Source organism: Tamandua tetradactyla, chromosome 20 (assembly GCF_023851605.1).
Source record: "Tamandua tetradactyla isolate mTamTet1 chromosome 20, mTamTet1.pri, whole genome shotgun sequence".
Taxonomy (NCBI): domain Eukaryota; kingdom Metazoa; phylum Chordata; class Mammalia; order Pilosa; family Myrmecophagidae; genus Tamandua; species Tamandua tetradactyla.
The window spans coordinates 32,140,030-32,197,787 of NC_135346.1; the positions used below are offsets into that span (position 1 = coordinate 32,140,030).

Genomic DNA, 57,758 nt, shown 5'->3' on the forward strand with positions numbered 1-57,758 from the left:
AACCCTTTGTATGGTATTTGGGATTGCAGTCAGGAAACTAAGGAGTGGATATATTTTTGTTGCTTCCTGTAGAAACGGAACTCAAAGGATATTAAGGAATGATGAGAAAGAAAGAAAGGAAGAAAGAAAGAAAGAAAGACACAGACGTGCTCAGGGGGTCTGAAGCTTGAGTTTACTTCAGACAGACTTCAGACAATTTTATTCTCAACCAGATCCTAGTTATATACCACAGGATGTCAATAGATAGGCAGGCATTTCCTGAGGTAGCAAGATTCTTATCTCACAGTGTTCTTCATACTTAACATAACTGTTTGGGGTAAACATTCTCTTCCTCCCAGGCTGCTCTACATAACAATCTCCACAGTTTACCGCTGCCATCCCGAGGCCAGCAGCTTGCAACAAATTCTGTAGGTCTTGCTTTAAACTCTTGGCTTCTACATATTTTTAAGAGAAAACCTAGAGAATTTGCTGATGGACTTGATGGAGAGTCGAAGAGAGGTGTCAAGGATGAATCCAATATTGTGCCCTGAGCAGCAAGAGGGATGGGATTGCCATCGGCTATCTAGTCCTGAAGCTGCCTCTGCATAGCACGCTGGAGTCCACTGCATTTGGTATGTTTATTTGGGGTGGTCTGGATGAGCTGCTGGTGAAGATTATGGGGGAGGGCAAAGGGCTGCCCACGTCAACCTGGAGTCCTGCTACTACATCCGCGATCTGAGCGGGTCCCTCCTCTGAATGTCAATGGAACGCTCGTAGGTGTCTGTTGCCTGGCAAATGAGCATAATTTCCTCTCTCCCATTTCATTCACTCCTTGCTCCAATCCTTACCTAGAGAGTGCCTGCTCCATGTTAGACATTGCAGACTTAGCAATGAACAAGACAAATCATTTTTATGGAGTCTGCGTTTCAGTAGGAAAAGACTGACAATAAACGAGTAAACAAGCAATAGATTATAATGATTTAATGTCATGCTTAGTGTAAAACAAAGCAAAAACAAAACTTAAAACTACAAAAAGGGATAAAGAAGACAGTGAAAGTCACCACCATCCAGAGAGAATATTTTGCTATGTATTGCTCACACACCCACCACACACACATTTACACATGATCACTTGAACATGTCCCACCTCTGCTACTCCCAACAGAATGTAACACAAGCAGCTTTCCCACCTAAATATCCTGTACTTATTTTAATTTCACTAAACATAAATCAAAATCATTATTTTTAATGGTGTCTTATTTTAAAAGTCAGGTTTATTGAAGTACAATTTACATGCAAAAAAAGCTCATCTTTTAAAAGTATGCAACCAGATTTCTGGGGAAATGGTGGAGTAAGGAAGACTGGATTCCCCTCTGCTCTGTAGGACAAGACGAGAGACAGGGGAAAAATAACTGGGACTGAAGCTCCTAGGGAGTGAGTGATTGAAGAGGGTCTTCTATTTCCTAGGAAGGAGAGCTGTGGGGAGATAGGGGTGGGTAGAGCAGGGTGGGTAGAGCAGAGTGGGTCTGATGGGCCATGACCCCCACTGAGGGCAGGCAATGTCACACAGGTGTGGATCTGAAGGAACTGGCCATCCCTCTGCTCCAGCCAGCTCCAACTGCTGGCTAGGGAGACCTCCTGGGCAGCTTGCAGCTGGCAATGCCCGTAGGGCATGCAGAGGCATGCCTAGCCACCCACCATGAAAAACTGTGTCCCCGGACTCTGGGAACAGTCACCTTGCTAAGTGCCACAATAGCCAGCCAGGTGTGATGAGTGGCAGATCCACTGGACACTGGGCCCTGTGGATCAGCTTCTCCCATGGGTGCTACAGTCGGGTCCCCTGTCCTGTGCTGCCACGACTGCCCATCCCACTACTGCACACTGGGAGCCACCCTCCCATTGCATATACCATTTTCCCAGATGGCCAGTCAGGAAAGGGTAGGCCTGAGGGGAGGAGGTGCCTCAGGAGTGCCAACTGCTGGAAAGAAGTGGTAAGCGCAGTCTGGCAAACTCCTTATCTGCCCAGGTTTAAAAAATATTTTTTTTTTCTATATTTTAAAATTATTACTATTTGGGCAATATATAAGATTCTACGAAGGTTCCATGCAATAGGGTAACTCTCCAGAAACTTACAACCTCCAGATGGGTCCCTGGACCAAATAAATCCTGAAACTTAGAGGGCCCAGTTTTCCCGAAGATCAGCTAGTTCCATCTCCCTACCCCTTATTATTGAGAGCCTTTTGAACATGAAAAAGTTAGAATGGGCATAGCCCAAATACCCCTAAAGAGTGGGAGAAAGATCAAAAACGATGGTGGAGTTATACAGAGAAGGCAGGGTTTAACAAACAGGTATGATTGCTGAATCATTAAACTGATATTTCTTTTAGTCTCCAGTATCTTAGAGCAGCTAGGAGTAAAAGCCTAAAATTGTGGAATTGTAACCCATACCAAACTCTGAAATCTGTTCTACAACTAATTGTTGTGATGTGTTTTGAAATTTATTGCTTTTTTGTGTATGTTATTTCTCACCAAAAAGAAAAAAGAGCCATGATAAAAAATATATACATTCCTTCTGGCCTCCAATGTTCTGCAGCAGCAAGAAGGAAAAATCTGAGAGGATGGTATGGTAGCTCATGACAAACTCTGGGATCTGTCCTGTAACTACTTGTTGAAGAGTGCTTTGAAACTATTGCTTTTTTCTTTCTTTGCTTTGTATATATGTTATACTATACAATAAAAAAGTTTAAAAAGTTATTACTATTTATTTTTATTTATACACATTTTATATATTTATATGTTTATTTATTTTTTATTTTAAAAATTTTATCTCCCTTCTGTGGGCGTCAGTCTGAGTTCATTCCCAGTATATCTCGGGGGGTGTCTTTCTGACTTTAGGGCCTACTACTGCTGAGGTGTGGTTTATTTTATCTTATGATTTATTTATTTTTGTTTGTGCATGGGATGGGAATCAAGGTGAGGTCTCCCCACAGCAGGTGGGTGTTCCACCACTGAACTACCCATGCACCCATGCCTAGCTTTTAATAGACCCTCAAGTGCAACTGAACCAGGCCTGGTTTGGTGGGGAATTACAGACAAACCAAGAACAAAAGGAAACATTCAACACAAAACCAAGGAAATACAAAACTTCAGAGGAGTGAAGGAAATCAACTTTCAAAATAACCTTACTAAGAAAATCAAATACCCCAAATACAACAGAAAATAGCATGTGAATTTTCAAGGAGAAATGGTCCAACCCAATGACCAAATCAAAATAATGGAGGGGACAAGGATGTCTATCAAGGATGTTTATAAATAAATAAAGGCTATCAGGAATTCACTAGAAGAGCCTAAATGTGAATTTGAAAGATTAAATAGAAAAATTGCAGATCTCACAGAGATGAAAGATACAGTAGACCAAATTAGAAATATACTAAGACGCACGATAGCAGATTCGAAGAAGCAGAAGGAAGAAGAAATGAGCTGAAAGGTAGAACATTTGAACTAGAGTGCCCAAAGTAACAAATAGCAAGAAAGATGGAAAAAATGGAGCTGGATCTTAGAGAAAATGATGAACAACAAAAAGCATGAAACATAAAGAATCACTGTTGCCCCAAAAGGAGAAGAGAAGAGAAGAGAAGAGAAGAGTAATGGCTGGGAAAGTTCATTGAAGATATAATTTGGGAAAACTTCCCATCCTTACAAAAGACATAAATATGCAAATCAAAGAGGCCCAAATGAATCCCAAATAGAATAAATCCAAATAGGCCTGCTCCAAGACACATACTAATCAAAGTGTCAAATGTTGACCAGAAGCAGAAATCCTGAAAGCAGCACAAGAAAAGCAATCTACTACATACAAGGAAAAACACATAAGGCTGAGTTCAGACTATTCAACAGGCACCACAGAGTCAAGAAGGCAGTGGTATGATATATTTAAGACCACGAACAAGAAAGGCTTCCAGCCAAAAATTCTTCATCTACCTAAGTTGTCCTTCAAAACTGAGGGTGAGATTAAAATCTTCAAAGACAAACAAAGATTGAGTGGACTAGTCAACAAGAGACTGCCCTGCAAGAAATACTAAAGGGAGTCCTCTCAGTAGAAAAAAAAAAGGCAGGAGAGGGAGGTCAAGAGGAGAGCACAGAATTGAAGAGTACACATAAGCATAATTTAAAAGATAAAAAGGGAGAGACAGAGAAAAGAATATACAGATTTAACAAATAAAAACTAAAGGATAAGATGATAAACTCAAGAACATCTTTTACAGAAACAACTTTGAATGGTAATGGATTAAACTCAGCAATTAAAAGATACAGTTTGGTCAAATGGATTAAAAAATACAATCCATCTATATGCTATTTACAAGAGATGCATCTGATCCAAGGACATAGATTGAAAGTGAAAGGATGGAAAAAGATCTTCTATGGCAAGCTGTAACCAAAAGAAAGCAGGAATAATCATACTAATACCAGATCAAATAGACTTTAACTGTAAGGATATTATAAGAGACAAAGACAGATACTACAATTAATAAAAGGGACAATTCACTAAGAAGAAATAACAATCATAAATGCTTATGCTCTTAATCAAGGAACTCCAAAGTACATGAGGCAAAAAAAATGACAAAACTGAAGGCAGCTGTAACTGTTTCAGCAATAATAGTGGGAGGCTTCAATACAATATACATCATTACACCCCTAAACATCAGGATATACTTTCTTCTCTAGTACATACAGAGCATTCTCCAGGATTGATCATAGCTTGGACACAAATAAGTCTCTATACATTAAATAAGATTGAAATGATCCAAAACACTTTCTCTGACTACAATGGAATAAAGCTAGAAATTAATAATCGCCAAAGAACCAGAGCTTTCACAAATATGTGCAGATTAAACAACACACTTTTAAATAATCAGTGGGTCAAAGAAAATAAATTGTTAGAGAAATAGGTAAATATCTGGAGATGAATGATAATGAGAACATAGCATATCAGAGCTTATGGGATGTGGCAAAGGCAATGCTGAGAAGGAAATTTATTGCCCTAAATGCTTATGTTAAAAGACAAAAATGAGCAAAAATCAAGGACTTAACTGCTTACCTGGAGAAACTGGAGAAAGAACAGCAAACTAATCCCAAAGCAAGTAAAAGAAGAGAAATAAAGTTTAAAGCAGAAATAAATGAACTGGGGAACAAACAAACAAATAAAAAACAATAGAAAGAATCAACAAAACCAAAAGCTGGTTCTTTAAAAAAATTAATAAAATTGATCAACCCTTAGCTAGGATGACAAAAAAAAAAAGAGAAAGGATGCAAATAAACCAAATCAGAAATGGTGGTGGGGATGGGGGGAGGGCATTACCATGAGTTCTTAGAAATTTTAAAAATTATAAAAGAATACTATGAACAACTATATCCCAAAAAAACAGACAACTTAGATGAAATCGGCAAATTCCTAGAAACACAGAAATTACCCATACTGACTTGAGAAGAAATAGAAGAGTTCAATAAACCAATCACAAGAGATTCAATCAGTCATTAAAAATCTTCCCACAAAAAAAGCCCAGGACCAGATGGCTTCACAGGGGAATTTTCATTCTAAAAAGAACTAATACCAATCCTGCTCAAATTCTTCTGAAAAATTAAGGAAAGAGGAACACTACCGAACTCATTTTATGAATCTAACATCACTCTAATACCAAAACCAGATAAAGACATTACAAGAAAGGAAAACTGCAGACCAATCTCCCTAATGAACATAAGTGCAAAAATTCTCAACTAAAATACTAACAAATCAAATCAAATGACACATTAAAAGAATAATACATCACGACCAAGTGAGGCTTATACCAAGTAGTTCAACATAAGGAAATCAATCAACATAATACAGAACATTAACAAACTGAAAGGGAAAAGTCACATGATCATATTGATTGATGCTGAAAAAACATTCGACAAAGTTCAGCATCTTTTCTGATAAAAACACTTCAGAAGGTAGGAATAAAAGGAAACTCCCTCAATATCATAAAGGGCATATATGAGAAACCTATAGCTAGATTCATACTTACTGTCGAGAGATGGAAAGCATTCTCCCTAAGATTGGAAAGGAGACAAGTATGCCCATTGTCGCCACTATTATTCAATATTGTACTAGAAGTCCTAGCTGGAATGATTAGACAAGAGATTGAGATAAAAGTCATCCAAATAGGAAAGGAAGAAGCAAAACTTTCATTATTTGCAGATGACATGATCCCCTACTTAGAAAAACCCTGAGAAATCTGTGAAAAAGCTACTTGAACTAATAAAGTCAGCAAAGTGACAAGGTACAGGATTGATGTATAAAAATCAGTAATGTTTCTAGTCACAAGCAATGATCCATCTGAGAAGACAATTAAGGAAATAATTCCATTCAAAATCGTGACCAAAAGAATCAGATATCTAGGAATAAATCTAACAAAGGATGCCAAGGACTTGTGCATAGAAAACTACAAAACATTGCTAATATAAATAAAATAATGACCTAAAAAATGGAAAGACCTTCTATGCTTGTGGGGGAAGGTTGCCAAGATGTTTATTCTAAAATTCTAAAAATTGATCTACAGATTTAATGCAATACTAATCAAAATCCCAACAGCCTACTTTGGAGACTTGTAAAAGCTGGTTGTCAAATTTATTTGGAAAGGGAAGAGCCCCAAATAGCTAAAGATATCCTAAAAGGAAGAGTAAACTGGGAGGACTAACACTTCCTGACTTTAAAGCTTATTATAAGGCCACAGTGGTCAAAACTGTGTGGTACTGGCACAAAGACATCAACCAATGGAATTGAATCAAGAGTGCAGAGATAGTCCACCAAATATATAGACAATGATCATTGTTAAGGCCTCCAAATCCACTGAACTGGGGCAGAATAGCTCCAATTCTCCCCAAAACTTCCACAATCGCCATTGCAGATAAGATCAAAGCAGCATGGTCCTGTTCAACTCCCAGACCGATGCTTAAAGGAATGATACATAAGGAAGGGGCAAAGAATCCCAGCATAGCAAAGAGGCCAAATAATGCATAACAAATAAATAAAACTCTTTTCTTTCAAAATTAAGAAGTCCAACAACAGGGCTCTCTTTTCACTTTGTTTGTATCTGCTCGTCCCAAGGATCTGCCATGTGTCAGCCTTCAGCTCTAGTTCCAGATTAACATGATGAGGCATATTTTTAGGTGAGGTAATTATTTCTATTCCTGAGTCAATGGAATCTATTGAGGTGCATATTTTCTCATTTCCAATCATATACTGTGCTTCTTTCTGATTTTCATGTGTGCTTATGTCGGGTGACCGGGACGCTCAGGTGACGACTGGTCTCAGCAACATTCCATATACAATGATGTTAAACTATAGTAGACCACAAAGAGGAGGCTGTGTCTCCAGCTGGTGTTCTCCTTCAGAGCCATGATTGCTGGTGCAAAAGCAAACACAGCAGAAACATTATCCCACAGAAGCAAGTGCCATAACCACTGAGCATCTTTTGTCAAAGTAGTGTGACACTATGGTGACAGTTGGGAGAAAGCGAAAGCAATATCCCAAACCAGAGATTATCCCAAATGCTATGTACAAGTGATAAACATCCTGTGCAAAGGAGGCTAAGACCAGCCCCATGCTAACGAGAACACCCCCAGACCATCACCACCACACGGTGGCCAAGCCAGGTGCTCAGGATGGTGGAGAAGGGCACTGTAAGTGTTAAGACAAATACACATCTTGATGTTATCCATGAAATCCTGCTACTGCGTTCACTAAAACCATCCATTAAGTCAGTGAGAAGACACCAAATGATTTGATGATACCATAAGTAAAGACTTCGGTGAAGAAAAAAGAAATGGCCACTACCTGGCCCCATCTTCGCTCAGGCACGTAAGTATAAACATTGGCTCTGAAACAAATCTTTGATTTCCTTTGGGTCATTCTTAATCTTTCACTCAAGAAAGGGTGATACCATCCAGAACATCTCTGTTGGCTGGGAAGGCATATGGCAGGCATCTTCTGGTCCTTGTTCTCAGTTCATTGCTTCCAGCTTCTGATGCCAGTAGTTTCCTCTGTTCAGGGCTGTGGGCATTCACTTGGCTGCTCTGGCACAAAACTCTGGGTTTTATTTCTTAGCTTAACATCTGCTAGGGTCAGAGGTTTCTTCTCTTCAGGTTCTTGGTATTTCTGTGAGCCTTGTTTAGCCCCTGGGCTATTTCTGTCTTCATCTTCAAACATCTACATCAGCTCTCTCTGTCAGCTCTGAACTTTCTCCAAAATATGTCCTCTTTTAAAGGGTTCCAGTAAATCAATCAAGACCCACTTTGAATGTGTGGAGTCACATTTCATCTAATTAAGTTGTCACACCCACAGTTGAGCATGTCACATCTCCATGGCGATATTCTAAAGTTTCCACCCTACAATATTGAATCAGGATTAAAAGAAACAGCTGCCCCCACAAGATTGAATCAGGATTAAAACATGAATTTTCTGGGGTACATAATACTTTCAAACTGGCACATTCCACCCTCTGGACCCCAGAAAAGATATGCTATTTCCATAAAGAAAATACATCCACTCCATCACAATATCACAAAGCCTTAAACCATTTCAGTAACAATACACATATCATACAAAGGCACCAGTACAAAATTTCATCAAGGTTAGTTACAGGTATGGTGTATTCTAAGGCAGAAATTTCTCCTCTGATTGTGGACCTGTGAAACTCAACAAGTTATCTGCTGCCAATATACAAAGGAGGGACAGTCATAGGATACATGTTTCCATGGTAACAGAGAAAAATCAAAAGGAAAACAGGGGTCACCAGACACAAATAGTTCTGAAAACTTGCAGGGAAAACTCCACTGGATTTCAAAGTCTGAGAATCATTTATCCTCAGGGTTTTAGAAAGCAGTAGTCCCACCCTTTCCAAGGGCCTACATAGCAGCCTTGCTCTCTTTCCAAATGCTGGGGTGAGTTGCAACATGGGTTCGTTGGGGGGGAGCATCTTTTCTTGGCTCCACCTTCTCCAAACGTTGGCACAAGCACCCAGGATCTCTACCATCTCTGGAGAATGTGCTCAATCCCTCCAGAGCAATGGGGTGACAGCTGGGCTCCCCCAATCCCTGGTTTATGCAGTCTATCTTTCTGAGGTCTGAGGCAGCACAATTCTTACTGTGCAAGGAAGTGGAAGGCCCACCCACTGTTTCTGGGGCAAACTCACCCTCTCCATGTGTACGGGTGGGTTTGTTCTCCTGGTCTGAGATTTCCTGCGTCCAGACCTTAGCTTCCATAGGTCTGCCTCTGAAGTAATTTTTCTTTCAATTTGTCCCTTTTCTGTCTCTATTAGTCCAGACTGGCAGTGGTTTCATTTATATAGATCACACAATACTCTTGTTGGTTTTCTATGCAGTATACTGGGATCATATCAATCAGACAATAGGACTTTCCACAAATCCTTTCTGGATAACTATTGTCAATCTTCACTTGTCCTGTAATGGGTGACTGCTTCCATACTTGGATAAATCCTCATGTAGGGCACTATTCTCTCAGGTCTCCCTTTTTGGAAGCCCAGAACTTTCCAGATCATCAATTTCTATAATCTCTTTCCTCTCGTGTTTTACTATAAACTGGAAGGGGCAGCCAGACTGCATTTTCCACATTTAGTTTGGAAATTTCTTCTGTTAAATATCCAAGTTCATTACTCTCAAATTCTACCTTCCATCCACAAGGAATGTCTTCCTTCCAGTTTGCAATGACACATTCATCATTTCTGTCTAAAATCTTATCAGAAGTATCATTAGAGTACACATTTCTGTCAACAGTCTTGTGATGGTTAGGTTCTGGTGTCAACTCAGTCAGGTGATGTGTCCAGTTGTCTGGTCAGGCAAGCACTGCCCTGACCATTGCTGCAAGGATATTTCATGGCTGGTTAATAAATTGGAAGGCTGGTTTATTACATCACCAGTCAGTTGATTGCAGCTGTGGCTGATTATATCTGTGATCATCTAAGGGTACATCTCCAGCAAATGAGATAATCCAATCAGTTGAAGAATACTACAGAAGAAGAGAGACTTTTTCACTGTTGTTTCAGAGATTGAGCCTCTCCTGTGGAGTTTTTCCAGATCCTTCATTGGAGCTGCCAGCTCACAGCCTGCCCTAAGGATTTTGGACTATTCCATTCCCACATTTCCTTGAGACACCCTTATAAATCTCACATACAGATATGTCCTTTTGTTTCTGTTTCTCTAGAGAACCCTAACTAATACAAGTCTCTTCAAAGCATTCTAAGCCTTCTCTAACAAACTCCTCACAGCTCTTCCAGAATCTTCCCTTCATCAATATAAAAAACCATTCCAACACGTTTAGCATGTGCAAACCACAGCAGCACCCCACTCTCAGTACCAAGATCTATATTAGTTTTTTAAGCTGATGGAATGCAATATACCAGAAATGGAACAACTATTAAAAGGGAATTTAATAAGTTACAAGTTTACAGTTCTAAGGAAGTGGAAGTGTCAAAAGTAAGGCACCAACAAGAGGTTACCTTCACTCAAGAAAGGCTGATGCCATCCAGAACACCTCTGTCAGCTGGAAGGCATGTGGTTGGTGTCTACTGGATCTTGTTCCCAGTTCATTGCTTCCAGCTTCTGATGCCAGTAGTTTCCTCTCTAAGTGTTTGTGGGCATTCACTTAGTTGCTCCAGGACAAAACTCTGGTTTTATCTCTTAGCTTAGCATCTGCTGGGGCCAGAGATTTCTTCTCTTCACATCTGGCTATTTCCGTGAGTCTTTGCTTAGCACCCAGATTATTTCTGTCTTGATCTCCAAACATTTACATTGGCTCTCTCTATTGGCTCTCACTTCTGTTAAGTCTTAAGAACACCTAGGGCTTGAACTGAGTCCCTATAAAAGTTTCATGCACTATGTTTCCTTTCCTGGAACCTATAATTTCCAGGGGGTTCCTAGGCAGATAAATCTTGAAACCCAGAGGGACCAGCATCTCCAAGACTATCAACTAATCATATCCCCCTATCCTTTAGTATTGACACCCTACTCAATGAAAAAGTCAGAACAGGCATTGTCTAAAGATCCATATAGATTGGGAGAAGGATGCATTTAACAACTGAGTTTGACTCCTGAATCACCATATTGATATTTTTTCTAGCCTCCAGTGTTTTGGAGCAGCTAGAAGGAAAAATCTAAAGTAGTGGAATGGTAACCCATAGCAAACTCTGAAATCTATTCTGTAACTACTTGTTGAAGTGTACCTTGAAAATTATTGCTTTTTCTTTCTTTTCTTTGTATATATGTAATATTTCACAATAAAAACATTTTAAAAAGTGTACAGAAAAAAAGTGTACAGGCCAATGAGATTTGACAAATATGTACAGGCTTGTAACTAATACCACAATTATACAATGTTTCCATCACACCAAATGTTTTCCTTGTGCTACTTTGTTGTCACTTCTCTCTCACAACTTTCAGACAACCATTGCTGCATACTTTCCCTTCAGCATTTTTTTCCAGAATGTTATATAAATGCAACCATATTATATGTAGGCTTTAAGCCTGGCATCTTTTGCTCAGCATAATCCAATTGAGTGCTTCGGTAGTTTATTCCCTTTTATAGCTGAGCCCATTTTATACCCTGCTATGCATGAGTCCAAACCACGTTCAGTTGTGTAGAGCTACCACAATGTGTTTATTCATTTATCAGTTGATGAACTTTGGACTGTTTGTAGTTTGGAGTGATTATGAGTAAGGCTGCTATGAACGTTCAGGTACATAAACCACGGAAAGTATGATGAGAAACTATCCCCCCTGGGAACTATAGAACTTTCTTCAATACCTACTCAGTTATTTAGGTCCTTTTTTCTAATTTTTGCAATTTTGGAGAGGAGGGAGTTTGCAGTCCCCAGCTGGAAGGCTGAGTTGGTGCCTCTGGTTGACTGGCCATCAGCGAAGGTCAGACATGAGAGAGGCCACTGGGATGTCAAGACAGCAGTGCAAAGTAGAAGGAGAGCCTGGTTTGGTGGTGGAAGACCTAAGCTCTACTCAAAGTCCAGCTCAAATGGCACCCCCAGAGAACCTCATTCGTTTGCAGATATGGCCTCTCTTTCTAAGCCGACTCGGCAGGTGAACACACTGCCCCTCCCCGTATGTGGGACAGGACTCCTAGGGGTGTAAATCTCCCTAGTGACGTGGGACATGAGTCCCAGGGATGAGTTGGGACCTGGCATCATGGGATTGAGAAAGCCTTCACCAAAAGCGGGAAGAGAGAAGTGAGACAAAATAAAATTTCAGTGGCTGAGAGATTTCAAACGGAATTGAGAGGTTATCCTGGAGGTTATTCTTATGTATTATATAGAAATACCTTTTCAGTTTATGGTATATTGGAGAGGCTACAGGGAAGTACCTGAAATTGTTGAACTGTATGCCAGTGGCCTTGAATCTTGAGGATGACTGTATAACGATACAGGTTTTACAATGCGACCATGTGATTTGTGAAACATTGTGGCTGATGCTACCTTTATCCAGGGTTTGGGCAGATGAGTAAAAAAATGAATAATGAGGGGTAAAGGGGTTAAAAAATGGGGTCATTGCAATACTAGTGATCAATGAGAGGAAGAGATAAGTGGTATGGGATGTACAGATTTTTTCTTTATTCTTTCAATTTATTTTTCTGGAGTGTTGCAAATGCTCTAAAAAGTGATCATGGCGATGAATACGCAATTATGTGATGATATTTTGAGCCACTGATTGTATACTTTGGATGGACTGTATTGTGCATGAAAATATCTCAATAAAAATATTAAAAAGGAAAGAAAGAAATACTTGTTGCAAGAATTCACAGATAAACAAAAAATAAAAAAACTAAAAACAAGAAAAACACACAAAAAAGAAAGAATCAGGGATAGTCTATTCGGATAACGTTGGGACACTCTCCCTCCCATCGGCACATCTACTTCCATGCCTCATTTCCACTGTTGGGATCTTTGAGCTGGGCCTAAACTTTATCCAGTGTTTGCAAAGTTTATTGCCCGTGGTTTAAATGTGGATGGTTCCTTTTGATTGTTTGAGAGTTAAAGCTCATACTGAACTTCTCAACGCTGGAGCTGTGCATACCTTCTGGGTTGTACATTGTGTCTCCAACCCTATCTTTGCTCTTTAAAACGATCTAGAAGAGAGCAAACTGTTCGTCCACCAAAGCCTGGCCAACCTCAGCTGGTGGGTCTTCACTCTGCCAGTTGCTGCCACTTGGGTGCCCCCTAGTGGCCTCTTCTTTCATAGCCTCGCTCCAGGTGTGAAATATACCTTTTGAGCTGACAAAAAACTGGATAGAATGGACAGCCTTCCATGGGAGAGCGCTCAATGTAGTGAAAGCTAGAGATGAAAAGGAAAGGAATTAACAAAAAAAAGTTCAATTACCATTTAGACCTTGTAGCTGGTGAGTGCTTGCTTATTTCACCATGACTTGGTCCAGAGAAAAGATAAGGCAGCAAAATAAAGATAATCCATAGAAAAGAGATCCATGTCATTAAAAGCCCAGGGCTGGTGGCTAAGGCGTGGTGCTCTTCTCATTGAAAAAAAATGGTGGAGTTGGGAAAGGTGCGAGAGTGTCCTGGCCTCATGAGCTCGTCGAGGGCCTCGTAGGTCCCCACCACAAAGCCCACGAGACCCAGGAGGCTGACCAGCGCGTCCTTCGCGATGGTGAGGGGGCTCAGGCCCTCTGAGTAGTAGGTGAGGAGCTCCAGGAGGGGCGGGATGATGAGGGCCAACGCACTGCTGCTCACGGAGCCCACCAGGGAGATGACCAGGTCCAGGCGGGGGATGAGGATGGCCAAGACACCTGCGGGATAAAAGGCACAGTTCTAAGCCTAGAAATGACCTTAGCCAAGGTAATCTTTTTTTTTTTTTTTGCATGGGCAGGCATCGGGAATCCAGCCTGGGCCTCTGGTATGGCAGGAGAGAATTCTGCCACCGAGCCACCGTTGTGCCGACCCTTAGCCAAGATTTTAAAGTTTGTTTTTAATAGCCTCTCTTTTTAAAAACTAAAATATTCATTTCTTATATATTTGAATGGTACAGACATAAAGAGAAAGTTAAAAGGTCTCTAAAACTCCCCGTCACACTTCCCAGAGGCCACACATTCAAAATCTGGTGTATCTCCTTCCAATCATCGTTCAAATGTACACATCAGTGTAAATTTATATCTCCACTTGTGGCATTTTAAAAAACAAAAATAATTACAGGTACCCTTAGAATAGCGGTTGTTTTCCCTTTCACTCTTACCATGTCAAGTTATAGGTCTACTGCTATCTTTTAAACAGGTACATGGCATTCTTTAATAGGGAACTATCATGATTTATTAAATCAATTGCCCTTTGATGGATATTTGGTTTGTTACCAATTCTTGATTACAAGCAATGCTAGAAGGAGCATCCTTGTGTATTATCACCAAGCACATGAGGGACTCTATCTCTAGGTAAATTCCTGTAGGTGGAATTGCTGGGTGAGAGAGCATGTGCATTCTTAAGTTGATACAAAAAATAGACAAAATGGGCCTTTTTCTCTTTGAAAGAACAAAGCAGTACTAGATGTCCTTTTTTACAGGATCAGAGAGCTTTTCCTTTTTTTTGCTGGTTGTCCCCTGCATTTTAAACAAGACATTGGGACCATGCAGTAAATATTTGCTGGACAAATTAACTAAAAACATTACATTATCATTATAATTTCTAAGGTAATCAGGTGTTTTCTCCAAAATGGGGACCAGGCAGTTTGGGAGGAAATTATGTAGCAGTGTACTCCCCTGTACTCCACAGGGAGTGTAGTGTTTCATATTACCAAAAATGGAGTTCATTTGTTATTAAGTATTTACTTAATAAATAACATTTAATATCAGTGATGGGAACTGTTCAACTGTTTGGGATACATCAGTGTACAAAATCGACAAAAACAAAACAAAAAAACCCAAACCCTGCTTTTGTAGAGCTAACATTTTAATGAATAAACCTCTTACTTGAATTTGAAGTGAAATTACAGTACGAAGGGATAGATGGTCGGAACAAAATCACAGGGCCCCTTAAGAAGGTGCCTTTTCCAGTTTTTAATACATGTCAGAAAGGGCCTCACAAGGAAACACTAAAAGTGAAAGATTTTGAAGCCATTGCTAACTGGTAATTAAATGAAGATCAAGAGAATGAGAAGTTAAAATTATATATACTTTTTAGCAGGATCTTTTATTGGCCTGATCTATTACCTTTTATTATTTTACTTGACTGAGAATTTTCCTGGTCACCAAGACACCCCAGAAGCCTCCCTAGGCCTCCATGTAAGGAGGGGTGTGGAATGACAGAAAGAAAACAGGTCTGCAAATTAGGGTTCTGGCTTCTCCCTGTGTGGCTTTTGGGCAAGTCTCAGACCCTTTCTCTTCTTGTTTCCTCCCCTTTAAAACAGGGATGAATGACACCTATTTTTTCAGGGATTATGATTCACACCAGCTATGGCTGTTAAAGCACAAAACTAGTTAGTTGACGCAGTGACGCACTCATAAAAATTACCGTAATTAATCCTTCCGTTTATTTACTCATGCCCTCAGCGAGGCAATGCACACAGAGGCTGTAGTTTTTTTCATTTTAAGGAATTATCTTTACGCCTTGGGGAAAATTCCTTGCACTCTCTGGAGTCCCTAAGATTCTAGGTGGTTAGTGTCTCTCTGCCTCCTAAGGCAAATTGGGAATTAACTACCTCAGTGTCTAATGAATACTGTATGGGGGACTCGTACAGTCAGAACCAACGGTGTCCCTGAGAGCCTTGGAACCATACATCAAAGGAACTGTAGGGACACTCGGGCCTCCTCACACTGACGCAGGAAGCGCTATCCTCTCCTGCCTCTGCTAAGGTACATGCAGAAAGGACACTCTCCTGACCGGGAGCCTGGGGGGTATGGTGCCTGCTGAGGCTAAGGAGAGAGCACAGGCCCAGAGGCAGAGAGCTCCAGGTAGGATGGTTGTCCATGGGCAGTGTGGCCCGAGGCTCCTCACATAGTTCTGTTCTCTTTTTTCCCCAAAGAAACAGTAGAAGTTTGGCTTTGTATGTGAGTTCACATGAAATTTAATGATGGTCCAAATTGATAAACCATTGTGGGGCAAACAAAATACATCTATGGCCTGGCTGTCTATTTCCAACTTCTGTGCTGGAGAAGAGGGTGCTGGCTTTAGACTCAGATGATTTGGGTTCAAATCCCACCTATGGCACTTCCCGGTCAGTTATTTAATCTCTCCTGGCCCCAGCTGCCCTTGAAAAGGAAGGTTTGTAACAATCTTATCTCATAAGCATACCTGTGAAGACTGAGAACATGATTATAACCATGGACTAGAAGATTTTTAGTGCAGTACCTGGCACACAAATGTCAGTTCTTATTATGATGATTCTTATTCCACAAACTGTGCCACTCCCTCAGGCTGGACACAAAAAAATCTGTCTAATTAGATATAGGTAAGAAAGGGTTTCTGAGTTTAAGTAGTTAATACTTGCAAAGTCTTAGCATGGTCCTTGGAATACACTAAGTTCTCCATAAATGTTGATTATGTTGACTATCCTCCATCTAACGTCTGGCTGATTCCTGGTAACCCTCAGCCTGGGGACAAAGAAACATTGTACCTTCCTTCTACTCACAGGTCAGGCAGACCATGGCGAGGCGGATGGACAAGTCCAGACCCAGCGCCCAGGACGTCGACACCCGGGAGAGGATGAAGGGGATGATGATTTCCGCAGGGACATAGAACTGCAGGGCGTACGTGCACAGGATGCCGACCAGGTAGAGGAGCTTGACCGACTGGTACAACCTGCAGGACAAGCCGTAGCAAGGCTGTCTGTGGCCGCTGCTGTGTAACATTGGGCCCCATGGACCATTAACCTCTGACTTAGGACATTCCCTTGGTTCTCTGTTTCTCTATCTGCAAATGGTGAAGAGGGAGCACCTGAGAGTCAGCAAGGAGTCACACCAGAGCATGTGGTGACGATAGAGTGAAGTGTCATGGATTCGAATGGAAACAGCTGAAAGGGTCATCTCTAAATGAAATGGAAAGAATCCTGGGTCTGAGTGTGAATATGCAGAGCCCTTTCACAGCCAGTCTCGTTTCAAGCTCTATGTTAGACTCTAGGAAATAGAGGTTCAGTTCAGGTGCCTTGCCCAGGAAGACAGAAGTGGTAAGTAGTTAAGACCAAAAACCTTGGGCTGTAAAACTCTGGTCCTTTGTGATACCTGTCAGTCCTTTGGAATTCTCTGGTTCCCCAAAGCTCTTGGCACATAACATCCCCTCAACAAACACTTTTAGTTGATTGAGAGAGAGAACTGCCAAATCCCAAATCGTTTGGGGGAAAGAGGCATTCTATAAATAAGGTGTGTGTGTTAGGGTGTAAAGGAGAGATAGGGTTGCTTGCAGGCCTTGAGCTAGGTGCAGAGAGTGTGTGGAGATTCAGGGGACTGTTCAGTTTCAGCAAAGGCTTTTTGGCTCCATCAAGATAATTTTTTCCCTTATACTTTAATATGGTGGGTGCCATCTCCTGTGTTTAGTAAAACTCTGTGCCTGTGTGTGTGTGTTTTGGCCATTCCTTTAAAAAGTCTGAATTCCACATTTCTGTGTTTTCTCACTCACAGTTCTGCTGCCTGGAACACCATCTACTTCATTTCCATCTGTCCAAACCTAACCCATTTTCAAAAATTCCCATTTTGAGCAGATACTTCATGCCAGATACTTTTAGATATGATCCTCACAACAACTCTGCTTCATAGAGGAGGAAACTGAGACTAAGAGAGGTTAAATGGTAAAACTGGTGCTTAGACACAGGAGTCCCTGAACCTGAAGCCTGAACCCTCACTCATCTGCTGTGTTTCTTTGTTGTCCCATTGGGGTAGTTTCTCTCTTTCCTTGAAAATCCCCAAGGCCTGTTTGTGACTCTGAAGAGCTTTTTCTGTTCTATGTTATAGTTTCTGGACATACAATATCCACACCTCCCCCTTCCACAGGATCACAGATGGTGAAGATAATGAATCCCCGAGATCACAGTCTACTCACGTCGGTGCCCTCCACACTTGTGTGTTTGGAATGACACCTGCATATGATTGGCATCAGTAAATGCTTGTTCGATGACACTTATTGACTTGGGAAAGGAGCTCTACTTAGACAAATTAGGCCTCCAGTGACAGTCCCCATAAAAAGACAGAAGCATCCTGTAATTAACGACATGCCCCAATGTAGGAGAAAAGGCCCTACAGTACAAATGTGGAGTCACATGGCTATTTGAATATGGTGCTGTTGAAGTCTGTGCCAACTAATGGTTTGTTGCATGAATTGGGCATTTGAGCATAAAATTTTTACATATTTCCATTCTCTCCCCAAATTGTTTTACTGCTTTTTCATTCTTGCTACTCAGACTTGGGAGATGTGTACCATTGGCTGTGGAGACCAAGATTTGGTAATGCAGTCATTTAAATGTAATTGGAAGTGCAACCACCCACCTACATGTTTCTTTACCTCTTGCTCTTCCCCAGTGTCCCTTCTTTCTCTTACTTCTTCCCTCTCTTCTTAAATCATGTCCTCCTTACACTAAGGTATTAAGGTCCAAGTCAACTTGGGAGGCTGTTGACTAGGGAAGAGCTCTCCAGATGGAGAATCTGGGGTCCATCTCTCCAGTGACAAATCTGCTTCTCTCCGTGGAGGCTCTCCAGACCTCAGTTTCCCATATGTGGAAGGGAAGCAGAAAGGACCTACACAATCCCACCTAGCTCTGAATCCCCAATGCCTGATTTCCTGTTGAATGTACCAGCAGTTGGGCAGGTTAAGGGTTATGCTAGCCTTGATGTCGTCTCCAAACCGCAGGTAGCCCAGTGTCCCGATACTAATGTACATGGCAGTGATGATGGACATTCCCAGGTACAGGATGGCTGGGAAGCGACGGGCATCCTTCATCTTGTTCTCCAACGGCAGAACCTATAGAAATACCACAGTGCAGGAAGGGTGAAGGAGAGAGAAAGACCTGAACATAAAGAAGGAAGGCATGGAGTCACAATATAAGTCCCAGACTATTCAGAGCTGGAAGGGACCCTCAGATTATCTAGACCAAAGATCACAGCCTGGGGTAGCCCACTGGATCTGGCCAGCAGCTGCATTTTTTTTTCTGGCCGGCATAGCCGTTTAGAAAATTGACTATGAATGCCTTTGAGCACAACATTAGTTTCCATTCACCAGTCCCAGCTCTCCCTCTCACACTGATTTATCCTGGCCTCAAAACCAAGGCATTTGAGTTTGAGACTCCCGAGTCTAGTGCATTCCTCTCCTCACCCTGCAGATGGGGAGGCTGAGATCCAGAGAAGGTAAGGGCTTCCCCAAAGTTCACACTGTGGGCTGGTGACAGAGCTGGGATTGGAGCCTGGCTTCCTGGTTTCCCCAGCAGCATATTTTCCCACAATTCATGTCCTCACTCTTTTGTCTCAGAACACTTCTTCCCCTAAATTTCTATTTAGTAATAAACATACCTAATGCTATGGTGCCACAGGCTCTCGGACTTTGAAGGACAGCCCTGGTCTGCCATCTGGATCTGTAGCTTTCAAGCTGTGTAAGCTGGGAAAGTTACTTCATCTTCAGAGCTTTGTTTTCCTCATCTGTAAAATAAGAGTAATACAAATACCAACTTCCTAGAGTTGTGGTCTTCACAGTACTAAAAATAATAACAGCTGACATTTACTATGCTCTAATTATGTGTCTTTAGAGGGTCATATGTTCATGTAATTCTCAAAAAAAAAAAAAAAATTCCAAAAGGTAAGTTTACTTCTGTGCCTATTTTCAGATAAGAAACCTAAATTGAGAGCAGACTGATTCTTGGGCCCCCAGGTCGTCTGAGAATCACTTCTATTGTTTGAAATGGACTCTCCAGCCTTTCCTCCTCTATAGAGGAGCATGTCCTCCTCTATTGCATGTCCTCCTCTATTGGCTGAGAGACTGCTTCTATCTTCTCCCTTCTCATGCTCTGTGTTAAGCGCATTTTGCCTGCATCGGCTCATTTAACCATTCTGTGCCTCAGTTTTCCTATCTGAAAATGGGCACAGAAGTAAACTTACCTTTTGGAATTATTTTTTTTGAGAGTTACATGAACATATGACCCTCTAAAGACACATAATTAGAGCATAGTAAATGTCAGCTGTTATTATTTTTAGTACTGTGAAGACCACAACTCTAGGAAGTTGGTATTTGTATTACTCTTATTTTACAGATGAGGAAAACAAAGCTCTGAAGATGAAGTAACTTTCCCAGCTTACACAGCTTGAAAGCTACAGATCCAGATGGCAGACCAAGGCTGTCCTTCAAAGTCCGAGAGCCTGTGGCACCATAGCATTAGGTATGTTTATTACTAAATAGAAATTTAGAGTATAGTCCTTTGTACTATTAAGTCCTTTTTTGTCTTACATGTTTTCTTCCTACCCCCAACCAATGGAAGATGCTTGAGGGGAGGGCCATGTTGTGTCACCCTGCGCCTCTCCACTCCCTTCTGGCTTGGGTGTAGGTTCCCAGCTCTGGCAAGTGGTCAAGAAAGTGTTTGGGGAATTATGTGGAAAGCAGACAGGTGAACCTGAGCCTCCCACCCTGCATCACATTTTTGCTTTAAAATTATCCAGCCCTAAGTGCTGACTCTCTTTCTCTTACCACAATCAATCAATCAAAGAGATAAATGGCCATTGACATGGCGTGGAAATGTAATTGAGAAATGAGGATTTAAGGGATGATTTTGATTACTGAATCATTATATAGATATTCCTTTTTGCTTTCTGGTATGTTGTCGTGGACAGAGGAAAATACCTGAAATTTCTAAATTATAATCCAGCTGCCATGATCCCTGATAATGATGGCATAGCCTTTATCTCCTGCCCCTGTGATTGTAAAAACCTTGTGATTAACCTTCATTTGTGCCCAACTGCCCAGTTATCAACTTTAGAGTCTTGTAATCATTGACGATACCCCTAATGTTTATTAGTGAAGGGTCTTAAGCCGTCCAGAACTAACTGACCTCAAGGCCAAAGTTATCTTGATATTGGAGACTGGTTCTAAACAAAGTGGGCTTGCTGGACATGTGCAGTAGCTTAGACTCTAATCTATAAGTCACCTATACCTTAGTTATAAAACTAAATGCATAATGATATAGCTTTCGCAATATGACTATGTGATTGTGAAAACCTTGTGTCTATGCTCCTTTTATCTACAGTGTGGACAGATGAGTAAAACATATGGATTAAAAATAAATAAATAATAGGGGGAACAAATGTTAAAATAAATTGGGTAGATGGAAATACTAGTGGTCAATGAGAGGGAGGAGTAAGGGGTATGGAATGTGTGAGTTTTTTCTTTTTTCTTTTTATTTCTTTTTCTGGATGTTGCAAACATTCTAAAAATGATGATGGTGACGAATATAATACTGTGTGGTGATACTGTGAGCCATTGACTGTACCCCACATATGGATTGTTAGTATGTTAAGAATGTTCATGTTTGTGTGTTGTTTCATCAATAAAAATTAAAAAAAAAAAACAAAAATCACACCCATCATCATATTAAGGCTGCCATTTTCTTACATACATTGTGACTAAGCATGTTATCAATCTGCACATGCTCAATAATTAGATCACCTCTAATTACATCATCTGGGGCCACAGTGCTCATTACCCTAAAACCTGCCCATCTTTTAATACTATAAAACTATTGGAACCACTGCAGTTCAGGAAGACAGATTTTTAGGCCAATACACCACCTGATCTCCCGCTGTATGCCTAGTAAAAAACTTTTGTTCTCTCTCTGAAACCCTTGTGTCTCAGGAATTGGTCATTTGAGCTTGTTGGGAAAATGAATCCACGGCCTTTATCCAGTAACATGAATGAAGGTCTACATGATAGTTCATATGTCAAAGCTGTTACTAGGTAGCACAGATACAGGGTGGACCTGAATATGACTGCAAAGTTTCAGAAAACTAATCTGATATTGGATCCACAACCTATAGAAAATGGGTCAGAACCTGTGATCTGAATCTAATCAGGTTGATTGCCTGCTTAAAAAAAAAAAAAAGACATTTTCTTGAGAACTTTAAAAGGCCCCAGACTCTTATAAAATAATACTCAAAATGTGCAGAATACAGTCCAAAACTATGTGGCATTAAAAAAACTATGAAAAAAATTTCAGTGATTCCCAAGGGAAAAGACAATAGATGCTAAGACGACTCAAATGCCCGATATATCAGGCAAAGACTTTAAAGCAGATATTGTAAACACGCTCCATGAAATTAAAAAAAAAATTGAAATGGATGGAAAGGTAAATTCTCATCAAAAAAGCAGAAGTAATCTATAAAACCAAATGGAAATTTTCAAATGAAAAATACAATAACAACAGCAAGAAATCAGCTGGATGGACCTAATAGCAGTAAGGAAATGGGAAAACAAAATTAGTGAACTTGAAGATAGAGCAACAGAAGTGATCAAATCTGAACAACAGATTAAAAAGCATGGAAAGAAATGATAGCCTCAGAAACCTGTGGGGTATATTTCAAAAGGTCTAACATTTATGTCACTGAAGTCCCAGAAGGAGAAGAGGAAGCGATATTGCAGGGAAAAAATCTGAAAAAAATAATGGCTGAAAATGTCCTAAATTAAAAGACATACATTCACAGATTCAAGAAATCAAGTGAACACCAAATAGGACAAACTCAAAGAAAACTATACCATGCACATCATGCTCAAACTGCTGAAAACCAAAAATAAATACAAAAATCTTGGAAATAAGCAGAAAAACCAACATATTACATATAAAGGAAAAAGAATTCAAATGACTGCAGATTTCTCATCAGAAACCATAGAGGACAAAAGGAACGATGACCATATTTTCAAAAAACTGAGAAAAAACATAATTATTAGCCAAGAGCTCTATATAAGCAATAATATTCTTAAGTAAGTAAGGCAAAATAAATATATTCTCAGATGAAGAAAACTAAGAGAATTTATCCCAGAAAACCTGCTCTAAAATAACTGCTAATGGAGGTTCTTCATGCAAAGGGAAATGATACCAAAGGGAAACTTGGGATTTCAGGGACTAAGAAAGAGCAACAGAAATAGCAAATATTAGGGAAATATTATAGACTATTTTTCTTGTAAGAAGTTTAGCAAAAGGATTATGTATGTCTGTTAAAAGCAACAAATATAACATTGTCTAATTGCATTCTTTTTTAGGATTAAAAAAATCTATTGTGATAGCAAATATACTACACAAAATTTCTCATTTTAACAACTTTCAAGTGTACAGATCAGTGGTGTTAATTACATTGCTGAACTTGTTTATTAGTTCTCCTAACTTTGTTGTGGAGCTTTCAGGTTTTTCTCTTTATAGCATTGTTTTAGTTTGCTAAAGCTGCCAGAATGCAACACATTAGTGATGGATCAGCTTTTAATAAAGGGATTTATTTAGTTACAAATTTATAGTTTTTCAGAGGAAAAGCAGCTAACTCTCATTTGAATTGCTCTGTCAATGGGAAGGCACATGATGATGTCTGCTGGCCTTCTCTTCTGGCTTTTTTGGATTCCAACAGCTTTCCCCAGGGTGGTTCCTTTCTGCATCTCCGAAAGTCTAAGTCTGAGCTCCCAGTACTGAAATGAGGTATGCTGAGCTGTCGAGCTCTTTTCTTACCTCTCATTGAAGCCTCCATCCAGCTAATTAAATTAAGCCTCACTCATTGTGGAAGGCATTCCCCCTAGTTGACCCCAAATGTAATGTCTGATGGTATTTAATGTATTTAGATGGTAATACATTATGGTAATAGAACATAAAGTAGGATGAGGAGAAAAGGATCTTTATGATTATAATATTTCTACATTTTACTTGAAGTGATAAAATATTAACTCTAAGTAGACTGAAAGTTGTATATGTTTATTATAGCCCATATAGCACCACTAAAAGTACTCTAGAAAGAGATATAGTAAAAAAGCCAATAGGAAAATTAAAATGGAAAACTAAAAAGTACTGGCATAATACAAAAGGAAGCAAGAAAGGGGAAACAGATAAAATAAAAAGAAGGATAATACAGAAAACAAATAATACAATAATTGTAGCCTAAAACGAACCATAATAATTACATTAACTGCAAATGGCCTAACTACATCAAATAAATGACAGAGATTGTCAGACTGCATAATAAACAGAATCCAACTACATTCTGTTTATAATGAACCCACATTTAATACAATGCTATAAATAGATTAAAAGGAAAAGAATGGTACATCACATGAAAATTACAGATCAATAATAGTTATGAAAAGAGATTTAAAAGATCCTTAACAAAAAACTAGCAACCAAACAGCAGTACATTAAAAGGATTATAAACCACGAACAGCTGGAATTTGTCCAAGGTATGCAAGTATGGCTCAACATATGAAAACCAATCAATATAATATACCATATTAATAGAATAAAGGAAAAAACCCTACATGATCATCTCAATTGATATAGAACAAACATTTAACAAAATATAATACCCTTTCATGATAAAAACAGACTAGGAATAGAAAAGAACTTCTTCAACCTGATGAAGGACATCTATGAAAAAGCTAAGCAAATTCATACTTATTGGTGAAAGAGTGAGTGTTTTCCCCTTAAGACAAGGGACAAGAAAAGAATGTATGCTTTTACCACTTCTATTCAACATTGTATATTGGAAGTCCTAGCCAGGGCAATTAGATAAGAAAAAGAAATACAGGCATCCAAATGGGGAGAGAAGAAAAACTATCTCTACTTGTAGATTACATGATCCTATACACAGAAAATGCTAAAGAATCCACAAAAAAGTATTAGAGCTGACCCGTTCCAGAACATCAGCTGCTTCTCCAGAACATCATCCAGTTTCATCCCCCCATCCTACATTATTGACAGCCCCATCCAAAATGAATAAGTTAGAATGGGGATAACCCAAATATCCCTAAAGAGTAGGAGAAAGATCAGAGGTGATGGTGGAGTTATTCAGAGAAGGTAGGGTTTAACAAACGAGTATGACAGCTGAATCATTATATTGGTATTTCTTTTAATCTCTGGAATCTTAAAGCAGCTAGAAATAAAAACCTAAAATTGTGGAATTGCAACCCAAAACAAACTCTGAAATCTGTTCTATAGCTAATGGCTGTGATGTGCTTTGAAATGTATTGCTTTTTTTGTATATATGTTATTTTTCACAAAAAAAAGAAAAAAAAATTCTTCTAACTTCCAGTGTTTTGGAGCAGCTAGAAGGAAAAATATGAAACAATAGAATGGTAACCCATAACAAATTTTGAAATCTGTTCTGTAAATACCTGCTGAAGTGTACTTTGAAAATCATTGCTTTTTCTTTCTTTTCTTTGTATATATGTTATATTTAAAACTAAAAAATGTTTTTAAAAAAGTATTAAGCTGGGACTTCCGGGTCAAGATGGCGGCTTAACAACGTGCGCGTTTTAGTTCATCCTCCAGAACAACTACTAAATAACCAGAAACAGTACAGAGCAGCTCCTGGGGCCACGTCAGTGACCAGACACACAGCGTACCCTAGTCTGGACCAGCTGGACCGGCTGCAAGCACCCCCTTGAACCGTGAGTTCCCAAAGCTGTGGCAGCCGGTGCCCCTCCCCCACAGGTCACTTCACAGAGGGGAAAGGAAAGGGCTTTACCAGCAGCAGGGACTGGGCACAATTCAACGCCAATTGTGGAACTAATTAACAAATTCTGACTACTAAAAATAGGCCCCCAGCTTAGGTGAACCTGATCAAAGTGGAGGTTGCTCATTTTTGCCCCAGCGCCAAGGGGGCAGGACTGACAGAAAAAGGGGGAAAAAAAAGAAGGAAACAGAGGTTTTTGTGGCTGTGTATCTACAAAGGCTTGACTGCCTCTGGATACAGTGGCAGGACTTTTCAGGCTGTAACTGCCCCAGGCATAGGCAGAAGTGAGCTCTTTTGGGGGCTTGTCTGGAGCCTGTGCCTTCCCCAGGGGAGGGGTGAAGCCCAACTCAGGTGGAATCCCTCCATCAAGGAATCCAGACACCAGGACTTGGTAATTTGAAGCCATTAAAACCAGCCTACAACCTCTCCTCTGTCTCCACCACGCCCCCAGCAGGGAGAGTCTGCCATAGTTAAAGGTACTGCATCATCTTATGCTGGTGGACCTGCAGTCAGACAAGCGCCACACACAGGGCAGGATAAGAAAAACAGAGTCCAGAGACTTCACGGGAAAGTCTTTCAACCTGCTGGGTCTCACCCTCAGGGAAAACCGACGCAGGTGACTCTTTCCTCCCGATAGGAGGCCAGTTTGGTCTGGGAAAATCTGGTAACCCATAACAAACTTTGTGTATATAATATACAAAGTATATATTATCTAAGTAGACCCTCCTAAGTGTGGGGGGAGGGGGAAGGCACCACACAAGCAGGGCAAGAAACAAGAAAACAAGAACTGAAAAATTCTCCTCTGTTAAACAAAACTTAAGCTAAAGGTCCAGATAAAGCTCTACGGTATGTCAAAGAACAGAAAGACAACAAATTCATCCAGCAAGAAAACCCTAGATAAAAGAAGTGAAAGCAATCTCCAGAATAAACTAATTAAGGTATTTAAATGCCTAGACACCAGCAAAAAATAACAAATCACACTAGGAAAATTGAAGATATGGCCCAAAGGAACAAACCAACAATTCAAATGACATTCAGGAGCTGAAACAATTAATTCAGAATTTACGAACAGACATGGAAAACCTCATCAAAAACCAAATCAATGACTTGAGGGAGGATATAAAGAAGGCAAAGAAAGAACAAAAAGAAGAAACTGAAAGTCTGAAAAAACAAATCACAGAACTTATGGGAATGAAAAACACAGTAGAAGAGATGAAAAAAACAATGGAAACCTACAATGGTAGATTTCGAGAGACAGAACATAGGATTTCAAAACTGGAGGACGGAACATCTGAAATCCGACAAGAAACAGAAACTATAGGAAAAAAAATGGAAAAATATGAGCAGGGACTCAGGGAATTAAAAGACAATATGAAGCACACAAATATATGTGTTGTGGGTGTCCCAGAAGGAGAAGAGAAGGGAAAAGGAGGAGAAAAACTAATGGAGGAAATTATCACTGAAAATTTCCCAACTCTTATGAAAGACTTAAAATTACAGATCCAAGAAGTAAAGCGTACCCCAAAGAGAATAGATCCAAATAGACATACTCCAAGACAATTAATAATCAGAATGTCAGAGGTCAAAGAGAAAGAGAGGATCTTGAAAGCAGCAAGAGAAAAGCAATCCATCACATACAAGGGAAGCCCAATAAGATTATGCACAGATCTCTCAGCAGAAACCATGGAGGCGAGAAGACAGTGGGATAATATATTTAAATCATTAAAAGAGAAAAACTGCCAACCAAGAATTCTATATCCAGCAAAACTGTCCTTCAAAAATGAGGGAGAAATTAAAACATTATCAGACAAAAAATCACTGAGAGAATTTGTGACCAAGAGACCAGTTCTGCAAGAAATACTAAAGGGAACACTAGAGGCAGATACAAAGACAGAAGAGAGAGGTGTGGAGAAGAGTGTAGAAAGGAAGACTATGAGTAAAGGTAAAAAGAAGGAAAATTAGATATGACATATAAAATCCAGAAGGCAAAATAGTAGAAGAAAGTACTACCCATGCAGTAATAACACTGAATGTTAATGGATTAAACTCTCCAGTCAAAAGACATAGTCTGGCAGAATGGATTAAAAAACAGGACCCATCTATATGCTGTCCCTACTCAAAGGACACGAGGCCAAGGACACAAATGGACATTTACACGCCAATGTTTATAGCAGCATTATTAACAATTACCAAGAGATGGAAACAGCCAAAATGTCCATCAACAGACAGTTGACTAAACAAACTGTGACATTTACATAAGATGGAATATTATGCAGCTGTAAGACAGAATAAAGTTATGAAGTATGTAACAACATGAATGGACCTTAAGGACATTATGCTGAGTGTGATTAGCCAGAAACAAAAGGACAAATACTGTATGGTCTCACTGATATGAACTAACATTAGTGAATAAATTTGGAATATTTCCTTGGTAACAGAGACCATCAGGAGATAGAAATAGGGTGAGATATTGGGTAATTGGAGCTGAAGGGATACAGACTGTGCAACAGGACTGAATATAAAAACTCAGAAATGGACAGCACAATACTACCTAACTGTAATGTAATTATGTTAAAACACTGAATGAAGCTGCATGTGAGAATGATAGAGGGAGGAGGGCTGGGGACATAAATGAAATCAGAAAGAAAGCTAGATGGTAAAGATCGAGATGGTATAATCTAGGAATTCTAGAGAGTATAATAATAGTGAAATGTACAATGTACAAATTTTAAAAATGTTTTTGCATGAGGAAGAACAAAGGAATATCATTATTGCAGGTGCTGAAAATAGATGATAATACTTTAAAATGTCACCTTATGTGTGAGACTAAAGCAAAAAATGTTTATTTGTTACAAAATTTATATTTTGATTAGAGCATTTCCTAATATAACTCATGTAGATAGTTTGATTGAATGTCATAAGTACTTGGAATCTCAGGTAGGACATGAAATTTTGTTGGTTTGTCCAGAGTGATGCCCCGATGAATCCCAGAGTGATGTGATCAGTGATTGGAAAAGTATTTGCAAGCCCCCTTCGGGGAACGGTGAGAGTGGGGAGAAATTCAACTTCCCCAAGTTTAATTCTTGATATTCTCATAAGCAGTGTGGACACCAAAGCTATAGGCTGATCCCCCAGTCTTGGGGGTTGTTCATATGAAACTTAACCCCACAAAGGATAGGTCAAGTCTACTTAAAATTTAGGCCTAAGAGTCACCCCCAAGAGAGCCTCTATTGTTGCTCTGATGTGGCCTCTCCCTCCAGCCAACATGACGAGTAGTCTCACCACCCTCCCCCTCTCTGCATGGGACATGACTCCCAGGGGTGTGGACCTTCCTGGCAACGTGGGACAGAGATCCTGGAATGAGCTGAGACTCAGCATCAAGGGACTAAGAAAAACCCGAGAATGAGCTGAGAATTAACATCAAGGGATTGAGAGAACCTTTTCGACCAAAGGGGGAAGAGTGAAATGAGACTAAGTGTCAATGGCTGAGAGATTCCAAACAGAGTTGAGAGGTTATCCTGGAGGTTATTCTTATGCATTAAGTAGATATCACCTTGTTGTTCAAGATGTAGTGGAGAGGCTGGAGGGAACTGCCTGAAAATGTAGAACTGTGTTCCAGTAGTCACGTTTCTTGATGATGATTGAACAATGATATAGCTTTCACAATGAGACTCTGTGAATGTGAAAACCTTGTGTCTGATGCTCCTTTTAGCTACTATATCAACAGAAGAGTAGAACATATGGAATAAAAATAAATAACAGGGGGAACAAATGTTAAAATAAATTTAGTTTGAAATACTAGTGGTAAATGAAAGCGAGGGGTAAGGTGTATGGTATGTATAATCTTTTTTTTCTCTGTTATCGTTTTATTTCTTTTTCTGTTGTCGTTTTATTTCTTTTTCTAAATTGATGCAAATGTTCTAAGAAATGATGAATATGCAACTATGTGATGATATTAGGAATTACTGATTGTATATGTAGAATGGAATGATATCTTGATGTTTTGTTTGTTAATTTTTTTTAATTAATAAAAAAGTTAAAAAAGTATTAAGCTGATAAATGAATTCAACAAATCTGTAGGATAAAGATCAACATATACAAATCAGTTGTATTTATATATATTAGCAATGAATAATACAAATGTATAATTACATAAGCAACAAAAAGAATATAATAATAATAAAGAATAAAATTATTCAGGGAGATATTAGACATGTACACTGAAAACTATAAACATTGTTGAGAGAAATCAAAGAAAACCTAAAAACAATGGAAAGAGCCTGTGTTCATGAATTAGAAGATGTAATATTGTCAAGATGGCAATTCTGGTCAAATTCATCTACAGATTCAATGCAATCACTATCAAAATTCCAACTGCCTTTTTTTCTTTCAAAAAAATGCATGAGCTGATCTTAAAACTAATGAGAAATTGCCACAGACCCTGAATAGCCAAAACAATCTTCAAAAAGAAGAGCAAAGTTGGAGGGCTCACACTTCCCAATTTCAAAACTTACCATAAAGCTACAATAGTCAAAACAGTGTGACACTAGTATATGGACAGACATATAGATCAATGGAATAGAATTGAAAGTCCAGAAATAAAGCCTCACATCTACAGCCAACTGATTTTTGACAAGTGTGCTAAGACCATTCAATGGAGAAAGAATAGTCTTTCCAATAAATGGTGCTGGGACAATTGGATTTCCACATGTAAAATAACAGGGTTGGACCCAAGCCAAATACAAGAATCATAGTGGCTCCTAGATCTAAATGTAATAGCTAAAACTATAAAACTCTTGGAAGAATACATAGGAGTAAATCTGCATGAGTTTTGATTTGGCAATGCATTCTTAGATATGACACTAAAAGCATGAGCAACAAAAGAAAAAAATATATAAATTAGACTGCATCAAAATTTTAAAAACTTTAGTCCATCAAAGGACACCATCAATAAAGTGAAAAGACAACCCCCAGAATGGAAATACATATTTGCAAATCACATATCCAATACGGTTCTAGTATCCAGGATAAATAAAGATCCCTTACAACTTAACAACAAAAAAGCAAGTGACCCCATTAAAAAATGGGCAAAAGACTTGAGTCGATATTTCTCCAATGTAGATACCCAAATGGCCAGAAAGCACATGAAATGATGCTCAACATTATTAATCATTAGGCAAAGGCATATCAAAACCACAATGATATACTTTTGTTTTCAATTTTTTTTGTTGTTGTTCAATTGTCCATTTTATTCCTTGTAATATCTGGACCAGCACTTAGCCCATTGCTGCTACTGGGATTTATTTTTTTATTTTTATTTTTTTCAGGTTTTTTTTTATTAATTAAAGAAAAAAAAGAAATTAACACAACATTTAGAAATCATTCCATTCTACATATGCAATCAGTAATTCTTAACATCATCACATAGATGCATGATCATCATTTCTTAGTACATTTGCATCGATTTAGAAAAAGAACTAGCAAAACAACAGAAAAAGACATAGAATGTTAATATAGAGAAAAAAATAAAAATAATAATAATAGTAAAAAAAAAACACAAACAGACAAACAAAAAAAAAAAACCTATAGCTCAGATGCAGCTTCATTCAGTGTTTTAACATGATTACTTTACAATTAGGTATTATTGTGCTGTCCATTTTTGAGTTTTTGTATCTAGTCCTGTTGCACAGTCTGTATCCCTTCAGCTCCAATTACCCATTATCTTACCCTGTTTCTAATTCCTGCTGGTCTCTGTTACCAATGACATATTCCAAGTTTATTCTTGAATGTCGTGTTTTCAATTTTTGAACCAGCTTTACATTCACAGGATAAATCCCATTTTGCATAATGTATTACCTTTTTAATATATTGGTGTATTCAACTTTCTAATATTTGGTTAAGAATTTTTGCAACATATTCACCAAAGAGGATATGCAAATGTCAAGGAAGTCCAGATGCTCAAAACTATTGGCCGTTAGAAAAATGGCCATTAGTAAATCACAATGAAATTCCACTCCACAGCTATTAGAATGGAGAAAATAAAATTAAAAAAATACCAAGTTTGCAGAGATGCAGAGAAGCTGATAGTTATGTAAAATGGCATAGCCATTATGAAAAACTATCTGGAAATTTCTTATACAGTTAAGCATACATTACCCTATGACCTGGCAATTCAACTCCTAGAGAAATGAAAATTTATGTTCACACAAAGTCCTGTACACACATAATTATGGTAGCATTATTCATAATTGCCAAAATTTAGAAACAATCCAAATGCCCTTCAACAGCTGAACAGATAAACAGAGTGTGATATTGTCCATTCAATAGAAAAGCAAGAAGCTATTGATGCGACAACACGGATGAATTTTAAATGCATCAGGCTAAGTGAGAAAAGCAAGCCTCAAAAGGTTACATTCTATGTGATTCCACTTGTGTGAAATTCTGGAAAAGATAAAACACTATAAATAGAACAGATTGGTTGGGGCAACATAATGAGGGATTTGTTCTGTATCCTGATCATGTAGTGGCCACATGACTTACACATTTCTAATAACTCACAGAAGTGTATACCATAGAAGTGTGTTTAATTGTATGTAAAGTAAAAAAAATAAATAATAAAAATATATACATGGACTTACTCTTCCTCAAATGTGAAGATAGAGACTATTTAATAAATCCACTATAATTACACAGTACCTTCTTCTTTAAGATTCATTTATGCCTAATAAAATCCTTTGATTTAAATCATACATCTCTATTATCTTGATTTTAGGAGATTAGGTTATGTGAGGTGGAGACAAATGTTTAATAGATGTATTGGAGTAAAAATAAAATTCCATCTCCTGACTGCCTCTCTGTTGTAACCTACTTTTCTCCTCTTGGCGAGCTGACCCAAGAGGTCAGCTTTCTCCCATGTGCATTTTCCAGGACACCCAACACAATGACCAAGAGGACACAGAAACCCAGAGCTCCCAGCTCCTTTTCAGAAGCCCACTCAACACCAAGGAAAGTCTGCCCCAAGTCGACCCTTACCACACCAATGCTTTCAAATGAAAACACAGCCGTTCCAAAGAAGAGCGGGTAGGTCTTCCAACTTGCTGCCAGCGGCAACCTGCTGACGTCTGGAATTCCCTATAGGAGAGAAAAATAGGGTGACATTCACTCTCAAAGTGCACTTGAGCTCCTTTAAGAAGTGAGTACTCTGAGGGTAGATCTGAATGTTTTTAGTAGACTGTCAAAAAAAATTCAGAAAACTTCAAACGGAACCATACAAAGATCAGAGCTGGTTTTAACGCTGCAGAAAACCAGAGAGCTAGTGCACAGCAATACCGAGGTATTGTCAAATTGCCGAAGGATCATGTAGGGAGTTTGGTTTATTAGAAACTGAAACTTTAGTGCATTGTTGGTAGGAATGTAAAATCCTGCCACCACTGTGGAAAGCAAGAAGGTGGTTCCTCAAAAAAGTTAATACAGAATTACAATTTGACTAGACATCCCACTTCTAGATACAGACCCAAAAAGAGTAATAATAGGGTTGCAAACAGATACATGTACACTGATGTTATAGCAGCATTATTCACAATAGCCAAAAACTGGAAATGACCCAAATGCCCATCAACAAATGAATTGGAAAAACAAAATGTGGTTGAATATCATTTGGCCGTAAGAAAAAATGAAGTTAGGAGACATGCTGCAACATGGAAGAACCTTGAAAACATGCTCGGTGAAATAAGCAAACACATAAGGACAAAAATTATGTGATTATCACTTATAAGAGATGACCAAAAAAGGCAAATTTGCAGAGATAGAAGGCAGATTGCAGGTTATGTAGGAAGGGAGATGAGGAGGGGAGGAAGGAGAAGTGTTTGTAAAAAAATTGAAAAGTGATAGAATTAACTTCATATCACTTGCCAAAAAAAATATCTAGAAGAAAATCGTACACACCATGGGTTAGTCCTGACCTAAAGCAGGGAAGAACAGCTTTCAATGGACAGTGGTCTATGGCACTGGAAGTCACTGTGGCCATAGTTATAGTGATGTTCTAGAGAGCCCAAAGCAATTATTTACACATGAAAGTTCACTTTACTTCTTCAATGAACTGTAAATTGAAGGGAAGGAAAGAATCTGAAAAAATATTTTATATTTCCTGTGCTCTAGAATGCGCAAATAATTATGAAACCATTTCACTAATCTCTGTCTCTGGAAGAGCCCAAAAAATGAATAAGAGATCACTATCTAATTAGGAAATTCAGTTTTGCAGAAATCATCTATACTGTCTAAGGAGTATAAAACTGATTTGTAGTTATTCTGGAATATCTAATTCATTACTTTTACCAAATTTCATGGACAATATATCATTGTTTCCCCCTTAAGGCTTCTGAAAGACAAAAACATCTGAAAGGTAATGGATATGCCACTGGGTACTAGGACTTAAATTTCTATGTAATTTGTCCTTTGTAAAAAGAAAAACTAGAAAGGATAGAAAAGATAGAAATGGAGGGGAAACCAATATCTGAAACTCAGCCTTAAAGACATTTAGATATTTTAGTTAACGTTGTAATAGATTTGCTTGTGGTCCTTTTGAGACTTCTGTTTATACCTTTGTGACTAAATATTAGCTTTACTCTCTTGAGTTCTGTAGGGATGATTTTAGGTGCCTGTAGACTAGAGTATATAAGATTATAGCTAATTTAGCAAGTTTTAGCTATGTTAGAAGAACCCTCTTTTCATTGGCCTTTTTTTTGCAGTCCAATCATAACATGAATGGTTGGTGAATTAGTGAACTGGTTCCCCAATAAAGAGGTTTTCCTTACAAAATATAATTTTTTAAAAAATCAGAATTTGATATAAAAGTAGGTGTTGGAGAAATAATATGAGAGAAGACATCAGAAGGATGAGATTGTATAGTGACATCCTTATGGAAGAATTGCTACTGTGAGATGGGTACAAGGCTGAAGAGTATGGAACATGCTTACCCACTGTTGGGGATTGAATCTTGTCCCCCACACCCATAGAGATATGTTCAGGTGTTGTGTTTCTGTGGGTATGAACCCATTTGTAAATAGGACTTTAAAGATATTATTAGTTAAAGCGTGAACTAATCTGTGAAGAAGATCTTTGAAGGTTCTATTTAGATGAGGGCAAATGGAATCAGATTGGGCCTTAGTCCAAATGGTTGACATTCTCATAAGGAGATGAAAGCTAGACAGAGACACAGATTACTGAGCAGGGGACGTAGAAGCCAGAAGGAGAAGCCATGTGATGGAAGCAGAGATGCAAGCCAAGGAACCCCAAAGATTGTGGCAAGTCAACATCAGAATGCTATTCCAGGGGAAAGCACAGGCTGTTGAACCTTGATTTTAAATATTTAGTTTCCAAAACCTTGAGGCAATACATCTTTGTTGCTTAAGCTACCCATTGTGTGGTACTTGTCAGAGCAGCCCTGGCAAGCTAAGACATCTATGCTAAAAGTTTGTCCCAGGTATTTAAATGCTTGGTTTATTACTGTCACTATGTTCCTGCCTCCTGGAGGAGCACAACATGTGATGCAACTGACCTGGACGATATACTGGGTGATGATGATCAGGCTGACCATCATGCTGATGTTGGCCAACATGGAGAAGATGGCCAGGACCCTGAGATTCCGGATGCAGACCAGCAGCACCAGGATGGGTAGGAAGGCAAGCATGTAGAGTCGTGAGTCTATGGTGGGGGTCAGTACCACCGTCTCATTGTGATAGCAGTTATTGGTTGTACCATTAACGGTTTCCACTACCTGAGGAAGGAATGGGAAAAGCAAGAGGAGGAGATGATACAGTTCTGGCCACATGGTTAGGCAGTGTCTTAACCATAATCAAGCTCCCTCCTGAAGAGTTGGAGAGTCTCACTGTGCCGAGGTCTCAAGGAGTGTTAGAGTGATTTTAGGACTTCTTATTCCAAACACTCTTCCCCAAACTTTCTCAAAAGAGGTTAAATGTATAACTTTAATAAAAAAGGAATAACTGATTTTATAGTGGCTATCTGTTGGCTTTTGGCAACCCACATCCATTCCTCCTGATTTTGATTTGTTTTTGGTGAATTATCTCTCACCACTGAAAACAGCCTTGGAGGACTATAAATTCCGATCATATAGTCAAGTTTAAGAATGAGCTTTTTACTCAAGCTAGGGCATTCAGAATCTCTCTCAGGAATCTAAATCTCAGGCAAAATGACCAAAGGACAGAACTAGATGAAGGTACAAATTAAATCTGATAGTGCATCCCTGAAGAAACTGTGCATTAGTCTATTATCTAGACACCCCTAGTAGCCCTGTTTCCTGTTCTTTTCTGAGACTTGTACTTTAGCATTCCCTGTCATTTTGTAAGTTAGCCAATATTCTTCCACTGAACTCAATGCCTGCTTAAGTCCCCCAGAATCTGTTTCTTTTACGTATAAACAAAACACACAAAACCTCAATGGGATCTCTAATGCCATTTCGAATGAGAGAACTCTTCCTTGGGTGGACTGGACCATTCATTGCAGGATATTTAACACCCCTGGTCTCTACCTAACAAAAGTTACTAGCATCTCCCAGTCATTGTGACAAACAAAAAATACACTACCCACATTTTCAACAGCCCCTGTCAAAGTGGAGGGTGGTGTTTCCAACCGTGTTTTAGAATCAACATGACCTAACTGATAGTCTTATTATAGGAGTGTGGTGGTTAGATTCCGTTGTCAACTTGGCCAGGTGAAGGTACCTAGTTCTGTTGCTGTGGACATGAGCCAATGGTACGTGAACCTCATCTGTTGCTGATTACATATGCAGTTGGGTAGGAGGTGTGCCTGCTGCAATGAATGATGTTTGATTTAATTGGTTGGTGCTTAAATGAGAGACACCAACGTAGCACAGCCCAAGCAGCTCAGCATACCTCATCTCAGCACTGGCAGCTCAACCCAGGCCTTTGGAGATGCAGAAAGAAATCACCCTGGGGAAAACTGTTGGAACCCAGAGGCCTGGAGAGAAGGCCAGCAGAGACCATCCTGTGCCTTCCCACGTAAGAAAGAACCTCAGTTGAAAGCTAGCTGCCTTTCCTCTGAAGAACAAACTAAATAAATCCCCTTTTATTAAAAGCCAATCCATCTCTGGTGTGTTGCATTGCAGCAGCTAGCAAACTAGAACAGTGAGCAATACAATTCACTGTAGCATAATGAGAAATGACAGGCAAGAAAAAAATGTAAAAGCATTGATAATCTTAGTATCCCTGGCTAGCCACAGAAACACCTTGGAATATATTCATCTATACATTCCATACAATGCATAAATTATATGTATCATACACATCTTTTTTGTTTTACAAAACTGGAATCATGGTTGATACTCTTATAGAGAAAACCCCTTTTCACTTAATGACATGCCATAGATACTTAAATGAATCAGTAAACCTTGTTTTTATCTGATTCCTCACTACAGTAGGAAAAATACCCAGAACATTAGCTGGGCATTCAAGGTTTTCCATAATTGGCTCCATTTCTTTTCCAAAGTCCACACCTTCTACAACCAAACCAATCTGTTGCTTCTGAGCAAATCCTACACATTCTATTCTGCCTCCATGCTTTTACTTGCCCTCTTCTACCACCTTAGCTGCCGGCACTTCTGCTCCAATATGCCTTTCAATGTCTCCCACCTCAGATGCTCAGAAGGCTCCTTGAGGTAGCTTTCCCTTGCTCCATTACCCTTTCTTGTCCACACGCATCTGGAAAACTACGAGGTCTCCTATTTAGTTCAGAATTAAGCATCCATGACCTCGGGCTGTTGTTAGTGAATTCCTGACCCCACACCTAAATATTATACTGATATTTAGCTTTTTAGATATTTTAAAACACAGCTTGAATATTCCTTGAGACAGTGCTTGCCTTGTCTCTAGGCAGATGATGAATGAAAGTTTGAAGATATTATCTTTTAAAGAGCAGCCTGGCAATGTATTTTAAGAGTCTTCAAAACAAGCAGATACTTTGACACAATTGTTCCATTTTAAGAAATATATAATAAGGAAATAAAAGAGTGCACAAAGATTTCCATGCCACTGCAACAAGTTATCACAGAGATAGTGGAGATTGTTTAAACTACGGTCAATCTGTGTGATGTGATATTACGCGACTATTTTAGAAGTTAGGTTAAAAACTTTAAGGACATTGCAAAATGTTAACCAGTGAATGCTGAGTTAAAATGATGACCACAAGTGGCTACATTAAGAGTAATCTTATTTTGTTTCTTTCCTTGGTGTGTGTGTGTGTGTGAAGAAGCAATATTTCATAGTGTTTAAGAACTTGAGCTCTGCTGTCAAAAGGCCCAAGTTTTCAATCCTGGTTCTGTGAACTTACGTACATTACAGAGCTTATAGCCTCAGTTTTCTCATCTACAAAATGGAAAAAAACAATTCTGACAAGGTTGTGGAGATAATTAAACAAGGAGCAGCATGTGAAAATGTTCCCCACTGTACCTGACACAAAAAAGAAGCTAACTCTGCATTCTTACTATTTCTTATCTTTCTAACTCATCTAAATCTCCTAACTTCTGATATTACTTTTACAATGAGATAAAAAGCCCAAGGAATAGCTCTCTTTTTAAAATTTATTGCTTGACTAAGAATTGCCTCTGATATTTCATGTTATCTTTTTTGCTTAAATTGCTACAAAATGACATTTAGATTAAATAAAAGAATTTCCTGGGGACAACTGTTAAGGAATAAATAAATAGCTAAAGGAAGGTAAAGATGACCCAAAGAAGATTGGTTATCATAAAAATGACCCATGTAAATGTTAGAAGAGTCAACATTATGGTCAAAGGCAGGAAGACTGATAAACTCTGAGGTCCTTAGAGCTCAGGATTTGAGACAACCTTGAGGACAGGTTCCAAGATACTGGACAAAAGGACACTTGGGCAAAGTTTCCACAGATAAGTGGGCTGGGGAGAATGTAGGTTCTCTGATACTGTCAAGTTTAAGGCCTTTTTTTTTTTCAAAGATGAGGATACTAGGACCCAAAGAGAAGAAGCCATTGTTTGTTAAACAAACAACCAGCAGAGGATTCTCCTTTTCCCTGTCCTCTACCCTCCCACCTTTTCTAGAATACTCTACCTGCTTTAAGTTGTCGGCCAGAAACACAATGTACACACAGCAGAAGCCCAGCTGGGTGACTATAAGGAAGAAGGACACAATATGCCTAGAAGGGAGGCGGAGAGAGGAAAAGAAAACTTATTATAAAAGAAGTTGGCTTGCCAGCTCTAGTTCTTGCTGTTCTGTCCCTCTGTCCCCTGGGGTTGGTGGCCCTGCACCAGCACCCTTGGCTCTGCCACCACAATTAACAATGTGGCAGTATGAAATTAGGCAACAATAGTTCTTTTAAAGAAATGTTTTTTAACCACCCTCACACTCTCAGTTCAATAAGTGGTAAAATTCCTCAAGGTCAGTAGACTCCCCTCACAAATGTACTTTTTGGCATTCCCCATAATTTATGCTAATTGATGTAGGACAATAGATACAATGTTTTTATTAGCTATCATTAATTTTATTGTTTTTGTTTGTTGGTTTTTTGGCATGGGCAGGCTTCCGAACCTCCAACCTCGGTCTCTGGCATGGCGGGGCAAGAATTCTGCCACTGAGCCACTGTTGCATTGCCCTATCATTAACTTTAAAACAATGTTTTCTACCTTGTGTCAGACACGGCTAGGCACTGAGGCCACCCAGACAGATAACACATGATCCCTTCTGCAGAGTTTGTAGACTAGTGGGTGAGATGGACAAAGATTATTATAATATGGCATAAAGGCATGCACATAAAAGAGGCATTTTACCCAAATTATGGGGCAGATAGAAAGCCTTCTATTTTTTCCTAGAAAAAAATAAGTTTTTTTCCTAGAAAAAAACTTATTTTTCTAGGAAAGTTGAACAGGAGTTTTAAAGGATAAAACAGAATTGAAAGAGGAAGAATGGGGGTGGGGGGCATAGACAGAGGAAGGGAGGGAGGTAGAGGAGGAAAAGAAGAAGGCGATGAAGATAAAGAGGATGAAGTGAGGTCTTTCAGCAGAGGAAACAGAGATTCTCTGGCTGCCACACGAGTCCATTAGAGGAGGCAGACTAAGTCCATCAGATGGGGAGACTGGATGGGAGAGGTAATAAAGAGGACAAAAGATGGCAGCAGGCTGGGTAAGAACATAACCATTAGAACTTAGAGAATTCCTCAAGCATTTTAAGAGATATGAAGGAGCTGGTGACTCCCTGCATCTGAGAGGAAATAATCTAAAGTGAGGTTTTTTGTTTGGGCAGCAAAACGAACTAGGAAATGTCGAGGGAAGAACAGGTGTTATGGGAGGGGTAGAATGGCACCTCCAGTAGTTGAGCTTGAGGTTCCTATAGCAGATGTCCTGGAGGGACTGTATAATATTAGCACCTGGAAGTCTTAATTCGTAGGTAGTGGATAAAGCCCTGAGAAGGCAAAAGACAAAGGAGATAGTGAAGAGGGAGAAGAGGAGAAGGCAGAATTCTAAAACCATGAAGAACATCAACATGGAAACAAAGAACCTTATGATGACTCGCCAAGGAATGGTCAGACAAGTAGGAGAGAATCCAGGAAAAAAGGGGATTGATAGACGTCAAATGGGGAGAGAATGTTTCAGGAAGAGAATAGTTCATTGTACCCACTGCTGCTGAGAAATCCTCTTGGGTAAGGAAGGTACTACAAGGAAGTCTTTGAGGACATTGGTAGAAAGAACTTCAATAGAATTATAGGGATGGAAAAGCCAGATGGCCTGTGAAAGAGGTGTGAGGAAATAAAGTCAGTGGGTGGTATGTACTCTTAAGAAGCCAGAGCATGACTCCTCATCTAGATGATGTTCATTTCGTTCATCATTGTAGACTCATTGCCTAAAGCACTTCCTGACACCTTGTAGATCTTCAGTAAAATTCTTCTCAGCAACCATATGTTCAATGTGAGATAGGATGGAAGTTAGAGGGTGGTGTAAGATCCAGGAAGTATTATTTATTTATTACTTTTAAGATGGTGGCATATGAACTCATTTAAATGCTGAGGTGAAGAGCCCATAGGAGAGAAGTTCCAGTTATAGGAGGAGTCTAAATGGGGCAGGAAAAGCTACTTTATATGCCCAACATATATAGTGGAGGAGCCCAGGGGCTGAGCCATTCCCTGAGTCTTTGTGCGCTTTCATGACCTAGGGTCAGTTAATGTGCAAGCTAACCTCTTTACAAAGGTAAATGTGTAAGCTAATCTCTTTACAAAGGTACATGTGTAAGCTAACCTCTTTACAAGGGACAAATGCACAGATGGCCAGTTTACTGCAAGAAAACAAGCCCCTCTTTATGTAAGATGTTAATCCATACCCTACTCCCCCTTCCCAGAGTCATGTTCACTGTTAAACTATAATCTTTTCCACAAGACCCCTCTGCTAGCTTTGTCTCGGGCCCCTATAATTGGCCTTGTTGATTCCCACCTAGTTGCGGAACATTTTCACACTGAGCTCTGTACTCATGACCGCCAGAGCAGCTTGATTCCCTGACGGACTGCCTTCTTTCACTCCTATAAGTAAATTCCTATAATATAGGTTCATGTCTCAGTCTATGTGTAGTGCTTTCATTTGTCTCATGATTGGAAAGGTCCCTGTGGGCTGGCACATATGCCAAATCCTGAGTAAAAGGATTTAAAGGGCTGTGGGATGGGATAGTGGTGGTGGTAATGAGAATTTGGGCAAATATCTCCTCTAAGGTCACAAAATTGGGAAACTTCTAGTTATTATCTCATAGCCTTCTTAGTCTTCTCATAGGGTGAATTAATAGACTATGGGTTATGGGCCAGAGTCGGGGGAGGGGAGGTGCTAGACCCATGATATCCTTTTAGATTACATTGCATGGGCAAGACACACCTTGAATACTGCATTGGTTTTGAGCCATCATAATTCAAGAGAGCCATTGGCAATCTAGATCATGCTCCGATAAAGAGGAAGGCAGACAAGACTGAAAGCAAAGGAGTAGATTTAGTCCCAAGTACCACAGAACAGAGGGGTTGGCTTATTCTCTGTTCCCCCTGAAAGCTAGAAGGTGGGAATTGCAGGAAGAAAAACTTCATCTCAATGAAAAGTCCTTTAAGTCCTAGCCTCTTCTCTGTTTCTTCTCACTGTATACTCTCTTCTCCTGAGAGAACTTCTCTGCACGCTGGCTTCAGAGTTGATGAGTTCAACTCTGTATGTGAAGATAGGTCAAACCTGTACATGCAACTACTCACTGGACCTCTCCATGTTCACTTAGATGTCGCTCAAGCATCTCAAACCTAACTTCCCCAAAACAGAAGTTGTTAGAAATCTGAGTCATCCTTGACTCCTTCTTTTCCCTCAATTCCAGAGAGCAATTCATGACCAACTCCACTTTTCTCCATCCCACTGCCACTGGCTTAGCCCAAGCCACCAGTGCAGCCAGCCTGGACCTTGTCAATACCCTGAGTAGATTTACTCTTGATTCCTTGCAATCTGCTCTCACAGAAGCCAAACAGATCTTTTAAAAGCTTAAATAGAATCACTCTCTTGCTGAAAACCCTCCAAAGACTTCCTGGTTGCTTTTAAGAATAGAACAAATCTTTAAAAGGCTCTAAAATGCCTAGCCTGATGCAACCCCTGATGTGGACAGTTTAGATCTTTCTTCGGTTTCCCATCTTTGACTCTGTCCTCACGCCACCTGTTCTTTCTCTACCTTGAACCTGCCACACACTTCTTCCTGCTTTGGGGCCTTCATACAGGTGCTTCCTTCTTCTTGGAAAGCCCTGCAGGCTCCTCCCCTCTTTCCGCTAGGTCATTCTTCACCCTTCCAAACCCCTTTCTTCAGAACTCTTCTCAACTGCCTCATCCTAGGACGCCTCTACTCCAGCCCACACACATCTTCTTACCTGCTCGGGGGCCACAAGTACTTCTGTCCTTCATGCTACTTATCCCAGCGGTTATTAAATAACTGTGTTCTAAGTTGTCTTTCCCACTGGACTATAGTTTCTGTGAGGGCAAGACCTCATTGTTTGTCTTTTTCCTCACATAATTTCCACTGCCTTGTAGATAGTAGTAACATGAAAATTATTGAATAAAAGCATAAATAATATTAAGAGTGCACAGCAGATGAGTGAGCGCCTGCCACTGAAAGTATACAAAGAGGGGCTGGATTCGGGAATGCTGCCAATGGATCTCTTCCATTTGGAAAGCCTACCATTCTGTGCCACATGAACCACTTTCCAGGGAAGAAGACATTCCTCCCAGCAGCACGCCCTCCTCCTGTACCCTACCCCACTGTGTAATTGAGAACCCAGGACTTAAGGGATTATTTTGATTACCGAATCATTATATAGATACCCCTTTTTGCTTTCTGGTATACTGGAGTAGACAGAGGGAAATTTCTAAATTGTAATCCAGTTGCCTTGGTCTCTGATAATGATTGTATAGCCTTTATCTTCTGCTATACAGAATCATAAAAACCTTGTGATTAACCTTCAGTTGTACCAGTTATCCAATTTTCAACTTTAAAGTCTTGTAATCACCAAAAACAGTCCCTAATGTTTATTAATGAAGGGTTTTGGGTCAGCCCAGAACTAACCCACCCCAAATTTAAAGTAATCTTGATAACCAAGACTGGATCTAACCAAAATGGGCCTGCTTGACATGTGCAGTAGTTCAGACTTTAACTTACAAATCACCTATACTACATTATCATATAATGCCATTTTCTTACCTGTGACTAAGCATGTAATCAGGCTGCGCATGCTCAATAATTAGATTACCTCTAATTATATCAGCTAGGGCCACTGTGCTCAATATCCTAACCTCTGCCCATCTCTTTCTCTAATAAAACTTTCAGAATTATTGTAGTTAGGGGAGACAGATTTTGGGCTGATAGGCCATCTGCTCTCCTACGATGCACCTAGTAATAAATTCTTTCTTGCTTAGAAATCCTGTGTCTCAGAACTTGGTTATTGAGTGACTCAGGCAAAAGAATCCACAGGCTTTGTCCAGCAACCAATCTGGCAACCCAGATGGGACAAATGCCCGAGGTTCTGGAGCCCCAGCAGAGCAGGTCAGCCAGGTAACTGAGCCTTTTTGCAGCCATTGGAATGAATTCAGTCTAGAGGTTCAGCAACTGGGTTCTCTGTTTTGCCAGAACTCCAGAGACTTTCGATGCCTTCAAGAGCTTCAAAGGGAGAAACCATTTTCAGTTCCATGTCTGGACATCTGACTAGGTGAGAGGGTCATCAGGGTAAAAATGGATCAGGGAGTAAATATGGCAGGTCAAGTTCTCTTGCCCTACACCTGGGTCATGCTTGCACTACAATCCCCTTTGCTCTGACCTCTATGCCTGTTTTTTGGGGTATAATGCTGTCGGGGGCTTGGAGCCCTGACCTAAACCTGTCTGTTGAGTATACTCCCGAAAAATGAGTAATCCAACAATGAATTGGTATTTAATGAAATTAAGTAGGCCTGTTTAAGTGCTAGCTGGTGTGTTACCTGGGTAACAGTGTAATTTTTAAAATGTTATTCAGTGTGTTAAGTGTTTAATGTCTATTTAATTATTTGGTGTGTTCAGTCTAGTTATCAATTGGCTTGTTACTTAAATATAATAAGTGTTAAATTTCTGCTTAAATTTGTTGATTGGACATTTGCACACCAATGTTTATAGCAGCGTTATTTACAATTGCAAAGAGATGGAAACAGCCAAAATGTCCATCAACAGAAGAATGGCTAAACAAACTGTGGTATATACATACGATGGAATATTATGCAGCTTTAAGACAAGATAAACTTATGAAACATGTAATAACGTGGATGGACCTAGAGAATATTATGCTGAGTGAGTCCAGCCAAAAACTAAAGGACAAATACTGTATGGTCCCACTGATGTGAACGGACATTCGAGAATAAACTTGAAATATGTCATTGGTAACAGAGTCCAGCAGGAGTTAGAAACAGGGTAAGACAATGGGTAATTGAAGCTGAAGGGACACAGACTGTGCAACAGGACTAGATACAAAAGCTCAAAAATGGACAGCACAATAATACCTAATTGTAAAGTAATCATGTTAAAACACTGAATGAAGCTGCATCTGAGCTATAGGGTTTTTTTTGGTTTTTTTGTTTGTTTGTTTGTTTTTGTTTTTTTTTACTATTATTACTACTTTTATTTCTTTTCTCTGTATTAACATTTTATATCTTTTTCTGTTGTGTTGCTAGTTCCTCTAAACCGATGCAAATGTACTAAGAAACGATGATCATGCATCTATGTGATGATGTTAAGAATTACTGAGTGCATATGTAGAATGGTATGATTTCTAAATGTTGTGTTAATTTCTTTTTTTTCTTTCCATTAATAAAAAAAATAAAAATAAATAAATAAATTTAAAAAAATAAAAAAAATTTGTTGATTGGTATGTGCCTGCATTTGTATTGGTCAGATGTTCCTAATTGGTTACTGATTACAGAAATTCTTTAAAGTGGGAACCTTCGGGTTGCATTGAAAATTGAAAAGTTTTTAGTTATGAGCCCATAAAAAGGGTTTGTTACTATAACATAATCTGGCCTGAAAATGACTTAAAATGAAAATACTACCATTACTGTTAAAATTAAAGATATTACAGTTAAAATTGTTCTGCAAAAAGGTAAAAAAGGGATAATATATTCAATCCTTTATTTGTCCCTCTCAAAAGTAATTTTGTGTTTCTGTTTCTTGTGTAACTAACTATCTATTTGTGTCTGTCTGCCTGTTCAGTGTATAGCCTCATACCCCCGGATGGTAAAAACAAAATAACAAAAAAAAAAATTTTTAAAGCTCCATTGGAGTTGCTTGAGAAAGAAGCAGGCAGTTTTATATCAATTTTATATAAGTTGGTACTTCTGAAGTAAAAGAATAAAAAGAGAAAAAAACTCTCTGAATGGCAAGATTCAAAACCTTAGTTTTGTAGTTATTGTAAACAAACTTGTACATTAGAAAGAAACCACCCCTGGAATTTCCCTAAGGTAGCAGGAAACTGCCAAAGGACTGTCTCAGGGAAAAAGCAAAGGCCTTTTCCAATTGTCCCGGCCACAGGAGAGGGCTAAGCACAGAAAGATGCGGGAGGTGTGGCTTAGAATTTTTTTTTTTACTCGGCCTGGAGAGTAAAAATGGTAAGTATAAAAAATGCTACAGAATAGGCTATGTTCGTTAATACTACTTTTTCCAATAATACCTTTGCAATGCAGCAACCAGATAATTATTAAAATATGATTAGCCTTGGGATAGGAGTAACTAAACAAAATCTAATTACCAAATTTCAGTAAGTAAAGTAAAAGGTCTTAGAAAGATATGGAAAAGTTTCCCTGGATTTAGGCTTAGAACAAATTAAACATTTGCAGTATATTTTCCAGAACTTGATAGCCAATGTATTTTTTTTTTAATTGTTTGTAATTTTAAGATATTGGGAAACAAACAGATTTTTTTCAACCTCTGAGAAAAGGGATTTTATATTGGATTTTGAATTGAATGAATGCAGTTTTATTCAGCTTGGGTATGTTATCCCTAAACTTACACAAGCTTCTGATAAAATAAGCTAGGCTAACTAAATAAGTTACATAAACTGGTCAATGTACCTGGCAGCAATACTTAGATAAAATAAAATAAAATTAAGAATATGCTGATGCTTCAAATGTACCCTATTTAGTATATCAGTTAAGCTCAGTAAGAAATATAAATGAATTTTTAAAGTAACCTTGATTATCTGGATTGAAAAGAATCTGGCTTTTGCTACTTGGTCATTTGTTACCTCAGTATGTCAAATTTGAATTTGTAGTGGCTTTATTAATGTTAAACAGTATTTTTCTGTCAGTAAATGCTGTCATAAATGGAAAAAACCTAACTCTTAGCATCAAAGAGTTTATATTCTAGTTCAAGGGCATAGTGTAAGATAGTAATAATGAAGGAATAAAAATACTGTAAAAATTTAAAAGTAGATTGATAAAGAATGGCCTAAGAAGACCTCATAGAAGAGATGACACTTATAAAAATGTCTAAATAAGAAAGTAGTATTTAAATAAATATAGTTCTGAACTAGTTTTTCTTAAAAGCCATAACTTAATTTTGTGAACGAACATATTCCTAGTATTATTTAGCATTTGGAAATCATGTTGAGAAAAAAAATTGAGGTTTTTTTTTTTCCTGGATATAAATCTTTTAAATATCAAAAAACTTATTATATTTCAAACTTGGAGCTTTTCTGACTTTTGAAGTTAGTGCTGAATTGGACTGAGAGATTTGGGGCATATTGTCATCATTCATGTGTTCTGAGTATAAAGTATATAGATGCCTGGCTGTGTTCTAAACCCAAGCATAAATTTCTTTCTTCTTCCATTATTTTGCAGTATTTCTGTGTCTGCTTCCCTTCACAAATACTGTTATTGGAAGAAAGTATGCAGGTTCAAAAAGCTTTGTAAATTCAATGTCAAATTCATTTCTGATTATGTGCAATCTGGATAAAAAAAAACTATAGGTGGAAGAGAGGGTGATAGAAAGTTTAAAAAAATGAATTTTGTTTGTTATAGTCATTGTTGACTCTAAGCTTTGAATGAATACAGAGTTGTAAAAAAGGAGTTTATGAAAGTGAATTCTGTCTATTATAGTCAGTGCTGACCGAAGTTTAATGTCTGTTTATCATATATTTCAAAAAAAAGAAAGCTCAAGTTTAGTTTTTTTTTCCCTGTTAAAATAACGTGGATTCTTAATCTGCTTTTAATGTAAAGTTTTAAAAAAGTTTTTCTTAATCATCCAAGTACTCTGTCTGGAAAACAAAGATTTTGCATCCATGTTAATTTTTATGTTGACATTATCATCCTTTATTTCAGAAAACAAGTCTTCTCACTGCTAAGGAGAAAACTGTTACAAATAATTTGTTCTTTCACCTTGTATAAGTAAGGTGCTAAATTGGTTTAAGCTATTGCATAGGAGGTGTTTGGAAGTATTACAATGGTTGAAGAGATTTTCTATCCTGTTGCTGGGGTTAAATTTGTATAGGTAAGATAATATTATTTGTATATTTAGAGACTGTGTGAAATTCCTAAAAAATTGACAATGTTCTCACTGTCCATGTTATATCCTGATACTAATCTGGATGATATTAAGCAATGGTATGGTCTTGTTCATCAAGGTTTCAGTTATTCTTAAAAAGCTGCAGATCATAGAAACTGCCAAATTATCAGTTGACTGCTTTGCTCTAATAGTTCTCTGAAAGTATGTGGTCAGCTATAGGTCAGCGCTCCATCTGTAACAAGGAAAGATTTTTTAAAAAGTCAGAACAAATATATAAATCATATTTTTATCTGTTAATGAACATAACTCCAGCAAATGTATAAAAAGTGAAACAGAGGGCAGTGAGACAGTGGCTCAGTGGTAGAGTTCTCGCCTGCCAGGCCGGAGACCCGGGTTCAATTCCTGGTGCCTGCCCATGTGAACAAAAAAAAAAGTGGAACAGAACAAAACCTCTAATATAGTTTGTTAATATAAAACAACTGTCTAATGTTTTTATTTCTGAAAGTAGCTTCATTTAAAAGTGCTTATAAAAATTAGAGCTTAGATTGTAATCTTTAACTGTTATCTTTGAGTTCTGAAATGTTGCTCTTTGTATAGACTAGTAGCTCCTTTGAACTTTAATATCTGTGTGACACGTAGACTCAAACTTAGTTCTCCAGCTCTGAAAGTCAGCACAAGTCCATAAAGCAACTGTTAAAAAAAAAAAAAAAAAACCTGAAAAAGATCAAATTCCAATTAAAGATATAATGGAATTGATCTGGTTAAAACTAATGTAAATCAATACACAAGATGAAAAAATAACATTGGCTGTATTTTAAAGCTTTAACTTTTGTGTGAGACAAAAAGAAGAAATGCTTATTTTGTCCAAAACTTAAATTTTTTGTAGCATACTATCTAATTTTCCTGGCCAGTTAATTTAAATACCCTAATTCAGCTTTGTTTGATATAGAACCTAGAATAAGGAATAAAATCTTAATATTCTGTATAAAGTAATGTTATGTCATGATGCACTTCAGAGCATTTTGGGCAGAAAATGAAAAAGTGTTTGCAAAGCCCCTTGAGGGATTGGGGAAAATAGAACTATTAAACTTCTCCACCTGGGGAATTCCTGACATTTTCTCAAGCAAGAGAGGCTCCCAATTTAATAAGCCAAGGCCTCAATTTTGACACATGCCCTTATGAAACTTATTTCTGTAATAGCAAATGGAATCTACTTATGATTAGTGCCTAAGAGTCATCTCAAGAAAATCCCTGCTGTTATTCAAATGCGGTCTCTCTCTAAGCCAGACTCTGAGCTTCTCCCCTACGTGGGACGTAATTTCCAGGGTGTAAGCCTGGCCCTGGCATCATGAAACATAACTGGCCCTGCCATCACATGACATAACTGGCCCTGGCATCATGAGAAATAAATTCCAAGGATGAGCCTGGCCCTGGTATCATGGATTAGTTGACCAAAAGGGGAAAAGAAATTACATTTCAATGACTAAGAGATTTCAAATGGAGTCAAGAGGTCATTCTGGAGGCTACTCTTATGTAAGTTTCAGCCAGATATTGCAAACTGCTACAGTATGGCAAACCCCAACCAACAGTATTCCTGGAAACCCTGAAAGATATCCTGGGCTCTATAAAATTTTACTTATTAAGTTTGTTTTTTCAGAGACTTAGAACCTCTAGATTGTTCCAATACCACAGAAGCTCTGAAACCCAGAAATACTGGACTCTCCAAGAATAACAGCTAGTTTTCATCCTTTTATCCCTATACCCCGTAATGACAATGCCTCTTTTTAGCCTTGAAGCAGTTAGAAGAATCATTGCCCAAATATCCTTGAAGATTGAGGATAATTATCAAATGAGAGGGAAGAACTGTAACCGAGAAATCAGGATTTAAGGGATGATTTTGATTACTGGATCATTATATAGATATTCCATTTTGCTTTTTGGTATACTGGACTAGAGAGAGGGAAATATTGAAATCTCTAAATTGTAATCCAGCTGCCTTGATCTCTGATAATGATGGCACAGCCTTTATCTTCTGCTCCTGTGATTGTAAAAAACTTGTGACTAACCTTCATTTGTACCCAGTTATCCAGTTTTCAACTTTAGAGCCTTGTAATCACTAAAGACAGCTCCTAATGTTTATTAATGGTCGTTGGTCAGCCCAGAACTAACCCACCCCAAGCCCGAAGTTATCTTGATCACTTAGACTGGATCTAACCAAAGTGGGCCCACCTGACATGTGCAGTGGCTTAGACTTTAACCTACAAGTCACCTATCCCTCACTACAATATTCTGCCATGTCCTTACCTGAAACCAAGCATGTAATCAATCTGTGCATGCTCAATAATCAGATCACCTCTAATTACAACAGCGGGGGACACTGTGTTCATTATCCTAAACCCTGCCCATCTTTTTCTCTAATAAAACTATCAGAATCACTGCAGTTCTGAGAGACAGATTTGGGGCCGATAGGCCATCTGCTCTCCTACTATGCGCCTAGAAATAAACTCTTTCTCTCTTTGAAACCCTGGTGTCTCAGGAATTGGTTATTGAGTGTGTTGGGCAAAAGAACCCACGGCCTTTGTCCATAACAACTGCAGGCAAAGCGCGAACAAGGTACCTTCCCCAGGAGGCGTGGCTCCGGAGCCAGGTGCTGGGGCTGGCTTCTAGGCCATGCAATACGGTATCCCCATAGTCCATAAAGGGTTTGTTAAGTCTGCAAGAGAGATGGCATATGTAGTAAACAAAAAGTAATTTTAATTATGATCATATACTCAAAAGTCAAGAAACACAAAGCAAGGCAGGGCACAGCTGGAAAGTGGAAAGAACGCTAGTGCAGAGACCTAAATTCCAATGCAGGCTTTGTTGCCTGGTGGCATCTTCTCCACGGCTTCCTTTCCTCACCTATCAAATGCTATGGTTACTACATATCAAGAGTGATAACGCATACCTTGCATGGGTACAGTAGCCTCCTTAGCTGTGATCCCATTGGCAATGGGGTCTCAGGCAGGGTTGGGCATGGATCATTTATGCCCAATTTACAGGGGAGCCCACAGAGACGCACCATGACCTGACTGACGTCACCTAATGAGTAAATTGGAAGCACTCACCTTCAGCACATGCCCTGAGAGTTTTTCTTTTCCTTGACCTTGTTGGAGAAACTGAAAAATTAAACTCTGGTTATGTGTAGGATATTTCAGAGATGTTCCTGATAACCACATACCGAAGGAATGGATGCGAGGGAGCTGCTTTCCTCACCTGTGACAGAAGCGCTGGGCACACCTGACGAGGATGTGCATGCAGTGACAGGCGACGGCACCCATGGCCAGCAAACTGAGCGGGCCCAGCTGGAGGACGGCCGGAGGCAAGGGGCAAGGAAAGAGAGAAGAGAACAGGCCCATGAAGAAAGCTGGGAGGAGGGATTTGTAGCTGTAGATATCACTAAGAACTCAAGGGATTTTCTAGCAAATGTTTTTTTGTTTGTTTTTCTTCTTTTTTTTCAGCCAAAGCTATTCTTTCAAGTATATTCTCTGGTGGAACTCCAAGAAAGTATAGGAAGCAATTGCAATGGGGAGCTATAGGCCTCTCCCGTGTCCTGGAGGAGATGCAGAGCATTCCCCATAATTTATGCTAATTGATGTAGGACAATAGATACCATGTTTTTATTAGCTATCATTAACTTAAAAAAAAATGTTTTCTACCATGTGTGAGATACTGCTAGGCACTGAGGCTATACAGACAGATAACACATGGTCCCTTCCTGTAGTAGACTAGTGGGTGAGATGGACAAAGATTATTATAATATGGCATGAAGGCATGCACATAAAAAAGGCATTCTAGTCAAATTGTTGGAACACTGGCCATAGACCAACCTGCATTCTACTAGGGAGGAAACCGAAGCCGGAGAGTGGACAAACAACTTGCTAAAGGCCACTTACAGTCCACGGGTGGAGCTGAGCTGAAACCCAAGCTGGATGTCTCAGCAGCAAGTCTGGACCGAGCTGCCTTCCAGGTACACTGCTCCTGTCAGGCTATAAACCCCGAAGGCCTCTCCTCCCACCCCCTCTCCTGCTACCCAGCTCACAACGGCCTTCCCAGTGACAGCCCTGCTTACCAGGACGCCTGCGTTCTTCATCGCCAGGGGTAGCCCCAGGATCCCTGTGCCCAAGTTGCCTTTCACCAGGTGAATCAAAGCCTGGAGGCCTCTAAATGGGAGGAAGTGGAAGTGAGGAGGGGGAGGGAGGAGAGGCAGCAGGTAGCTTCCCACAGCACACTGGCATCTGGGTTCAGCTGGGTAGGTGGGCACTGGCCATCTCTCAGTCCCCTTGTACTTGTGTAGCAGATCGGGCCCTCCTGTAGGGTGACCAAGAATCCTGGTTTTCCTGGAACTGTGCTGGGTATGGTGGCTGACACTCATCATGTGCCAGGTCCTGCACTAAGTACTTTATATAACTCATCTCACTTAATCCTCTTTTGAGACAGTGAAGTAGGTGCTCTTATTTACCCTATTTTGCAGATGAGGAAACTGAGACACAGAGATTTTATCAATGACTTAGCCACGGATATATTGAGGAGGCGGGATTGGAATCCAAGGCCATTTCAAAGACCCTGTTCTCCACTCCCTCCTCTGTGGGGAAATAGCCCAACACAGAATGAGTAATGGAACAACCCTATTTCATAATCGAGGAAACTGAGGCTCAGAGGGGGCAGTGACCAGCTCAAGGTCATAAAATTAGTGGCAGAGACAGGATTAAACTTCAGAAAAGGGAAAGGGGCAGGCAGAAAAAAAAAATCATTGTGATTTCTCCATAAATAGGTCAGATGACTTGAATTGCCAGGGGGAGTCTGACGGGACAAGGTGGTTTGGGGATCGGGCTCCAGAGGTGTTTATTTTCCGGCTAAGGATACCAGGGTTGGTAAACAGCATAGATTTCCCAGGAGAAAACTCAGACCCTTTCTTTAAGACAGATGTAAAGGTGGGTCTGTGGGACAAGGTCTAAACCACCAGGGAAAGACATTCCAGGGAGATGCCCTCTCTGTTGGTGAGTTACAAAACAAGTCTATTTCTACACTTCTTTGTACCTGGACCAGATTAAACCAAGGTGGGTGCTGGGTTTATATCCACAATCTTAGAAACCCTTGAAATGAGGAGACTTATTCTGAATAGCAGCAGCGGCATTTTGGAAGGAGTCTGGTCTCTGGGTTTGGATAAACCAGGGATGACAAGCTATGTCATCCTGGGCAACTGTGGCCAACTTTGTCAAGCCTTTCTAAGTGTTGAGAGCAATGATATTTTGAAACAATTGCCCCAATTATGCTAACCCCCTAAATCCTCTAATCTCTTGAGGATCTGTCTGCCCTTCAAGAGTTAAAAGAGAACAACTGGAAAAAGTGGGGGGCGGGGTGGTGGTGGAGAGTCTCTGCATGCCTTCCTCTCTCCCTGTGGGTGTCAGTATCGCTGACAAAGCCCTGCAGCCTACAGTGGGCCAGTGATGGGTTTGTTTTGCAACTAGGAACGGGTCAACAGGTCACTTTGGACATTTCTTACAAAACAGCTTAGGAAATCAGAATTTAACTTGGGCCACTCAGCCAGCTTCAAGACATAATGGGGTTAGTTGTGCAAAGCACTGGACTGGAAGTCAGGGGGCCTGAGATCTAGGCCGAACTCTCTGGGTGACTTTGGGGTGTCACTCATCGGAGTTATGGCACTTTTTTTTTTTATGGCAAAATCTCCAGAGTCCAGAGTCTCGTTTTACACGGAGAAATGGAGCACAGAAGTTATATCGCTTGCCCAAGCTGGCAAGCAGTGAGGAGGGAAATCCAACCCAGGCAATGTGACTGGAGGCATCCTGGTTACCCATTTTCCCTCCAGCCCTTCCAGCTCTGACTTGCTATAATCCTATGATTCTTTTTGGGGGGGGGACAGGGGAGGGCGGGTACATGCACCCGGTCTCCCTAACGGCAGGTGAGCATTCTACCACTGAGCCATCCGTGCACCCAGCCCTGTGAGTCTTAACCAGCTGAAGCTGCCACCAAACAGTGTCAGCCTAGGACACAAGCGCTCTGATTGAGAAATACCCCCACGTGGCAGTAGATGACACCAAGATCAAGCCTGTCCTGGTTCTCAGCATTCCTCAGGACGCACCTTGGGGCAGACAAACCTGCAGCAGTGCCAGGCACTGGGTCAGCCCCTAAATCATGCTGGATGGCTGTGGAGGGGGTAGCTGTGGAGAGGGACCTCTCCCTCCTTGACACCCCTCCCCCCACTCTCCCCCAACTTCAGATCTGGTTTCCTTTAATTCACATTGCCCACTCATTTATCCCAGTTTTGCGTATGGCAAATCAGGCTTAGAAAAGGGAAGGAGCCGTCACAGCTTGAACTCAGGCCTTTTCTCTGTCTAGGGCCTTTTTCTTACAGCAGCAGAACGTCTCCACTCTACCCCTCTCCTTACTTTCTTTTTTTAAGTGAAGTGGAGGGAAGGGAGCTACAGTCCTGTAGCTCAGCCTCCCTGCTTGTCTTCTTTTGCTAGACCCTCTCATTGTTACCATCTGAAACCTGCACAGGGGAAATAGAGGAAACCAGAATCTTCCACGTTTTTTGGTGCCATCACTGCAATTCCCATCTGAGGTAATGGAGTCTGGGGTAACTGCAGGATACCCGAGAGGAGTAAAAATAGGGGAGGAACCTATTTTTAGTTATCAGGAAGGTCACTATAGTTCTATGCTCAGGTTTCACCTATTCCTCCAAGAAGTTGGGGCTTCTGCCCTCCTCTTAACATTAGCTGGGTGGGGGGGAAGTTTCGGGCTAGCGCAGGAGTGTTTATCCTCCTAAAGACTCAGTGTGTGGCCAGAGGTAATTAGGCACTAATTTCCCCACGGCACACACCGGGGGATTGGATTACCACATCCCTAAAGGCTTTTGTGACTTTCTCTGCTCCTGCGCCTTTAAGCTCTTATCTGGACTCAGCCTCTGACTCCACCTTTTGCAACCTTGGTTTCCCCATCTGTATAATGGATTGGGTCAGCTATACCCACCTCACGAATTTTGCCAATCAATGCAAGCTTCCAGGCCAGAAGGCAGAAAACAGCACTCACGTTATGCCCTCGGTCTTCTCCAAGCACAGCGACTCTGAAGGGCTTCCTTCCAAGAAAGTGGAGTCGTTGTTCTGTAGCTTCTTGGCATTTTCTGGAGGGGACACGAGGTCCAGTTTGAGGGCAACAGTTCCGGGGGGACTCTCAACACTCTTTGTAACAGACATGATTGCTTCAGAAAGGGAGGGCTCAAGGTGACAAGGAGGTCTGCGCTGGAAGGAGACAAAGAGGGAGGTGTCTACTGCAGGTGCAAACTGCAGTTCAGTGGCCTGTGCCTTAGCAGGCTCTGGCCAAGCACAAATGAGGCCCCGCCCACCTCCCCCAGACAGCCCCTCCTCTTCCTCTGGGCCTGAAGAGGAGCCTCCCCTGGGAAGATGAGGGGGGGAGGGGAGGGATCTGGGAAGGGAGTCGCTCACCCTTATTGGTATTACCTAATGACAATGACCATGATGCCGGTAATCCTAATAATATTTACTAAGCACTTTACGAAGGGTAGATACTCTTCTAAGGGCTTTACCTACATATTCTTGTTCAATCACATACATTAAATAATGAGGACTCTGAGTTTCCTTTAAGTAAAGGAACTAGCCTGAGTTCTAACTGTGTGAACTAGAAAGGTGGAATCTGAGCCCAAATCATCAAGGTTTTTAATCAGTACCCTATTACTGCTTCCAGGAGAATACCTACATATCCCAAGCTCTTTATTTAGCTCATGGTAGTTGTTTCCACTTCTCACTGGCTGTGCGATCTGGTATAAGATGTCACTTCCGGGAACTCCCCTTTCTTGGAAAAAAGGAACAAATGTTCACCTCTAACTACTTAGATTTTTGTAACACTCCAGGAAAGGCAGAGGTTGTTGTCTTGGGCAGCCCATTTTACTGGGAGGACACCGGGGCCTAAACAGGTCCCACAGGCCATCCAGGATAGAACCTCAGCATATAAAGGTTTTAGGCATTTCCCCAGCAGCCTATTCTCTGTCATTTTACTTTACCTTTGCTTCAGTGAAGTTTGCTTCAGTGTCAGACAGACTTCTTCCTCCTTCAAAAATGTCAGCATTTCCCCCAAGCCATGGCACTGTCCCTACCATCACCTCATCACAACAATTAACCTCTATTGAGTGCCTACTCTGTGCTAAGAGTGTTACATAAATCTACATGAATTTCTAAGTGGGAGCACAGGGCCAGATTTATAGGGCTCTTCCCTTACATGGGGCCCTTTCTAAAGGTCCTGTATGTAAGTGTAATTTTGTATTCTTTTTTCCTAAAGAATGCCTTCTTCTCTACACACACACACACACACACACACACACACACACACACATACCACCCACCCAATGGTATAAACTTCTGGTCCCACAAAGCCGGGTTACTTCTCCAGGGAGCATTGCTATTTGTTTTTACGGATTTGGAAACTGAGGGTCAGAAATATAAAGAATGGCTTGCCCAAGGTTACAGCCAGTGCTTAGCTAAGCAGAGCATGCAGACTAGACCACAATACTGCCTGCTTGGTTTGAATCCTGGCCCCACCCTAGTGTCTTGCCCTGAATCAACGGAAACATCTGTAGTTAGGGAAATAGCGTCTATTCACTTGCATGGCAGGACCTGCACCATCCTTTGCCAGTATTCTTGCATCCTGCAACCTATTCATTCACAACTCCCAGATTCTGTAATTCGATTCTAATCCCTGATCTCTGCTCAGGGAACAAGATTACTAAATAACATTGTCAAGGCGTTTAAGCTTCTTAGATATGAGGCTAGTCCTTGCTTTCCTCTTCCAGATAGTGACAAGATTCCGGAATTAATCCTCAAACCTTCTGGAAAAGGGCTGCTGGATTATCAATGTTTAGCTGGGGCCCTCTCCTGCCATCATCAGCTAGAAGGAACCTTGAAGGCCCCTGTCTGCAGACCCCGACTTGCAGCACCACCTGTCAGCAGTTGAGAGTGCTTCTCCCAGGATGGAGGGAGACACCCCCCAAAAGCCCTTCTAACACTAGCCCAGGCATCCAGAGCCCAGCTTCGTGGCTCTATCATGAACTTTTTGTTACCTGGGGAAAGGTATTTCCCCTGTTTGGGCCTTAGTTTCCCCCTCTGTGAGAGGAGGATAAGAATGTAGATGACTTCTGAAGGACCAAGGATCCCCAGGGACTTAGGTGGGGACTTCTGTGATGCCTCACTGAGTGCCAGGGGGCCGTCCCCAGCTTCCCTGGGGTGGGAGTGCGGGTGACTTCTGTGTGGACAGCCTGTGCACTTGACATTGCCATAGAAGGAGGAACAAATGGGATTTGAATAATGATAATAATCTTCTAGGACCCTTTAGAGTGAGCAGAGCCTTATTTCTTTTATTCTTTTATGACAGAATTGGGGTTTATCAGAATCACTTGGTGGTGGTGGTGGGGGGGGGGAGAATCATAAAAAGCACAGAGACTCAGATCAGTTGAAGTAGTATAGGGTCTGAGCCTTTTGTAGTTTCCCCGGACTGTTCCTATACTGATCAAAGTCTGAGCTCCACTCTTCTATTGAAGACATTAGAGAGCCAAGGCAGAAATCTGGGTGTGCTGGTTTAAATCTGTGGTGGACCCCAGAAAAGCCATGTTCTTTAATCCTCATTCAATATTGCTGGCTGGGAACTTTTTTGATTTTTCCCATGGAGATGCGACACCCGATTGTGGGAATTAACTTTTGTTAGAGTGAGATGGGACTCCACCCATTCCAGGTGGGTCTTGATTAGCTTACTGGAATCCTTTAAAAGAGGAAGCATTTTGGAGAGAGTCCCTTTTTAGATTCTGAGAGAGCAGAGCCGTGGCCGATCCACGCAGCCGAGACCTTTGGAGATGAAGAAGGAGCTCACCCCCAGAGAGCTTCATGAAACAAGAAGCCTGGAGAGAAAGCCTG

General features: G+C 40.0%; 1 protein-coding gene and 1 pseudogene across 1 annotated transcript; both read right to left on the bottom strand.

Moving 5' to 3' along the window:
* Positions 1 to 6,675: 6,675 nt before the first annotated feature.
* LOC143664314 (monocarboxylate transporter 7 pseudogene) lies at positions 6,676 to 7,933 on the bottom strand (annotated as a pseudogene).
* A 4,703-nt stretch (positions 7,934 to 12,636) lies between these two features.
* SLC36A2 (solute carrier family 36 member 2) lies at positions 12,637 to 55,109 on the bottom strand. The gene is made up of 10 exons (XM_077138077.1): positions 54,871 to 55,109; positions 51,890 to 51,980; positions 51,034 to 51,122; positions 50,396 to 50,491; positions 38,824 to 38,908; positions 35,262 to 35,480; positions 32,738 to 32,836; positions 18,820 to 18,986; positions 16,669 to 16,838; positions 12,637 to 13,840 (listed from the first exon to the last, which is right to left on the bottom strand). The coding sequence occupies exons 1-10, from the start codon at positions 55,032 to 55,034 to the stop codon at positions 13,569 to 13,571; spliced, it is 1,452 nt and encodes a 483-aa protein (XP_076994192.1). The 5' UTR covers positions 55,035 to 55,109; the 3' UTR covers positions 12,637 to 13,568.
* Between the last annotated feature and the right edge of the window lie 2,649 nt (positions 55,110 to 57,758).

What these genes read in the sequence shown, in the direction of transcription:
- SLC36A2 (XM_077138077.1), bottom strand. Translation starts at nt 55,034, where the DNA reads ATGTCTGTTACAAAGAGTGTTGAGAGTCCCCCCGGAACTGTTGCCCTC. An exon ending in AGCCACGCCTCCTGGGGAAG is followed by an intron (nt 38,909 to 50,395) that starts GTACCTTGTTCG and finishes CCTCCCTTCTAG; the next exon opens with GCATATTGTGTCCTTCTTCC. An exon ending in CTTAACCTGCCCAACTGCTG is followed by an intron (nt 16,839 to 18,819) that starts GTACATTCAACA and finishes CTTGTCCTGCAG; the next exon opens with GTTGTACCAGTCGGTCAAGC.